Source organism: Scyliorhinus torazame, chromosome 14, assembly GCF_047496885.1.
Source record: "Scyliorhinus torazame isolate Kashiwa2021f chromosome 14, sScyTor2.1, whole genome shotgun sequence".
Taxonomy (NCBI): Eukaryota; Metazoa; Chordata; class Chondrichthyes; order Carcharhiniformes; family Scyliorhinidae; genus Scyliorhinus; species Scyliorhinus torazame.
In genome coordinates, this window is record NC_092720.1 from 170,136,109 (window position 1) to 170,208,197 (window position 72,089).

The following is a 72,089-nucleotide window of genomic DNA, read 5'->3' on the forward strand; positions in this document are numbered from 1 at the left end:
GGCTCTCACTGAGATTAATATAGAATCTGAGTGTGAGGATCACACGGCTCTTACTCAGATTAATATAGAATCTGACAGTGAGGATCACACGTCTCTTACTGAGATTAATATTGAATCTGACAGAGAGGATCACACGGTTCTTAATGAGATTAATATAGAATCTGACAGAGAGGATTACACGGCTCTTACTGAGATTAATATAGAATCTGACAGAGAGGATCACACGGCTCTTACTGAGATTAATATAGAATCTGACAGAGAGGATCACACCGCTCTTACTGAGATTAATATAGAATCTGACAGAGAGGATCACACGGCTCTTACTGAGATTAATATAAAATCTGACAGTGAGGATCACACGGCTCTTACTGAGATTAATATAGAATCTGACAGAGAGGATCACACGGTTCTTACTGAGTTTAATATAGAATCTGACAGAGAGGATCACACGGCTCTTACTGAGGTTAATATAGAATCTGACAGAGAGGATCACAAGGCTCTTACTGCGATTAATATAGAATCTGACAGAGAGGATCACACGGCTCTTACTGAGATTAATATAGAATCTGACAGTGAGGATCACACGGCTCTTACTGAGATTATTATAGAATCTGACAGAGAGAATCATTCGGCTCTTACTGAGATTAATATAGAATCTGACAGAGAGGATCACACGGCTCTTACTGAGATTAATATAGAATCTGACAGAGTGGATCACCCGGCTCTTACTGAGATTGATATAGAATCTGACAGAGAGGATCACACGTTTTTACTGAGATTAATATAGAATCTGACAGAGAGGATCACAAGGCTCTTACTGAGATTAATATAGAATCTGACAGTGAGGATCACACGGCTCTTACTGAGATTAATATAGAATCTGACAGAGAGAATCACACGGCTCTTACTGAGATTAATATAGAATCTGACAGAGAGGTTCACATAGCTCTTGCTGAGATTAATATAGAATCTGACAGAGAGGATCACACGGCTCTTACTGAGATTAATATAGAATCGGACAGAGATGATCACACGGCTGTTACAGAGATTAATATAGAATCTGACAGAGAGGATCACACGTCTCTTACTGAGATTAATATAGAATCTGACAGAGGATCACACGGCTCTTACTGAGATTAATATAGAATCTGACAGAGAGGATCACAAGGCTCTTACTGAGATTAATATAGAATCTGACAGTGAGAATCACACGGCTCTTACTGATATTAATATAGAATCTGACAGAGAGGATCACACGGCTCTTACTAAGATTAATATAGAATCTGACAGAGGATCACACGGCTCTTACTGAGATTAATATAGAATCTGACAGAGAGGATCACACGGCTCTTACTCAGATTAATATAGAATCTGACAGAGAGGATCACACGGCTCTTACTCATATTAATATAGAATCTGACAGAGAGGATCACACGGCTCTTACTGAGATTAATATAGAATCTGACAGAGAGAATCACACGGCTCTTACTCAGATTAATATAGAATCTGACAGTGAGGATCACACGGCTCTTACTGAGATTAATATTGAAACTGACAGAGAGGATCACACGGTTCTTACTGAGATTAATATAGAATCTGACAGAGAGGATTACACGGCTTTTACTGAGATTAATATAGAATCTGACAGAGAGGATCACACGGCTCTTACTGAGATTAATATAGAATCTGACAGAGAGGATGACACGGCTCTTACTGAGATTAATATAGAATCTGACAGTGAGGATCACACGGCTCTTACTGAGATTAATATCGAATCTGACAGAGAGGATCGCACGGCTCTTACTGAGATTAATATAGAATCTGACTGAGAGGATCACACGGCTCTTACTGAGATGAATATAGAATCTGACAGAGAGGATCACACGGCTCTTACTGAGATTAATATAGAATCTGACAGAGAGGATCACACGGCTCTTACAGAGATTAATATAGAATCTGACAGAGAGGATCACACGGCTCTTACTGAGATTAATATAGAATCTGACAGAGGATCACACGGCTCTTACTGAGATTAGTATAGAATCTGACAGAGAATCACACGGCTCTTACTGAGATTAATATAGAATCTGACTGAGAGGATCACACGGCTCTCACTGAGATTAATATAGAATCTGACAGAGAGGATCACATGGCTCTTACAGAGATTAATATAGAATCTGACAGAGGATCACACGGCTCTTACTGAGATTAATTTTGAATCTGACAGAGAGGATCACACGGTTCTTACTGAGATTAATATAGAATCTGACAGACAGGATCACACGGCTCTTACTGAGGTTAATATAGAATCTGACAGACAGGATCACACGGCTCTTACTGAGATTAATATAGAATATGACAGAGAGGATCACACGGCTCTTACTCAGGTTAATATAGAATATGACAGAGAGGATCACACGGCTCTCACTGAGATTAATATAGAATCTGACAGAGAGGATCACATGGCTCTTACAGAGATTAATATAGAATCTGACAGAGAGGATCACACGGCTCTCACTGAGATTAATGTAGAATCTGACAGAGAGGATCACATGGCTCTTACAGAGATTAATATAGAATCTGACAGAGAGGATCACACGGCTCTCACTGAGATTAATATAGAATCTGATAGAGAGGATCACACGGCTCTTACTCAGATTAATATAGAATCTGACAGTGAGGATCACACGTCTCTTACTGAGATTAATATTGAATCTGACAGAGAGGATCACACGGTTCATACTGAGATTAATATAGAATCTGACAGAGAGGATTACACGGCTCTTACTGATATTAATATAGAATCTGCCAGAGAGGATCACACGGCTCTTACTGAGATTAATATAGAATCTGACAGAGAGGATCACACGGCTCTTACTGAGATTAATATAGAATCTGCCAGAGAGGATCACACGGCTCTTACTGAGATTAATATTGAATCTGACAGAGAGGATCACACGGCTCTTACTGAGATTAATATAGAATCTGACAGAGAGGGTCACACGGCTCTTACTGAGATTAATATAGAATCTGACAGAGAGGATTACACGGCTCTTACTGATATTAATATAGAATCTGCCAGAGAGGATCACACGGCTCTTACTGAGATTAATATAGAATCTGACAGAGAGGATCACACGGCTCTTACTGAGATTAATATAGAATCTGCCAGAGAGGATCACACGGCTCTTACTGAGATTAATATTGAATCTGACAGAGAGGATCACACGGCTCTTACTGAGATTAATATTGAATCTGACAGAGAGGATCACACGGCTCTTACTGAGATTAATATAGAATCTGACAGAGAGGATCACACGGCTCTTACTGAGATTAATATAGAATCTGACAGAGAGGATCACAAGGCTCTTACTGAGATTAATATAGAATCTGACAGAGAGGATCACACGGCTCTTACTGAGATTAATATAGAATCTGACAGAGAGGATCACACGGCTCTTACTGAGATTAATATAGAATCTGACAGAGAGAATCACACGGATCTTACTAAGATTAATATAGAATCTGACAGTGAGGATCACACGGCTCTTACTGAGATTAATATTGAAACTGACAGAGAGGATCACACGGTTCTTACTGAGATTAATATAGAATCTGACAGAGAGGATTACACGGCTTTTACTGAGATTAATATAGAATCTGACAGAGAGGATCACATGGCTCTTACTGAGATTAATATAGAATCTGACAGAGAGGATGACACGGCTCTTACTGAGATTAATATAGAATCTGACAGTGAGGATCACACGGCTCTTACTGAGATTAATATCGAATCTGACAGAGAGGATCGCACGGCTCTTACTGAGATTAATATAGAATCTGACAGAGAGGATCACACGGCTCTTACTGAGATTAATATAGAATCTGACTGAGAGGATCACACGGCTCTTACTGAGATGAATATAGAATCTGACAGAGAGGATCACACGGCTCTTACTGAGATTAATATAGAATCTGACAGAGAGGATCACACGGCTCTTACAGAGATTAATATAGAATCTGACAGAGAGGATCACACGGCTCTCACTGAGATTAATATAGAATCTGACAGAGAGGATCACACGGCTCTTACTGAGATTAATATAGAATCTGACAGAGAGGATCACACGGCTCTTACTGAGATTAATATAGAATCTGACAGAGGATCACACGGCTCTTACTGAGATTAGTATAGAATCTGACAGAGAATCACACGGCTCTTACTGAGATTAATATTGAATCTGACAGAGAGGATCACACGGTTCTTACTGAGATTAATATAGAATCTGACAGAGAGGATCACACGGCTCTTACTGAGGTTAATATAGAATATGACAGAGAGGATCACACGGCTCTCACTGAGATTAATATAGAATCTGACAGAGAGGATCACATGGCTCTTACAGAGATTAATATAGAATCTGACAGAGAGGATCACACGGCTCTCACTGAGATTAATGTAGAATCTGACAGAGAGGATCACATGGCTCTTACAGAGATTAATATAGAATCTGACAGAGAGGATCACACGGCTCTTACTAAGATTAATATAGAATCTGACAGAGAGGATCACACGGCTCTCACTGAGATTAATATAGAATCTGAGTGTGAGGATCACACGGCTCTTACTCAGATTAATATAGAATCTGACAGTGAGGATCACACGTCTCTTACTGAGATTAATATTGAATCTGACAGAGAGGATCACACGGTTCTTAATGAGATTAATATAGAATCTGACAGAGAGGATTACACGGCTCTTACTGAGATTAATATAGAATCTGACAGAGAGGATCACACGGCTCTTACTGAGATTAATATAGAATCTGACAGAGAGGATCACACCGCTCTTACTGAGATTAATATAGAATCTGACAGAGAGGATCACACGGCTCTTACTGAGATTAATATAAAATCTGACAGTGAGGATCACACGGCTCTTACTGAGATTAATATAGAATCTGACAGAGAGGATCACACGGTTCTTACTGAGTTTAATATAGAATCTGACAGAGAGGATCACACGGCTCTTACTGAGGTTAATATAGAATCTGACAGAGAGGATCACAAGGCTCTTACTGCGATTAATATAGAATCTGACAGAGAGGATCACACGGCTCTTACTGAGATTAATATAGAATCTGACAGTGAGGATCACACGGCTCTTACTGAGATTATTATAGAATCTGACAGAGAGAATCATTCGGCTCTTACTGAGATTAATATAGAATCTGACAGAGAGGATCACACGGCTCTTACTGAGATTAATATAGAATCTGACAGAGTGGATCACCCGGCTCTTACTGAGATTGATATAGAATCTGACAGAGAGGATCACACGTTTTTACTGAGATTAATATAGAATCTGACAGAGAGGATCACAAGGCTCTTACTGAGATTAATATAGAATCTGACAGTGAGGATCACACGGCTCTTACTGAGATTAATATAGAATCTGACAGAGAGAATCACACGGCTCTTACTGAGATTAATATAGAATCTGACAGAGAGGATCACACGTCTCTTACTGAGATTAATATAGAATCTGACAGAGAGGATCACACGGCTCTTACTGAGATTAATATAGAATCGGACAGAGATGATCACACGGCTGTTACAGAGATTAATATAGAATCTGACAGAGAGGATCACACGTCTCTTACTGAGATTAATATAGAATCTGACAGAGGATCACACGGCTCTTACTGAGATTAATATAGAATCTGACAGAGAGGATCACAAGGCTCTTACTGAGATTAATATAGAATCTGACAGTGAGAATCACACGGCTCTTACTGATATTAATATAGAATCTGACAGAGAGGATCACACGGCTCTTACTAAGATTAATATAGAATCTGACAGAGGATCACACGGCTCTTACTGAGATTAATATAGAATCTGACAGAGAGGATCACACGGCTCTTACTCAGATTAATATAGAATCTGACAGAGAGGATCACACGGCTCTTACTCATATTAATATAGAATCTGACAGAGAGGATCACACGGCTCTTACTGAGATTAATATAGAATCTGACAGAGAGAATCACACGGCTCTTACTCAGATTAATATAGAATCTGACAGTGAGGATCACACGGCTCTTACTGAGATTAATATTGAAACTGACAGAGAGGATCACACGGTTCTTACTGAGATTAATATAGAATCTGACAGAGAGGATTACACGGCTTTTACTGAGATTAATATAGAATCTGACAGAGAGGATCACACGGCTCTTACTGAGATTAATATAGAATCTGACAGAGAGGATGACACGGCTCTTACTGAGATTAATATAGAATCTGACAGTGAGGATCACACGGCTCTTACTGAGATTATTATCGAATCTGACAGAGAGGATCGCACGGCTCTTACTGAGATTAATATAGAATCTGACTGAGAGGATCACACGGCTCTTACTGAGATGAATATAGAATCTGACAGAGAGGATCACACGGCTCTTACTGAGATTAATATAGAATCTGACAGAGAGGATCACACGGCTCTTACAGAGATTAATATAGAATCTGACAGAGAGGATCACACGGCTCTTACTGAGATTAATATAGAATCTGACAGAGGATCACACGGCTCTTACTGAGATTAGTATAGAATCTGACAGAGAATCACACGGCTCTTACTGAGATTAATATAGAATCTGACTGAGAGGATCACACGGCTCTCACTGAGATTAATATAGAATCTGACAGAGAGGATCACATGGCTCTTACAGAGATTAATATAGAATCTGACAGAGGATCACACGGCTCTTACTGAGATTAATTTTGAATCTGACAGAGAGGATCACACGGTTCTTACTGAGATTAATATAGAATCTGACAGACAGGATCACACGGCTCTTACTGAGGTTAATATAGAATCTGACAGACAGGATCACACGGCTCTTACTGAGATTAATATAGAATATGACAGAGAGGATCACACGGCTCTTACTCAGGTTAATATAGAATATGACAGAGAGGATCACACGGCTCTCACTGAGATTAATATAGAATCTGACAGAGAGGATCACATGGCTCTTACAGAGATTAATATAGAATCTGACAGAGAGGATCACACGGCTCTCACTGAGATTAATGTAGAATCTGACAGAGAGGATCACATGGCTCTTACAGAGATTAATATAGAATCTGACAGAGAGGATCACACGGCTCTCACTGAGATTAATATAGAATCTGATAGAGAGGATCACACGGCTCTTACTCAGATTAATATAGAATCTGACAGTGAGGATCACACGTCTCTTACTGAGATTAATATTGAATCTGACAGAGAGGATCACACGGTTCATACTGAGATTAATATAGAATCTGACAGAGAGGATTACACGGCTCTTACTGATATTAATATAGAATCTGCCAGAGAGGATCACACGGCTCTTACTGAGATTAATATAGAATCTGACAGAGAGGATCACACGGCTCTTACTGAGATTAATATAGAATCTGCCAGAGAGGATCACACGGCTCTTACTGAGATTAATATTGAATCTGACAGAGAGGATCACACGGCTCTTACTGAGATTAATATAGAATCTGACAGAGAGGGTCACACGGCTCTTACTGAGATTAATATAGAATCTGACAGAGAGGATTACACGGCTCTTACTGATATTAATATAGAATCTGACAGAGAGGATCACACGGCTCTTACTGAGATTAATATAGAATCTGCCAGAGAGGATCACACGGCTCTTACTGAGATTAATATTGAATCTGACAGAGAGGATCACACGGCTCTTACTGAGATTAATATAGAATCTGACAGAGAGGATCACACGGCTCTTACTGAGATTAATATAGAATCTGACAGAGAGGATCACACGGCTCTTACTGAGATTAATATAGAATCTGACAGAGAGGATCACACGGCTCTTACGGAGATTAATATAAAATCTGACAGTGAGGATCACACGGCTCTTACTGAGATTAATATAGAATCTGACAGAGAGGATCACACGGTTCTTACTGAGTTTAATATAGAATCTGACAGAGAGGATCACACGGCTTGTACTGAGGTTAATATAGAATCTGACAGACAGGATCACAAGGCTCTTACTGAGATTAATATAGAATCTGACAGAGAGGATCACACGGCTCTCACTGAGATTAATATAGAATCTGACAGAGAGGATCACACGGCTCTCACTGAGATTAATATAGAATCTGACAGAGAGGATCACACGGCTCTCACTGAGATTAATATAGAATCTGACAGAGAGGATCACACGGCTCTCACTGAGATTAATATAGAATCTGACAGAGAGGATCACACGGCTCTTACTGAGATTAATATAGAATCTGACAGAGGATGACACGGCTCTTACTGAGATTAGTATAGAATCTGACAGAGAGGATGACACGGCTCTTACTGAGATTAATATAGAATCTGACAGAGGATCACACGGCTCTTACTGAGATTAATATAGAATCAGACAGAGAGGATCGCACGGCTCTTACTGAGATTAATATAGAATCTGACAGAGAGGATCACACGGCTCTTACTGAGATTAATATAGAATCGGACAGAGAGGATCACACGGCTGTTACAGAGATTAATATAGAATCTGACAGAGAGGATCACACGTCTCTTACTGAGATTGATATAGAATCTGACAGAGGATCACACGGCTCTTACTGAGATTAATATTGAATCTGACAGAGAGTATCACACGGCTCTTACTGAGATTAATATAGAATCTGACAGAGAGGATCACATGGCTTTTACTGAGATTAATATAGTATCGGACAGAGAGGATCACAAGGCTCTTACTGAGATTGATATAGAATCTGACAGAGAGGATCACACGACTCTTACTGAGATTAATATAGAATCTGACAGAGAGGATCACACGGCTCTTACTGAGATTAATATAGAATCTGACAGAGAGGATCACACGGCTCTTACTGAGATTAATATAGAATCTGACAGTGAGGATCACACGGCTCTTACTGAGATTAATATAGAATCTGACAGAGAGAATCACACGGCTCTTACTGAGATTAATATAGAATCTGACAGAGAGGATCACACGGCTCTTACTGAGATTAATATAGAATCTGACAGAGAGGTTCACATGGCTCTTACTGAGATTAATATAGAATCTGACAGAGAGGATCACACGGCTCTTACTGAGATTAATATAGAATCGGACAGAGAGGATCACACGGCTGTTACAGAGATTAATATAGAATCTGACAGAGAGGATCACACGTCTCTTACTGAGATTAATATAGAATCTGACAGAGGATCACACGGCTCTTACTGAGATTAATATAGAATCTGACAGAGAGGATCACAAGGCTCTTACTGAGATTAATATAGAATCTGACAGTGAGGATCACACAGCTCTTACTGAGATTAATATAGAATCTGACAGAGAGGATCACACGGCTCTTACTGAGATTAATATAGAATCTGACAGAGGATCACACGGCTCTTCCTGAGATTAATATAGAATCTGACAGAGAGGATCACACGGCTCTTACAGAGATTAATATAGAATCTGACAGAGAGGATCACACGGCTCTCACTGAGATTAATATAGAATCTGACAGAGAGGATCACACGGCTCTTACTGAGATTAATATAGAATCTGACAGAGAGGATCACACGGCTCTTACTGAGATTAATATAGAATCTGACAGAGGATCACACGGCTCTTACTGAGATTAGTATAGAATCTGACAGAGAATCACACGGCTCTTACTGAGATTAATATTGAATCTGACAGAGAGGATCACACGGTTCTTACTGAGATTAATATAGAATCTGACAGAGAGGATCACACGGCTCTTACTGAGGTTAATATAGAATATGACAGAGAGGATCACACGGCTCTCACTGAGATTAATATAGAATCTGACAGAGAGGATCACATGGCTCTTACAGAGATTAATATAGAATCTGACAGAGAGGATCACACGGCTCTCACTGAGATTAATGTAGAATCTGACAGAGAGGATCACATGGCTCTTACAGAGATTAATATAGAATCTGACAGAGAGGATCACACGGCTCTTACTAAGATTAATATAGAATCTGACAGATAGGATCACACGGCTCTCACTGAGATTAATATAGAATCTGATTGAGAGGATCACACGGCTCTTACTCAGATTAATATAGAATCTGACAGTGAGGATCAAACGTCTCTTACTGAGATTAATATTGAATCTGACAGAGAGGATCACACGGTTCTTACTGAGATTAATATAGAATCTGACAGAGAGGATTACACGGCTCTTACTGAGATTAATATAGAATCTGACAGAGAGGATCACACGGCTCTTACTGAGATTAATATAGAATCTGACAGAGAGGATCACACCGCTCTTACTGAGATTAATATAGAATCTGACAGAGAGGATGACACGGCTCTTACTGAGATTAATATAAAATCTGACAGTGAGGATCACACGGCTCTTACTGAGATTAATATAGAATCTGACAGAGAGGATCACACGGTTCTTACTGAGTTTAATATAAAATCTGACAGAGAGGATCACACGGCTCTTACTGAGGTTAATATAGAATCTGACAGAGAGGATCACAAGGCTCTTACTGCGATTAATATAGAATCTGACAGAGAGGATCACACGGCTCTTACTGAGATTAATATAGAATCTGACAGAGAGGATCACAAGGCTCTTACTGAGATTAATATAGAATCTGACAGAGAGGATCACAAGGCTCTTACTGCGATTAATATAGAATCTGACAGAGAGGATCACAAGGCTCTTACTGAGATTAATATAGAATCTGACAGAGAGGATCACACTGCTCTTACTGAGATTAATATAGAATCTGACAGTGAGGATCACACGGCTCTTACTGAGATTAATATAGAATCTGACAGAGAGAATCACACGGCTCTTACTGAGATTAATATAGAATCTGACAGAGAGGATCACACGGCTCTTACTGAGATTAATATAGAATCTGACAGAGAAGATCACACGGTTCTTACTGAGATTAATATAGAATCTGACAGGGAGGATCACAAGGCTCCTACTGAGATTAATATAGAATCTGACAGTGAGGATCCCACGGCTCTTACTGAGATTAATATAGAATCTGACAGAGTGGATCACACGGCTCTTACTGAGATTAATATAGAATCTGACAGAGAAGATCACACGGTTCTTACTGAGATTAATATAGAATCTGACAGGGAGGATCACAAGGCTCCTACTGAGATTAATATAGAATCTGACAGTGAGGATCCCACGGCTCTTACTGAGATTAATATAGAATCTGACAGAGAGGATCACACGGCTCTTACTGAGATTAATATAGAATCTGACAGAAAGGTTCACATATCTCTTACTGAGATTAATATAGAATCTGACAGAGAGGATCACACGGCTCTTACTGAGATTAATATAGAATCGGACAGAGAGGATCACACGGCTCTTACTGAGATTAATATAGAATCTGACAGAAAGGTTCACATATCTCTTACTGAGATTAATATAGAATCTGACAGAGAGGATCACACGGCTCTTACTGAGATTAATGTAGAATCGGACAGAGAGGATCACACGGCTCTTACAGAGATTAATATAGAATCTGACAGTGAGGATCACACGGCTCTTACTGAGATTAATATAGAATCTGACAGAGAGGATCACACGGCTCTTACTGAGATTAATATAGAATCTGACAGAGGATCACACGGCTCTTCCTGAGATTAATATAGAATCTGACAGAGAGGATCACACGGCTCTTACAGAGATTAATATAGAATCTGACAGAGAGGATCACACGGCTCTCACTGAGATTAATATAGAATCTGACAGAGAGGATCACACGGCTCTTACTGAGATTAATATAGAATCTGACAGAGAGTATCACACGGCTCTTACTGAGATTAATATAGAATCTGACAGAGGATCACACGGCTCTTACTGAGATTAGTATAGAATCTGACAGAGAATCACACGGCTCTTACTGAGATTAATATTGAATCTGACAGAGAGGATCACACGGTTCTTACTGAGATTAATATAGAATCTGACAGAGAGGATCACACGGCTCTTACTGAGGTTAATATAGAACATGACAGAGAGGATCACACGGCTCTCACTGAGATTAATATAGAATCTGACAGAGAGGATCACATGGCTCTTACAGAGATTAATATAGAATCTGACAGAGAGGATCACACGGCTCTCACTGAGATTAATATAGAATCTGACAGTGAGGATCACACAGCTCTTACTGAGATTAATATAGAATCTGACAGAGAGGATCACACGGCTCTTACTGAGATTAATATAGAATCTGACAGAGGATCACACGGCTCTTCCTGAGATTAATATAGAATCTGACAGAGAGGATCACACGGCTCTTACAGAGATTAATATAGAATCTGACAGAGAGGATCACACGGCTCTCACTGAGATTAATATAGAATCTGACAGAGAGGATCACACGGCTCTTACTGAGATTAATATAGAATCTGACAGAGAGTATCACACGGCTCTTACTGAGATTAATATAGAATCTGACAGAGGATCACACGGCTCTTACTGAGATTAGTATAGAATCTGACAGAGAATCACACGGCTCTTACTGAGATTAATATTGAATCTGACAGAGAGGATCACACGGTTCTTACTGAGATTAATATAGAATCTGACAGAGAGGATCACACGGCTCTTACTGAGGTTAATATAGAATCTGACAGAGAGGATCACACGGCTCTTACTGAGATTAATATAGAATCTGACAGAGAGGATCACACGGCTCTCACTGAGATTAATATAGAATCTGACAGAGAGGATCACATGGCTCTTACAGAGATTAATATAGAATCTGACAGAGAGGATCACACGGCTCTCACTGAGATTAATGTAGAATCTGACAGAGAGGATCACATGGCTCTTACAGAGATTAATATAGAATCTGACAGAGAGGATCACACGGCTCTTACTAAGATTAATATAGAATCTGACAGAGAGGATCACACGGCTCTCACTGAGATTAATATAGAATCTGACAGAGAGGATCACACGGCTCTTACTCAGATTAATATAGAATCTGACAGTGAGGATCAAACGTCTCTTACTGAGATTAATATTGAATCTGACAGAGAGGATCACACGGTTCTTACTGAGATTAATATAGAATCTGACAGAGAGGATTACACGGCTCTTACTGAGATTAATATAGAATCTGACAGAGAGGATCACACGGCTCTTACTGAGATTAATATAGAATCTGACAGAGAGGATCACACCGCTCTTACTGAGATTAATATAGAATCTGACAGAGAGGATCACACCGCTCTTACTGAGATTAATATAGAATCTGACAGAGAGGATGACACGGCTCTTACTGAGATTAATATAGAATCTGACAGAGAGGATCACACGGCTCTTACTGAGATTAATATAGAATCTGACAGAGAGGATCACACCGCTCTTACTGAGATGAATATAGAATCTGACAGAGAGGATGACACGGCTCTTACTGAGATTAATATAAAATCTGACAGTGAGGATCACACGGCTCTTACTGAGATTAATATAGAATCTGACAGAGAGGATCACACGGTTCTTACTGAGTTTAATATAAAATCTGACAGAGAGGATCACACGGCTCTTACTGAGATTAATATAGAATCTGACAGTGAGGATCACACGGCTCTTACTGAGATTAATATAGAATCTGACAGAGAGAATCACACGGCTCTCACTGAGATTAATATAGAATCTGACAGAGAGGATCACACGGCTCTTACTGAGATTAATATAGAATCTGACAGAGTGGATCACACGGCTCTTACTGAGATTAATATAGAATCTGACAGATAAGATCACACGGTTCTTACTGAGATTAATATAGAATCTGACAGGGAGGATCACAAGGCTCCTACTGAGATTAATATAGAATCTGACAGTGAGGATCACACGGCTCTTACTGAGATTAATATAGAATCTGACAGAGAGGATCACACGGCTCTTACTGAGATTAATATAGAATCTGACAGAAAGGTTCACATATCTCTTACTGAGATTAATATAGAATCTGACAGAGAGGATCACACGGCTCTTTCTGAGATTAATATAGAATCGGACAGAGAGGATCACACGGCTCTTACTGAGATTAATATAGAATCTGACAGAAAGGTTCACATATCTCTTACTGAGATTAATATAGAATCTGACAGAGAGGATCACACGGCTCTTACTGAGATTAATGTAGAATCGGACAGAGAGGATCACACGGCTCTTACAGAGATTTATATAGAATCTGACAGTGAGGATCACACGGCTCTTACTGAGATTAATATAGAATCTGACAGAGAGGATCACACGGCTCTAACTGAGATTAATATAGAATCTGACAGAGAGGATCACACGGCTCTTACTGAGATTAATATAGAATCTGACAGAGAGGATCACACGGCTCTCACTGAGATTAATATAGAATCTGACAGAGAGGATCACACGGCTCTAACTGAGATTAATATAGAATCTGACAGAGAGGATCACACGGCTCTTACTGAGATTAATATAGAATCTGACAGAGGATGACACGGCTCTTACTGAGATTAGTGTAGAATCTGACAGAGAGGATCACACGGCTCTTACTGAGATTAATATAGAATCTGACAGAGGATCACACGGCTCTTACTGAGATTAATATAGAATCTGACAGAGAGGATCGCACGGCTCTTACTGAGATTAATATAGAATCTGACAGAGAGGATCACACGGCTCTTACTGAGATTAATATAGAATCGGACAGAGAGGATCACACGGCTGTTACAGAGATTAATATAGAATCTGACAGAGAGGATCACACGTCTCTTACTGAGATTGATATAGAATCTGAGAGAGGATCACACGGCTCTTACTGAGATTAATATTGAATCTGACAGAGAGGATCACACGGCTCTTACTGAGATTAATATAGAATCTGACAGAGAGGATCACACGGTTCTTACTGAGATTAATATAGAATCTGACAGAGGATCACACGGCTCTTCCTGAGATTAATATAGAATCTGACAGAGAGGATCACACGGCTCTTACAGAGATTAATATAGAATCTGACAGAGAGGATCACACGGCTCTCACTGAGATTAATATAGAATCTGACAGAGAGGATCACACGGCTCTTACTGAGATTAATATAGAATCTGACAGAGAGTATCACACGGCTCTTACTGAGATTAATATAGAATCTGACAGAGGATCACACGGCTCTTACTGAGATTAGTATAGAATCTGACAGAGAATCACACGGCTCTTACTGAGATTAATATTGAATCTGACAGAGAGGATCACACGGTTCTTACTGAGATTAATATAGAATCTGACAGAGAGGATCACACGGCTCTTACTGAGGTTAATATAGAACATGACAGAGAGGATCACACGGCTCTCACTGAGATTAATATAGAATCTGACAGAGAGGATCACATGGCTCTTACAGAGATTAATATAGAATCTGACAGAGAGGATCACACGGCTCTCACTGAGATTAATGTAGAATCTGACAGAGAGGATCACATGGCTCTTACAGAGATTAATATAAAATCTGACAGAGAGGATCACACGGCTCTCACTGAGATTAATATAGAATCTGACAGAGAGGATCACACGGCTCTAACTGAGATTAATATAGAATCTGACAGAGAGGATCACACGGCTCTTACTGAGATTAATATAGAATCTGACAGAGGATGACACGGCTCTTACTGAGATTAGTATAGAATCTGACAGAGAGGATCACACGGCTCTTACTGAGATTAATATAGAATCTGACAGAGGATCACACGGCTCTTACTGAGATTAATATAGAATCTGACAGAGGATCACACGGCTCTTACTGAGAGTAATATAGAATCTGACAGAGAGGATCACACGGCTCTTACTGAGATTAATATAGAATCGGACAGAGAGGATCACACGGCTGTTACAGAGATTAATATAGAATCTGACAGAGAGGATCACACGTCTCTTACTGAGATTGATATAGAATCTGACAGAGGATCACACGGCTCTTACTGAGATTAATATTGAATCTGACAGAGAGTATCACACGGTTCTTACTGAGATTAATATAGAATCTGACAGAGAGGATCACATGGCTTTTACTGAGATTAATATAGTATCGGACAGAGAGGATCACATGGCTCTTACAGAGATTGATATAGAATCTGACAGAGAGGATCACACGACTCTTACTGAGATTAATATAGAATCTGACAGAGAGGATCACACGGCTCTTACTGAGATTAATATAGAATCTGACAGAGAGGATCACACGGCTCTTACTGAGATTAATATAGAATCTGACAGAGAGGATCACACGGCTCGAACAGAGATTAATATAGAATCTGACAGAGAGGATCACACGGCTCTTACTGAGATTAATATAGAATCTGACAGTGAGGATCACACGGCTCTTACTGAGATTAATATAGAATCTGACAGAGAGAATCACACGGCTCTTACTGAGATTAATATAGAATCTGACAGAGAGGATCACACGGCTCTTACTGAGATTAATATAGAATCTGACAGAGAGGTTCACATGGCTCTTACTGAGATTAATATAGAATCTGACAGAGAGGATCACACGGCTCTTACTGAGATTAATATAGAATCTGACAGAGAGGATCACACGGCTGTTACAGAGATTAATATAGAATCTGACAGAGAGGATCACACGTCTCTTACTGAGATTAATATAGAATCTGACAGAGGATCACACGGCTCTTACTGAGATTAATATAGAATCTGACAGAGAGGATCACAAGGCTCTTACTGAGATTAATATAGAATCTGACAGTGAGGATCACACAGCTCTTACTGAGATTAATATAGAATCTGACAGAGAGGATCACACGGCTCTTACTGAGATTAATATAGAATCTGACAGAGGATCACACGGCTCTTCCTGAGATTAATATAGAATCTGACAGAGAGGATCACACGGCTCTTACAGAGATTAATATAGAATCTGACAGAGAGGATCACACGGCTCTCACTGAGATTAATATAGAATCTGACAGAGAGGATCACACGGCTCTTACTGAGATTAATATAGAATCTGACAGAGAGTATCACACGGCTCTTACTGAGATTAATATAGAATCTGACAGAGGATCACACGGCTCTTACTGAGATTAGTATAGAATCTGACAGAGAATCACACGGCTCTTACTGAGATTAATATTGAATCTGACAGAGAGGATCACACGGTTCTTACTGAGATTAATATAGAACCTGACAGAGAGGATCACACGGCTCTTACTGAGGTTAATATAGAATATGACAGAGAGGATCACACGGCTCTCACTGAGATTAATATAGAATCTGACAGAGAGGATCACATGGCTCTTACAGAGATTAATATAGAATCTGACAGAGAGGATCACACGGCTCTCACTGAGATTAATGTAGAATCTGACAGAGAGGATCACATGGCTCTTACAGAGATTAATATAGAATCTGACAGAGAGGATCACACGGCTCTTACTAAGATTAATATAGAATCTGACAGAGAGGATCACACGGCTCTCACTGAGATTAATATAGAATCTGATTGAGAGGATCACACGGCTCTTACTCAGATTAATATAGAATCTGACAGTGAGGATCAAACGTCTCTTACTGAGATTAATATTGAATCTGACAGAGAGGATCACACGGTTCTTACTGAGATTAATATAGAATCTGACAGAGAGGATTACACGGCTCTTACTGAGATTAATATAGAATCTGACAGAGAGGATCACACGGCTCTTACTGAGATTAATATAGAATCTGACAGAGAGGATCACACCGCTCTTACTGAGATTAATATAGAATCTGACAGAGAGGATCACACGGCTCTTACTGAGATTAATATAAAATCTGACAGTGAGGATCACACGGCTCTTACTGAGATTAATATAGAATCTGACAGAGAGGATCACACGGCTCTTACTGAGGTTAATATAGAATCTGACAGAGAGGATCACAAGGCTCTTACTGCGATTAATATAGAATCTGACAGAGAGGATCACACGGCTCTTACTGAGATTAATATAGAATCTGACAGTGAGGATCACACGGCTCTTACTGAGATTAATATAGAATCTGACAGAGAGAATCACACGGCTCTTACTGAGATTAATATAGAATCTGACAGAGAGGATCACACGGCTCTTACTGAGATTAATATAGAATCTGACAGAGTGGATCACACGGCTCTTACTGAGATTAATATAGAATCTGACAGAGAAGATCACACGGTTCTTACTGAGATTAATATAGAATCTGACAGGGAGGATCACAAGGCTCCTACTGAGATTAATATAGAATCTGACAGTGAGGATCACACGGCTCTTACTGAGATTAATATAGAATCTGACAGAAAGGTTCACATATCTCTTACTGAGATTAATATAGAATCTGACAGAGAGGATCACACGGCTCTTACTGAGATTAATATAGAATCGGACAGAGAGGATCACACGGCTCTTACTGAGATTAATATAGAATCTGACAGAAAGGTTCACATATCTCTTACTGAGATTAATATTGAATCTGACAGAGAGGATCACACGGCTCTTACTGAGATTAATATAGAATCTGACAGAGAGGATCACACGGCTCTTACTGAGATTAATATAGAATCTGACAGAGAGGATCACACGGCTCTTACTGAGATTAATATAGAATCTGACAGAAAGGTTCACATATCTCTTACTGAGATTAATATAGAATCTGACAGAGAGGATCACACGGCTCTTACTGAGATTAATATAGAATCGGACAGAGAGGATCACACGGCTCTTACTGAGATTAATATAGAATCTGACAGAAAGGTTCACATATCTCTTACTGAGATTAATATTGAAACTGACAGAGAGGATCACACGGTTCTTACTGAGATTAATATAGAATCTGACAGAGAGGATCACACGGTTCTTACTGAGTTTAATATAAAATCTGACAGAGAGGATCACACGGCTCTTACTGAGGTTAATATAGAATCTGACAGAGAGGATCACACGGCTCTTACTGAGATTAATATAGAATCTGACAGAGAGGATCACACGGCCCTTACTGAGATTAATATAGAATCTGACAGAGAGGATCACAAGGCTCTTACTGCGATTAATATAGAATCTGACAGAGAGGATCACACGGCTCTCACGGAGATTAATATAGAATCTGACAGAGGATCACACGGCTCTTACTGAGGTTAATATAGAATCTGACAGAGAGGATCACACGGCTCTTACTGAGATTAATATAGAATCTGACAGAGAGGATCACACGGCCCTTACTGAGATTAATATAGAATCTGACAGAGAGGATCACAAGGCTCTTACTGCGATTAATATAGAATCTGACAGAGAGGATCACACGGCTCTTACTGAGATTAATATAGAATCTGACAGTGAGGATCACACGGCTCTTACTGAGATTAATATAGAATCTGACAGAGAGAATCACACGGCTCTTACTGAGATTAATATAGAATCTGACAGAGAGGATCACACGGCTCTTACTGAGATTAATATAGAATCTGACAGAGAGGATCACACGGCTCTTACTGAGATTAATATAGATTCTGACAGAGAGGATCACACGGCTCTTACTGAGATTAATATAGATTCTGACAGAGAGGATCACACGGCTCTTACTGAGATTAATATAGAATCTGACAGAGTGGATCACACGGCTCTTACTGAGATTAATATAGAATCTGACAGAGAGAATCACACGGCTCTTACTGAGATTAATATAGAATCTGACAGAGAGGATCACACGGCTCTTACTCAGATTAATATAGAATCTGACAGAGAGGATCACACGGCTCTTACTGAGATTAATATTGAAACTGACAGAGAGGATCACACGGTTCTTACTGAGATTAATATAGAATCTGACAGAGAGGATTACACGGCTTTTACTGAGATTAATATAGAATCTGACTGAGAGGATCACACGGCTCTTACTGAGATTAATATAGAATCTGACAGAGAGGATGACACGGCTCTTACTGAGATTAATATAGAATCTGACAGTGAGGATCACACGGCTCTTACTGAGATTAATATCGAATCTGACAGAGAGGATCGCACGGCTCTTACTGAGATTAATATAGAATCTGACTGAGAGGATCACACGGCTCTTACTGAGATGAATATAGAATCTGACAGAGAGGATCACACGGCTCTTACTGAGATTAATATAGAATCTGACAGAGAGGATCACACGGCTCTTACAGAGATTAATATAGAATCTGACAGAGAGGATCACACGGCTCTCACTGAGATTAATATAGAATCTGACAGAGAGGATCACACGGCTCTTACTGAGATTAATATAGAATCTGACAGAGAGGATCACACGGCTCTTACTGAGATTAATATAGAATCTGACAGAGAGGATCACACGGCTCTTACTGAGATTAATATAGAATCTGACAGGGAGGATCACACGGCTCTTACTGAGATTAGTATAGAATCTGACAGAGAATCACACGGCTCTTACTGAGATTAATTTTGAATCTGACAGAGAGGATCACACGGTTCTTACTGAGATTAATATAGAATCTGACAGACAGGATCACACGGCTCTTACCGAGATTAATATAGAATCTGACAGAGTGTATCACACGGCTCTTACTGAGGTTAATATAGAATCTGACAGACAGGATCACACGGCTCTTACTCAGGTTAATATAGAATATGACAGAGAGGATCACACGGCTCTCACTGAGATTAATATAGAATCTGACAGAGAGGATCACATGGCTCTTACAGAGATTAATATAGAATCTGACAGAGAGGATCACACGGCTCTCACTGAGATTAATGTAGAATCTGACAGAGAGGATCACATGGCTCTCACAGAGATTAATATAGAATCTGACAGAGAGGATCACACGGCTCTTACTAAGATTAATATAGAATCTGACAGAGAGGATCACACGGCTCTCACTGAGATTAATATAGAATCTGATAGAGAGGATCACACGGCTCTTACTCAGATTAATATAGAATCTGACAGTGAGGATCACACGTCTCTTACTGAGATTAATATAGAATCTGACAGAGAGGATCACACGGTTCTTACTGAGATTAATATAGAATCTGACAGAGAGGATTACACGGCTCTTACTGAGATTAATATAGAATCTGACAGAGAGGATCACACGGCTCTTACTGAGATTAATATAGAATCTGACAGAGAGGATCACACCGCTCTTACTGAGATTAATATAGAATCTGACAGAGAGGATCACACGGCTCTTACTGAGATTAATATAAAATCTGACAGTGAGGATCACACGGCTCTTACTGAGATTAATATAGAATCTGACAGAGAGGATCACACGGTTCTTACTGAGTTTAATATAGAATCTGACAGAGAGGATCACACGGCTCGTACTGAGGTTAATATAGAATCTGACAGACAGGATCACAAGGCTCTTACTGAGATTAATATAGAATCTGACAGAGAGGATCACACGGCTCTTACTGAGATTAATATAGAATCTGACAGAGAGGATCACACGGCTCTTACAGAGATTAATATAAAATCTGACAGAGAGGATCACACGGCTCTCACTGAGATTAATATAGAATCTGACAGAGAGGATCACACGGCTCTAACTGAGATTAATATAGAATCTGACAGAGAGGATCACACGGCTCTTACTGAGATTAATATAGAATCTGACAGAGGATGACACGGCTCTTACTGAGATTAGTATAGAATCTGACAGAGAGGATCACACGGCTCTTACTGAGATTAATATAGAATCTGACAGAGGATCACACGGCTCTTACTGAGATTAATATAGAATCTGACAGAGAGGATCGCACGGCTCTTACTGAGATTAATATAGAATCTGACAGAGAGGATCACACGGCTCTTACTGAGATTAATATAGAATCGGACAGAGAGGATCACACGGCTGTTACAGAGATTAATATAGAATCTGACAGAGAGGATCACACGTCTCTTACTGAGATTAATATAGAATCTGACAGAGGATCACACGGCTCTTACTGAGATTAATATTGAATCTGACAGAGAGTATCACACGGTTCTTACTGAGATTAATATAGAATCTGACAGAGAGGATCACACGGTTCTTACTGAGATTAATATAGAATCTGACAGAGAGGATCACACGGCTTTTCCTGAGATTAATATAGTATCGGACAGAGAGGATCACAAGGCTCTTACTGAGATTGATATAGAATCTGACAGAGAGGATCACACGACTCTTACTGAGATTAATATAGAATCTGACAGAGAGGATCACACGGCTCTTACTGAGATTAATATAGAATCTGACAGAGAGGATCACACGGCTCTTACTGAGATTAATATAGAATCTGACAGAGAGAATCACACGGCTCTTACTGAGATTAATATAGTATCGGACAGAGAGGATCACACGGCTCTTACTGAGATTAATATAGAATCTGACAGTGAGAATCACAAGGCTCTTACTGAGATTAATATAGAATCTGACAGAGAGGATCACACGGCTCTTACTGAGATTAATATAGAATCTGACAGTGAGGATCACACGGCTCTTACTGAGATTAATATAGAATCTGACAGAGAGAATCACACGGCTCTTACTGAGATTAATATAGAATCTGACAGAGAGGATTACACGGCTCTTACTGAGATTAATATAGAATCTGACAGAGAGGTTCACATGGCTCTTACTGAGATTAATATAGAATCTGACAGAGAGGATCACACGGCTCTTACTGAGATTAATATAGAATCGGACAGAGAGGATCACACGGCTGTTACAGAGATTAATATAGAATCTGACAGAGAGGATCACACGTCTCTTACTGAGATTAATATAGAATCTGACAGAGGATCACACGGCTCTTACTGAGATTAATATAGAATCTGACAGAGAGGATCACAAGGCTCTTACTGAGATTAATATAGAATCTGACAGTGAGGATCACACAGCTCTTACTGAGATTAATATAGAATCTGACAGAGAGGATCACACGGCTCTTACTGAGATTAATATAGAATCTGACAGAGGATCACACGGCTCTTCCTGAGATTAATATAGAATCTGACAGAGAGGATCACACGGCTCTTACAGAGATTAATATAGAATCTGACAGAGAGGATCACACGGCTCTCACTGAGATTAATATAGAATCTGACAGAGAGGATCACACGGCTCTTACTGAGATTAATATAGAATCTGACAGAGAGTATCACACGGCTCTTACTGAGATTAATATAGAATCTGACAGAGGATCACACGGCTCTTACTGAGATTAGTATAGAATCTGACAGAGAATCACACGGCTCTTACTGAGATTAATATTGAATCTGACAGAGAGGATCACACGGTTCTTACTGAGATTAATATAGAATCTGACAGAGAGGATCACACGGCTCTTACTGAGGTTAATATAGAATATGACAGAGAGGATCACACGGCTCTCACTGAGATTAATATAGAATCTGACAGAGAGGATCACATGGCTCTTACAGAGATTAATATAGAATCTGACAGAGAGGATCACACGGCTCTCACTGAGATTAATGTAGAATCTGACAGAGAGGATCACATGGCTCTTACAGAGATTAATATAGAATCTGACAGAGAGGATCACACGGCTCTTACTAAGATTAATATAGAATCTGACAGAGAGGATCACACGGCTCTCACTGAGATTAATATAGAATCTGATTGAGAGGATCACACGGCTCTTACTCAGATTAATATAGAATCTGACAGTGAGGATCAAACGTCTCTTACTGAGATTAATATTGAATCTGACAGAGAGGATCACACGGTTCTTACTGAGATTAATATAGAATCTGACAGAGAGGATTACACGGCTCTTACTGAGATTAATATAGAATCTGACAGAGAGGATCACACGGCTCTTACTGAGATTAATATAGAATCTGACAGAGAGGATCACACCGCTCTTACTGAGATTAATATAGAATCTGACAGAGAGGATCACACGGCTCTTACTGAGATTAATATAAAATCTGACAGTGAGGATCACACGGCTCTTACTGAGATTAATATAGAATCTGACAGAGAGGATCACACGGTTCTTACTGAGTTTAATATAAAATCTGACAGAAAGGATCACACGGCTCTTACTGAGGTTAATATAGAATCTGACAGAGAGGATCACAAGGCTCTTACTGCGATTAATATAGAATCTGACAGAGAGGATCACACGGCTCTTACTGAGATTAATATAGAATCTGACAGTGAGGATCACACGGCTCTTACTGAGATTAATATAGAATCTGACAGAGAGAATCACACGGCTCTTACTGAGATTAATATAGAATCTGACAGAGAGGATCACACGGCTCTTACTGAGATTAATATAGAATCTGACAGAGTGGATCACACGGCTCTTACAGAGATTAATATAGAATCTGACAGAGAGGATCACACGGCTCTTACTGAGATTAATAAAGAATCGGACAGAGAGGATCACAAGGCTCCTACTGAGATTAATATAGAATCTGACAGTGAGGATCACACGGCTCTTACTGAGATTAATATAGAATCTGACAGAGAGGATCACACGGCTCTTACTGAGATTAATATAGAATCTGACAGAGAGGATCACACGGCTCTTACTGAGATTAATATAGAATCTGACAGAGAGGATCACACGGCTCTTACTGAGATTAATATAGAATCTGACAGAGAGGATCACACGGCTCTTACTGAGATTAATATAGAATCGGACAGAGAGGATCACAAGGCTCCTACTGAGATTAATATAGAATCTGACAGTGAGGATCACACGGCTCTTACTGAGATTAATATAGAATCTGACAGAGAGGATCACACGGCTCTTACTGAGATTAATATAGAATCGGACAGAGAGGATCACACGGCTCTTACTGAGATTAATATAGAATCTGACAGAAAGGTTCACATATCTCTTACTGAGATTAATATAGAATCTGACAGAGAGGATCACACGGCTCTTACTGAGATTAATGTAGAATCGGACAGAGAGGATCACACGGCTCTTACAGAGATTAATATAGAATCTGACAGTGAGGATCACACGGCTCTTACTGAGATTAATATAGAATCTGACAGAGAGGATCACACGGCTCTTACTGAGATTAATATAGAATCTGACAGAGGATCACACGGCTCTTCCTGAGATTAATATAGAATCTGACAGAGAGGATCACACGGCTCTTACAGAGATTAATATAGAATCTGACAGAGAGGATCACACGGCTCTCACTGAGATTAATATAGAATCTGACAGAGAGGTTCACACGGCTCTTACTGAGATTAATATAGAATCTGACAGAGAGTATCACACGGCTCTTACTGAGATTAATATAGAATCTGACAGAGGATCACACGGCTCTTACTGAGATTAGTATAGAATCTGACAGAGAATCACACGGCTCTTACTGAGATTAATATTGAATCTGACAGAGAGGATCACACGGTTCTTACTGAGATTAATATAGAATCTGACAGAGAGGATCACACGGCTCTTACTGAGGTTAATATAGAACATGACAGAGAGGATCACACGGCTCTCACTGAGATTAATATAGAATCTGACAGAGAGGATCACATGGCTCTTACAGAGATTAATATAGAATCTGACAGAGAGGATCACACGGCTCTCACTGAGATTAATGTAGAATCTGACAGAGAGGATCACATGGCTCTTACTAAGATTAATATAGAATCTGACAGAGAGGATCACACGGCTCTCACTGAGATTAATATAGAATCTGATTGAGAGGATCACACGGCTCTTACTGAGATTAATATAGAATCTGACAGAGAGGATCACACGGCTCTTACTGAGATTAATATAGAATCTGACAGAGAGGATCACACCGCTCTTACTGAGATTAATATAGAATCTGACAGAGAGGATAACACGACTCTTACTGAGATTAATATAAAATCTGACAGTGAGGATCACACGGCTCTTACTGAGATTAATATAGAATCTGACAGAAAGGATCACACGGTTCTTACTGAGTTTAATATAAAATCTGACAGAGAGGATCACACGGCTCTTACTGATATTAATATAGAATCTGACAGAGAGGTTCACACGGCTCTTACAGAGATTAATATAGAATCTGACAGAGAGGATCACAAGGCTCTTACTGCGATTAATATAGAATCTGACAGAGAGGATCACACGGCTCTTACTGAGATTAATATAGAATCGGACAGAGAGGATCACACGGCTCTTACAGAGATTAATATAGAATCTGACAGAGAGGATCACACGTCTCTTACTGAGATTAATATAGAATCTGACAGAGAGGATCACACGGCTCTTACTGAGATTAATATAGAATCTGACAGAGAGGATCACACGGCTCTTACTGAGATTAATATAGAATCGGACAGAGAGGATCACACGGCTCTTACAGAGATTAATATAGAATCTGACAGAGAGGATCACACGTCTCTTACTGAGATTAATATAGAATCTGACAGAGAGGATCACACGTCTCTTACTGAGATTAATATAGAATCTGACAGTGAGGATCACACGGCTCTTACTGAGATTAATATAGAATCTGACAGAGAGGATCACACGGCTCTTACTGAGATTAATATAGAATCTGACAGAGTGGATCACACGGCTCTTACTGAGATTAATATAGAATCTGACAGAGAGGATCACACGGTTCTTACTGATATTAATATAGAATCTGACAGGGAGGATCACAAGGCTCCTACTGAGATTAATATAGAATCTGACAGTGAGGATCACACGGCTCTTACTGAGATTAATATCGAATCTGACAGAGAGGATCACACGGCTCTTACTGAGATTAATATAGAATCGGACAGAGAGGATCACACGGCTCTTACAGAGATTAATATAGAATCTGACAGAGAGGATCACACGTCTCTTACTGAGATTAATATAGAATCTGACAGAGGATCACACGGCTCTTACTGAGATTAATATAGAATCTGACAGAGAGGATCACAAGGCTCTCACTGAGATTAATATAGAATCTGACAGAGAGGGTCACACGGCTCTTACAGAGATTAATATAGAATCTGACAGAGAGAATCACACGGCTCTTACTGAGATTAATATAGAATCTGACAGAGAGGATCACACGGCTCTTACTGAGATTAATATAGAATCTGACAGTGAGGATCACACGGCTCTTACTGATATTAATATAGAATCTGACAGAGAGCATCACACGGCTCTTACTGAGATTAATATAGAATCTGACAGAGGATCACACGGCTCTTACTGAGATTAATATAGAATCTGACAGAGAGGATCACACGGCTCTTACTGAGATTAATATAGAATCTGACAGAGAGGATCACACGGCTCTTACTGAGATTAATATAGAATCTGACAGAGAGGATCACACGGCTCTTACTGAGATTAATATAGAATCTGACAGAGAGGATCACACAGCTCTTACTGAGATTAATATAGAATCTGACAGAGAGAATCACACGGCTCTTACTCAGATTAATATAGAATCTGACAGTGAGGATCACACGGCTCTTACTGAGATTAATATTGAAACTGACAGAGAGGATCACACGGTTCTTACTGAGATTAATATAGAATCTGACAGAGAGGATTACACGGCTTTTACTGAGATTAATATAGAATCTGACAGAGAGGATCACACGGCTCTTACTGAGATTAATATAGAATCTGACAGAGAGGATCACACGGCTCTTACTGAGATTAATATAGAATCTGACAGAGAGGATCACACGGCTCTTACTGAGATTAATATAGAATCTGACAGAGAGGATCACACGGCTCTTACTGAGATTAATATAGAATCTGACAGTGAGGATCACACGGCTCTTACTGAGATTAATATAGAATCTGACAGAGAGGATCACACGGTTCTTACTGAGATTAATATAGAATCTGACAGAGAGGATCACACGGCTCTTACTGAGATTAATATAAAATCTGACAGTGAGGATCACACGGCTCTTACTGAGATTAATATAGAATCTGACAGAGAGGATCACACGGTTCTTACTGAGTTTAATATAAAATCTGACAGAGAGGATCACACGGCTCTTACTGAGGTTAATATAGAATCTGACAGAGAGGATCACACGGCTCTTACTGAGATTAATATAGAATCTGACAGAGAGGATCACAAGGCTCTTACTGCGATTAATATAGAATCTGACAGAGAGGATCACACGGCTCTTACTGAGATTAATATAGAATCTGACAGTGAGGATCACACGGCTCTTACTGAGATTAATATAGAATCTGACAGAGAGAATCACACGGCTCTTACTGAGATTAATATAGAATCTGACAGTGAGGATCACACGGCTCTTACTGAGATTAATATAGAATCTGACAGAGAGGATCACACGGCTCTTACTGAGATTAATATAGAATCTGACAGAGAGGATCACACGGCTCTTACTGAGATTAATATAGAATCTGACAGAGAGGATCACACGGCTCTTACTGAGATTAATATAAAATCTGACAGTGAGGATCACACGGCTCTTACTGAGATTAATATAGAATCTGACAGAGAGGATCACACGGCTCTTACAGAGATTAATATAGAATCTGACAGAGTGGTTCACACGGCTCTTACTGCGATTAATATAGAATCTGACAGTGAGGATCACACGGCTCTTACTGAGATTAATATAGAATCTGACAGAGAGGATCACAAGGCTCTTACTGCGATTAATATAGAATCTGACAGAGAGGATCACACGGCTCTTACTGAGATTAATATAGAATCTGACAGTGAGGATCACACGGCTCTTACTGAGATTAATATAGAATCTGACAGAGAGAATCACACGGCTCTTACTGAGATTAATATAGAATCTGACAGAGTGGATCACACGGCTCTTACTGAGATTAATATAGAATCTGACAGTGAGGATCACACGGCTCTTACTGAGATTAATATAGAATCTGACAGAGAGAATCACACGGCTCTTACTGAGATTAATATAGAATCTGACAGAGTGGATCACACGGCTCTTACTGAGATTAATATAGAATCTGACAGAGAGGATCACACGGCTCTTACTGAGATTAATATAGAATCTGACAGAGTGGATCACACGGCTCTTACTGAGATTAATATAGAATCTGACAGAGAGGATCACACGGTTCTTACTGAGATTAATATAGAATCTGACAGGGAGGATCACAAGGCTCTTACTGAGATTAATATAGAATCTGACAGAGAGGATCACACGGCTCTTACTGAGATTAATATAGAATCTGACAGAGGATCACATGGCTCTTCCTGAGATTAATATAGAATCTGACAGAGAGGATCACACGGCTCTTACAGAGATTAATATAGAATCTGACAGAGAGGATCACACGGCTCTCACTGAGATTAATATAGAATCTGACAGAGAGGATCACACGGCTCTTACTGAGATTAATATAGAATCTGACAGAGAGTATCACACGGCTCTTACTGAGATTAATATAGAATCTGACAGAGGATCACACGGCTCTTACTGAGATTAGTATAGAATCTGACAGAGAATCACACGGCTCTTACTGAGATTAATATTGAATCTGACAGAGAGGATCACACGGTTCTTACTGAGATTAATATAGAATCTGACAGAGAGGATCACACGGCTCTTACTGAGGTTAATATAGAACATGACAGAGAGGATCACACGGCTCTCACTGAGATTAATATAGAATCTGACAGAGAGGATCACATGGCTCTTACAGAGATTAATATAGAATCTGACAGAGAGGATCACACGGCTCTCACTGAGATTAATGTAGAATCTGACAGAGAGGATCACATGGCTCTTACAGAGATTAATATAGAATCTGACAGAGAGGATCACACGGCTCTTACTAAGATTAATATAGAATCTGACAGAGAGGATCACACGGCTCTCACTGAGATTAATATAGAATCTGATTGAGAGGATCACACGGCTCTTACTCAGATTAATATAGAATCTGACAGTGAGGATCACACGTCTCTTACTGAGATTAATATTGAATCTGACAGAGAGGATCACACGGTTCTTACTGAGATTAATATAGAATCTGATAGAGAGGATTACACGGCTCTTACTGAGATTAATATAGAATCTGACAGAGAGGATCACACGGCTCTTACTGAGATTAATATAGAATCTGACAGAGAGGATCACACCGCTCTTACTGAGATTAATATACAATCTGACAGAGAGGATCACACGGCTCTTACTGAGATAAATATAAAATCTGACAGTGAGGATCACACGGCTCTTACTGAGATTAATATAGAATCTGACAGAGAGGATCACACGGTTCTTACTGAGTTTAATATAAAATCTGACAGAGAGGATCACACGGCTCTTACTGAGGTTAATATAGAATCTGACAGAGAGGATCACAAGGCTCTTACTGCGATTAATATAGAATCTGACAGAGAGGATCACACGGCTCTTACTGAGATTAATATAGAATCTGACAGTGAGGATCACACGGCTCTTACTGAGATTAATATAGAATCTGACAGAGAGAATCACACGGCTCTTACTGAGATTAATATAGAATCTGACAGAGAGGATCACACGGCTCTTACTGAGATTAATATAGAATCTGACAGAGTGGATCACACGGCTCTTACTGAGATTAATATAGAATCTGACAGAGAGGATCACACGGTTCTTACTGAGATTAATATAGAATCTGACAGGGAGGATCACACGGCTCTTACTGAGATTAATATCGAATCTGACAGAGAGGATCACACGGCTCTTACTGAGATTAATATAGAATCTGACAGTGAGGATCACACGGCTCTTGCTGATATTAATATAGAATCTGACAGAGAGGATCACACGGCTCTTACTGAGATTAATATAGAATCTGACAGAGGATCACACGGCTCTTACTGAGAATAATATAGAATCTGACAGAGTGGATCACACGGCTCTTACTGAGATTAATATAGAATCTGACAGAGAGAATCACACGGCTCTTACTGAGATTAATATAGAATCTGACAGAGAGGATCACACGGCTCTTACTGAGATTAATATAGAATCTGACAGTGAGGATCACACGGCTCTTACTGAGATTAATATTGAAACTGACAGAGAGGATCACACGGCTCTTACTGAGATTAATATAGAATCTGACAGAGAGGATCACACGGTTCTTACTGAGATTAATATAGAATCTGACAGAGAGGATCACACGGCTCTTACTGAGATTAATATAGAATCTGACAGAGAGGATCACACGGCTCTTACTGAGATTAATATAGAATCTGACAGAGAGGATCACACGGCTCTTACTGAGATTAATATAGAATCCGACAGAGAGGATCACACGGCTCTTACTGAGATTAATATAGAATCTGACAGAGAGGATCACACGGCTCTTACTGAGATTAATATAGAATCTGACAGAGTGGATCACACGGCTCTTACTGAGATTGTTATAGAATCTGACAGAGAGGATCACACGGTTCTTACTGAGAGTAATATAGAATCTGACAGAGAGGATCACACGGCTCTTACTGAGATTAATATAGAATCTGACAGAGAGGATCACACGGCTCTCACTGAGATTAATATAGAATCTGACAGAGAGGATCACACGGCTCTTACTGAGATTAATATAGAATCTGACAGTGAGGATCACACGGCTCTTACTCAGATTAATATTGAAACTGACAGAGAGGATCACACGGCTCTTACTGAGATTGTTATAGAATCTGACAGAGAGGATCACACGGCTCTCACTGAGATTAATATAGAATCTGACAGAGAGGATCACACGGCTCTTACTGAGATTAATATAGAATCTGACAGTGAGGATCACACGGCTCTTACTGAGATTAATATTGAAACTGACAGAGAGGATCACACGGTTCTTACTGAGATTAATATAGAATCTGACAGAGAGGATCACACGGCTCTTACTGAGATTAATATAGAATCTGACAGAGAGGATCACACGGTTCTTACTGAGATTAATATAGAATCTGACAGAGAGGATCACACGGCTCTTACTGAGATTAATATAGAATCTGACAGAGAGGATCACACGGCTCTTACTGAGATTAATATAGAATCTGACAGAGAGGTTCACACGGCTCTTACTGAGATTAATATAGAATCTGACAGAGTGGATCACACGGCTCTTACTGAGATTAATATTGAAACTGACAGAGAGGATCACACGGTTCTTACTGAGATTAATATAGAATCTGACAGTGAGGATCACACGGCTCTTACTGAGATTAATATTGAAACTGACAGAGAGGATCACACGGTTCTTACTGAGATTAATATAGAATCTGACAGAGAGGATTACACGGCTTTTACTGAGATTAATATAGAATCTGACAGAGAGGATCACACGGCTCTTACTGAGATTAATATAGAATCTGACAGAGAGGATGACACGGCTCTTACTGAGATTAATATAGAATCTGACAGTGAGGATCACACGGCTCTTACTGAGATTAATATCGAATCTGACAGAGAGGATCGCACGGCTCTTACTGAGATTAATATAGAATCTGACTGAGAGGATCACACGGCTCTTACTGAGATGAATATAGAATCTGACAGAGAGGATCACACGGCTCTTACTGAGATTAATATAGAATCTGACAGAGAGGATCACACGGCTCTTACAGAGATTAATATAGAATCTGACAGAGAGGATCACACGGCTCTCACTGAGATTAATATAGAATCTGACAGAGAGGATCACACGGCTCTTACTGAGATTAATATAGAATCTGACAGAGAGGATCACACGGCTCTTACTGAGATTAATATAGAATCTGACAGAGGATCACACGGCTCTTACTGAGATTAGTATAGAATCTGACAGAGAATCACACGGCTCTTACTGAGATTAATATTGAATCTGACAGAGAGGATCACACGGTTCTTACTGAGATTAATATAGAATCTGACAGAGAGGATCACACGGCTCTTACTGAGATTAATATAGAATCTGACAGAGAGGATCACACGGCTCTTACTGAGATTAATATAGAATCTGACAGAAAGGTTCACATATCTCTTACTGAGATTAATATAGAATCTGACAGAGAGGATCACACGGCTCTTACTGAGATTAATATAGAATCGGACAGAGAGGATCACACGGCTGTTACAGAGATTAATATAGAATCTGACAGAGAGGATCACACGTCTCTTACTGAGATTAATATAGAATCTGACAGAGGATCACACGGCTCTTACTGAGATTAATATAGAATCTGACAGAGAGGATCACAAGGCTCTTACTGAGATTAATATAGAATCTGACAGTGAGGATCACACGGCTCTTGCTGATATTAATATAGAATCTGACAGAGAGGATCACACGGCTCTTACTGAGATTAATATAGAATCTGACAGAGGATCACACGGCTCTTACTGAGATTAATATAGAATCTGACAGAGTGGATCACACGGCTCTTACTGAGATTAATATAGAATCTGACAGAGTGGATCACACGGCTCTTACTGAGATTAATATAGAATCTGACAGAGAGGATCACACGGCTCTCACTGAGATTAATATAGAATCTGACAGAGAGGTTCACACGGCTCTTACTGAGATTAATATAGAATCTGACAGAGAGAATCACACGGCTCTTACTCAGATTAATATAGAATCTGACAGAGAGGGTCACACGGCTCTTACTGAGATTAATATAGAATCTGACAGAGAGGATCACACGGCTCTCACTGAGATTAATATAGAATCTGACAGAGAGGATCACACGGCTCTTACTCAGATTAATATAGAATCTGACAGAGAGGATCACACGGCTCTTACTGAGATTAATATAGAATCTGACAGAGAGGATCACACGGTTCTTACTCAGATTAATATAGAATCTGACAGAGAGGATCACACGGCTCTTACTGAGATTAATATAGAATCTGACAGAGAGGATCACACGACTCTTACTGAGATTAATATAGAATCTGACAGAGAGAATCACACGGCTCTTACTCAGATTAATATAGAATCTGACAGAGAGGATCACACGGCTCTTACTGAGATTAATATAGAATCTGACAGAGAGGATCACACGGCTCTTACTCAGATTAATATAGAATCTGACAGAGAGAATCACACGGCTCTTACTCAGATTAATATAGAATCTGACAGAGAGGATCACACGGCTCTTACTGAGATTAATATAGAATCTGACAGAGAGGATCACACGGCTCTTTCTGAGATTAATATAGAATCTGACAGAGAGGATCACACGGCTCTTACTGAGATTAATATAGAATCTGACAGAGAGGATCACACGACTCTTACTGAGATTAATATAGAATCTGACAGAGAGGATCACACGGCTCTTACTGAGATTAATATTGAAACTGACAGAGAGGATCACACGGTTCTTACTGAGATTAATATAGAATCTGACAGAGAGGATTACACGGCTTTTACTGAGATTAATATAGAATCTGACAGAGAGGATGACACGGCTCTTACTGAGATTAATATCGAATCTGACAGAGAGGATCGCACGGCTCTTACTGAGATTAATATAGAATCTGACTGAGAGGATCACACGGCTCTTACTGAGATTAATATAGAATCTGACAGAGAGGATCACACGGCTCTGACTGAGATTAATATAGAATCTGACAGTGAGGATCGCACGGCTCTTACTGAGATTAATATAGAATCTGACTGAGAGGATCACACGGCTCTTACTGAGATTAATATAGAATCTGACAGAGAGGATCACACGGCTCTTACTGAGATTAATATAGAATCTGACAGTGAGGATCACACGGCTCTTACTGAGATGAATATAGAATCTGACAGTGAGGATCACACGGCTCTTACTGAGATTAATATAGAATCTGACAGAGAGGATCACACGGCTCTTACTGAGATTAATATAGAATCTGACAGAGGATCACACGGCTCTTACTGAGATTAGTATAGAATCTGACAGAGAATCACACGGCTCTTACTGAGATTAATATTGAATCTGACAGAGAGGATCACACGGTTCTTACTGAGATTAATATAGAATCTGACAGAGAGGATCACACGGCTCTCACTGAGATTAATATAGAATCTGACAGAGAGGATCACACGGCTCTAACTGAGATTAATATAGAATCTGACAGAGAGGATCACACGGCTCTTACTGAGATTAATATAGAATCTGACAGAGGATCACACGGCTCTTACTGAGATTAGTATAGAATCTGACAGAGAGGATCACACGGCTCTCACTGAGATTAATATAGAATCTGATTGAGAGGATCACACGGCTCTTACTCAGATTAATATAGAATCTGACAGTGAGGATCACACGGCTCTTACTGAGATTAATATTGAATCTGACAGAGAGGATCACACGGTTCTTACTGAGATTAATATAGAATCTGACAGAGAGGATTACACGGCTCTTACTGAGATTAATATAGAATCTGACAGAGAGGATCACACGGCTCTTACTGAGATTAATATAGAATCTGACAGAGAGGATCACACCGCTCTTACTGAGATTAATATAGAATCTGACAGAGAGGATCACACGGCTCTTACTGAGATTAATATAAAATCTGACAGTGAGGATCACACGGCTCTTACTGAGATTAATATAGAATCTGACAGAGAGGATCACACGGCTCTTACTGAGATTAATATAGAATCTGACAGAGAGGATCACACGGCTCTCACTGAGATTAATATTGAATCTGACAGAGAGGATCACACCGCTCTTACTGAGATTAATATAGAATCTGACAGAGAGGATCACACGGCTCTTACTGAGATTAATATAGAATCTGACAGAGAGGATCACACGGCTCTCACTGAGATTAATATTGAATCTGACAGTGAGGATCACATGGCTCTTACTGAGATTAATATAGAATCTGACAGAGAGGATCACACGGTTCTTACTGAGTTTAATATAAAATCTGACAGAGAGGATCACATGGCTCTTACTGAGGTTAATATAGAATCTGACAGAGAGGATCACAAGGCTCTTACTGCGATTAATATAGAATCTGACAGAGAGGATCACACGGCTCTTACTGAGATTAATATAGAATCTGAGAGAGAGGATCACACGGCTCTTACTGAGATTAATATAGAATCTGACAGAGAGAATCACACGGCTCTTACTGAGATTAATATAGAATCTGACAGAGAGGATCACACGGCTCTTACTGAGATTAATATAGAATCTGACAGAGTGGATCACACGGCTCTTACTGAGATTAATATAGAATCTGACAGAGAGGATCACACGGTTCTTACTGAGATTAATATAGAATCTGACAGGGAGGATCACACGGCTCTTACTGAGATTAATATAGAATCTGACAGAGAGGATCACACGGCTCTTACTGAGATTAATATAGAATCTGACAGAAAGGTTCACATATCTCTTACTGAGATTAATATAGAATCTGACAGAGAGGATCACACGGCTCTTACTGAGATTAATATAGAATCGGACAGAGAGGATCACACGGCTCTTACTGAGATTAATATAGAATCTGACAGAAAGGTTCACATATCTCTTACTGAGATTAATATAGAATCTGACAGAGAGGATCACACGGCTCTTACTGAGATTAATGTAGAATCGGACAGAGAGGATCACACGGCTCTTACAGAGATTAATATAGAATCTGACAGTGAGGATCACACGGCTCTTACTGAGATTAATATAGAATCTGACAGAGAGGATCACACGGCTCTTACTGAGATTAATATAGAATCTGACAGAGGATCACACGGCTCTTCCTGAGATTAATATAGAATCTGACAGAGAGGATCACACGTCTCTTACAGAGATTAATATAGAATCTGACAGAGAGGATCACACGGCTCTCACTGAGATTAATATAGAATCTGACAGAGAGGATCACACGGCTCTTACTGAGATTAATATAGAATCTGACAGAGAGTATCACACGGCTCTTACTGAGATTAATATAGAATCTGACAGAGGATCACACGGCTCTTACTGAGATTAGTATAGAATCTGACAGAGAATCACACGGCTCTTACTGAGATTAATATTGAATCTGACAGAGAGGATCACACGGTTCTTACTGAGATTAATATAGAATCTGACAGAGAGGATCACACGGCTCTTACTGAGGTTAATATAGAACATGACAGAGAGGATCACACGGCTCTCACTGAGATTAATATAGAATCTGACAGAGAGGATCACATGGCTCTTACAGAGATTAATATAGAATCTGACAGAGAGGATCACACGGCTCTCACTGAGATTAATGTAGAATCTGACAGAGAGGATCACATGGCTCTTACAGAGATTAATATAGAATCTGACAGAGAGGATCACACGGCTCTTACTAAGATTAATATAGAATCTGACAGAGAGGATCACACGGCTGTCACTGAGATTAATATAGAATCTGATTGAGAGGATCACACGGCTCTTACTCAGATTAATATAGAATCTGACAGTGAGGATCACACGTCTCTTACTGAGATTAATATTGAATCTGACAGAGAGGATCACACGGTTCTTACTGAGATTAATATAGAATCTGATAGAGAGGATTACACGGCTCTTACTGAGATTAATATAGAATCTGACAGAGAGGATCACACGGCTCTTACTGAGATTAATATAGAATCTGACAGAGAGGATCACACGGCTCTCACGGAGATTAATATAGAATCTGACAGTGATTATCACACGGCTCTTACTGAGATTAATATAGAATCTGACAGAGAGGATCACACGGCTCTTAATGAGATTAATATAGAATCTGACAGAGAGGATCACACGGCTCTTACTGAGATAAATATAAAATCTGACAGTGAGGATCACACGGCTCTTACTGAGATTAATATAGAATCTGACAGAGAGGATCACTCGGTTCTTACTGAGTTTAATATAAAATCTGACAGAGAGGATCACACGGCTCTTACTGAGGTTAATATAGAATCTGACAGAGAGGATCACACGGCTCTTACTGAGATTAATATAGAATCTGACAGAGAGGATCACACGACTCTCACTGAGATTAATATAGATTCTGACAGAGAGGATCACACGGCTCTTACTGAGATTAATATAGAATCTGACAGAGAGGATCACAAGGCTCTTACTGCGATTAATATAGAATCTGACAGAGAGGATCACACGACTCTCACTGAGATTAATATAGAATCTGACAGAGAGGATCACACGGCTCTTACTGAGATTAATATAGAATCTGACAGAGAGGATCACAAGGCTCTTACTGCGATTAATATAGAATCTGACAGAGAGGATCACACGGCTCTTACTGAGATTAATATAGAATCTGACAGTGAGGATCACACGGCTCTTACTGAGATTAATATAGAATCTGACAGAGAGGATCACACGGCTCTTACTGAGATTAATATAGAATCTGACAGAGAGGATCACACGGCTCTTACTGAGATTAATATAGAATCTGACAGAGAGGATCACACGGCTCTTACTGAGATTAATATAAAATCTGACAGAGAGGATCACACGGCTCTTACTGAGATTAATATAGAATCTGACAGAGTGGATCACACGGTTCTTACTGAGATTAATATAGAATCTGACAGGGAGGATCACAAGGCTCTTACTGAGATTAATATAGAATCTGACAGAGTGGATCACACGGTTCTTACTGAGATTAATATAGAATCTGACAGGGAGGATCACAAGGCTCTTACTGAGATTAATATAGTATCGGACAGAGAGGATCACACGGCTCTTACTGAGATTAATATAGAATCTGACAGTGAGGATCACACGGCTCTTACTGAGATTAATATAGAATCTGACAGAGAGAATCACACGGCTCTGACAGAGATTAATATAGAATCTGACAGAGAGGATCACACGGCTCTCACTGAGATTAATATAGAATCTGACAGACAGGATCACACGGCTCTTACTGAGATTAATATAGAATCTGACAGTGAGGATCACACGGCTCTTACTGAGATTAATATAAAATCTGACAGAGAGGATCACACGGCTCTCACTGAGATTAATATAGAATCTGACAGACAGGATCACACGGCTCTTACTGAGATTAATATAGAATCTGACAGTGAGGATCACACGGCTCTTACTGAGATTAATATAGAATCTGACAGAGAGGATCACACGGCACTTACTGAGATTAATATAGAATCTGACAGACAGGATCACACGGCTCTTACTGAGATTAATATAGAATCTGACAGTGAGGATCACACGGCTCTTACTGAGATTAATATAGAATCTGACAGAGAGGATCACACGGCACTTACAGAGATTAATATAGAATCTGACAGACAGGATCACACGGCTCTTACTGAGATTAATATAGAATCTGACAGTGAGGATCACACGGCTCTTACTGAGATTAATATAGAATCTGACAGAGAGGATCACACGGCTCTTACTGAGATTAATATCGAATCTGACAGAGAGGATCGCACGGCTCTTACTGAGATTAATATAGAATCTGACTGAGAGGATCACACGGCTCTTACTGAGATGAATATAGAATCTGACAGAGAGGATCACACGGCTCTTACTGAGATTAATATAGAATCTGACTGAGAGGATCACACGGCTCTTACTGAGATTAATATAGAATCTGACAGAGAGGATGACACGGCTCTTACTGAGATTAATACAGAATCTGCCAGGGAGGATCACACGGCTCTTACTGAGATTAATATAGAATCTGACAGAGAGGATTACACGGCTCTTACTGAGATTAATATAGAATCTGACAGAGAGGATCACACGGCTCTTACTGAGATTAATATAGAATCTGACAGAGAGGATCACACGGCTCTTACAGAGATTAATATAGAATCTGACAGAGAGGATCACACGGCTCTCACTGAGATTAATATAGAATCTGACAGAGAGGATCACACGGCTCTTACTGAGATTAATATAGAATCTGACAGAGAGGATCACACGGCTCTTACTGAGATTAATATAGAATCTGACAGAGGATCACACGGCTCTTACTGAGATTAGTATAGAATCTGACAGAGAATCACACGGCTCTTACTGAGATTAATATTGAATCTGACAGAGAGGATCACACGGTTCTTACTGAGATTAATATAGAATCTGACAGAGAGGATCACACGGCTCTCACTGAGATTAATATAGAATCTGACAGAGAGGATCACACGGCTCTAACTGAGATTAATATAGAATCTGACAGAGAGGATCACACGGCTCTTACTGAGATTAATATAGAATCTGACAGAGGATCACACGGCTCTTACTGAGATTAGTATAGAATCTGACAGAGAGGATCACACGGCTCTTACTGAGATTAATATAGAATCTGACAGAGAGGATCACACGGCTCTTACAGAGATTAATATAGAATCTGACAGAGAGGATCACACGGCTCTCACTGAGATTAATATAGAATCTGACAGAGAGGATCACACGGCTCTTACTGAGATTAATATAGAATCTGAAAGAGAGGATCACATGGCTCTTACTGAGGTTAATATAGAATCTGACAGAGAGGATCACACGGCTCTCACTGAGATTAATATAGAATCTGACAGAGAGGATCACACGGCTCTCACTGAGATTAATATAGAATCTGAAAGAGAGGATCACATGGCTCTTACAGAGATTAATATAGAATCTGACAGAGAGGATCACACGGCTCTTACTAAGATTAATATAGAATCTGACAGAGAGGATCACACGACTCTCACTGAGATTAATATAGAATCTGATAGAGAGTATCACATGCCTCTTACTGAGATTAATATAGAATCTGACAGAGAGCATCACACGGCTCTCACTGAGATTAATATAGAATCTGACAGAGAGGATCACACGGCTCTCACTGAGATTAATATAGAATCTGACAGAGAGGATCACACGGCTCTTACTGAGATTAATATAGAATCTGACAGAGGATCACACGGCTCTTACTGAGATTAGTATAGAATCTGACAGAGAGGATCACACGGCTCTTACTGGGATTAATATAGAATCTGACAGAGAGGATCACACGGTTCTTACTGAGATTAATATAGAATATGACAGAGAGGATCACACGGCTCTTACTGAGATTAATATAGAATCTGACTGAGAGGATCACACGGCTCTTACTGAGATGAATATAGAATCTGACAGAGAGGATCACACGGCTCTTACTGAGATTAATATAGAATCTGACAGAGAGGATCACACGGCTCTTACAGAGATTAATATAGAATCTGACAGAGAGGATCACACGGCTCTCACTGAGATTAATATAGAATCTGACAGAGAGGATCACACGGCTCTTACTGAGATTAATATAGAATCTGACAGAGGATCACACGGCTCTTACTGAGATTAGTATAGAATCTGACAGAGAATCACACGGCTCTTACTGAGATTAATATAGAATCTGACAGAGAGGATCACACGGTTCTTACTGAGATTAATATAGAATCTGACAGAGAGGATCACACGGCTCTCACTGAGATTAATATAGAATCTGACAGAGAGGATCACACGGCTCTTACTGAGATTAATATAGAATCTGACAGAGAGGATCACACGGCTCTTACTGAGATTAATATAGAATCTGACAGAGAATCACACGGCTCTTACTGAGATTAGTATAGAATCTGACAGAGAGGATCACACGGCTCTTACTGAGATTAATATAGAATCTGACAGAGAGGATCACACGGCTCTTACAGAGATTAATATAGAATCTGACAGAGAGGATCACACGGCTCTCACTGAGATTAATATAGAATCTGACAGAGAGGATCACACGGCTCTTACTGAGATTAATATAGAATCTGACAGAGAGGATCACACGGCTCTCACTGAGATTAATATAGAATCTGAAAGAGAGGATCACATGGCTCTTACAGAGATTAATATAGAATCTGACAGAGAGGATCACACGGCTCTTACTAAGATTAATATAGAATCTGATAGAGAGGATCACACGACTCTCACTGAGATTAATATAGAATCTGATAGAGAGTATCACATGCCTCTTACTGAGATTAATATAGAATCTGACAGAGAGCATCACACGGCTCTCACTGATATTAATATAGAATCTGACAGAGAGGATCACACGGCTCTCACTGAGATTAATATAGAATCTGACAGAGAGGATCACACGGCTCTTACTGAGATTAATATAGAATCTGACAGAGGATCACACGGCTCTTACTGAGATTAGTATAGAATCTGACAGAGAGGATCACACGGCTCTTACTGAGATTAATATAGAATCTGACAGAGAGGATCACACGGCTCTTACTGAGATTAATATAGAATCTGACAGAGCGGATCACACGGCTCTTACAGAGATTAATATAGAATCTGACAGAGAGGATCACACGGCTCTTACTGAGATTAATATAGAATCTGACAGTGAGGATCACACTGCTCTTACTGAGATTAATATAGAATCTGACAGAGAGGATCACACGGCTCTTACTGAGATTAATATAGAATCTGACAGTGAGGATCACACGGCTCTTACTGAAATTAATATAGAATCTGACAGAGAGGATCACACGGCTCTTACTGAGTTTAATATAGAATCAGACAGAGAGGTTCACACGGCTCTTACTGAGATTAATATAGAATCTGACAGAGAGGATCACACGGCTCTTACTGAGATTAATATAGAATCTGACAGAGAGGATCACACGGCTCATACTGAGATTAATATAGAATCTGACAGAGAGGATCACACGGCTCTTCCTGAGATTAATATAGAATATGACAGAGAGCATCAGACGGCTCTTACTGAGTTTAATATAGAATCTGACAGAGAGGATCACACGGCTCTTACTGAGATTAATATAGAATCTGACAGAGGATCACACGGCTCTTACAGAGATTAATATAGAATCTGACAGAGAGGATCACACGTCTCTTACTGAGATTAATATAGAATCTGACAGAGGATCACACGGCTCTTACTGAGATTAATATAGAATCTGACAGAGAGGATCACACGGCTCTTACTGAGATTAATATAGAATCTGACAGAGAGGATCACACAGCTCTTACTGAGATTAATATAGAATCTGACAGAGAGGATCACACGGCTCTTACTGATATAAATATAGAATCTAACAGTGAGGATCACACGGCTCTTACAGAGATTAATATAGAATCTGACAGAGAGGATCACACGGCTCTTACTGAGATTAATATAGAATCTGACAGAGAGAATCACACGGCTCTTACTGAGATTAATACAGAATCTGACAGAGAGGATCACACAGCTCTTACAGAGATTAATATAGAATCTGACAGAGAGGATCACACGGCTCTCACTGAGATTAATATAGAATCTGACAGAGAGGATCACACGGCTCTTACTGAGATTAATATTGAATCTGACAGAGAGGATCACACGGCTCTCACTGAGATTAATTTAGAATCTGACAGAGAGGATCACACGGCTCTTACTGAGATTAATATAGAATCTGACAGAGAGGATCACACGGCTCTTACTGAGATTAATATAGAATCTGACAGAGAGGATCACACGGCTATCACTGAGATTAATATAGAATCTGACAGAGAGGATCACATGGCTCTTACTGAGATTAATATAGAATCTGACAGAGAGGATCACACGGCTCTCACTGAGATTAATATAGAATCTGACAGAGAGGTTCACACGGCTCTTACTGAGATTAATATAGAATCTGACAGAGAGGATCACACGGCTCTCACTGAGATTAATATAGAATCTGACAGAGGATCACACGGCTCTTACTGAGATTAATATAGAATCTGACAGAGAGGATCACACGGCTCTTACTGAGATTAATATAGAATCTGACAGAGAGGATCAGACGGCTCTTACTGTGATTAATATAGAATCTGACAGAGAGGATCACACGGCTCTTACTGAGATTAATATAGAATCTGACAGAGAGGATCACACGGCTCTTATTGAGATTAATATAGAATCTGACAGAGAGGATCACACGGCTCTTACAGAGATTAATATAGAATCTGACAGAGAGGATCACACGTCTCTTACTGAGATTAATATAAAATCTGACTGAGAGGATCCCACGGCTCTTACTGAGATTAATATAGAATCTGACAGAGAGGATCACACGGCTCTTACTGAGATTAATATAGAATCTGACAGAGAGGTTCACACGGCCCTTACTGAGATTAATATAGACTCTGGCAGAGAGGATCACAAGGCTCTTACTGAGATTAATATAGAATCTGACAGAGAGGATCACACGGCTCTTACTGAGATTAATATAGAATCTGACAGCGAGGATCACACGGCTCTCACTGAGATTAATATAGAATCTGACAGAGAGGATCACACGGCTCTTACTGAGATTAATATAGAATCTGACAGAGAGGTTCACACGGCCCTTACTGAGATTAATATAGACTCTGACAGAGAGGATCACAAGGCTCTTACTGAGATTAATATAGAATCTGACAGAGAGGATCACACGGCTCTTACTGAGATTAATATAGAATCTGACAGCGAGGATCACACGGCTCTCACTGAGATTAATATAGAATCTGACAGTGAGTATCACACGGCTCTTACTGTGATTAATATAGAATCTGACAGAGAGGATCACACGGCTCATACTGAGATTTATATAGAATCTGACAGAGAGGATCACACGGCTCTTCCTGAGATTAATATAGAATATGACAGAGAGGATCACACGGCTCTTACTGAGTTTAATATAGAAACTGACAGAGAGGATCACACGGCTCTTACTGAGATTAATATAGAATCGGACAGAGAGGATCACATGGCTCTTACCGAGATTAATATAGAATCTGACAGAGAGGATCACACGGCTGTTACTGAGATTAATATAGAATCGGACAGAGAGGATCACATGGCTCTTACCGAGATTAATATAGAATCTGACAGAGAGGATCACACGGCTCTTACTGAGATTAATATAGAATCTGACAGAGGATCACACGGCTCTTACTGAGATTAATATAGAATCTGACAGAGTGGATCACACGGCTCTTACTGAGATTAATATAGAATCTGACAGAGAGGATCACACGGCTCTTACTGAGATTCATATAGAATCTGACAGAGAGGATCACACGGCTCTTACTGAGATTAATATAGAATCTGACAGAGAGGATCACACAGCTCTTACTGAGATTAATATAGAATCTGACAGAGAGGATCACACGGCTCTTACTGATATTAATATAGAATCTGACAGTGAGGATCACACGGCTCTTACAGAGATTAATATAGAATCTGACAGAGAGGATCACAAGGCTCTTACTGAGATTAATATAGAATCTGACATAGAGAATCACACGGCTCTTACTGAGATTAATATTGAATCTGACAGAGAGGATCACATAGCTCTTCCAGAGATTAATATAGAATCTGACAGAGAGGATCACACGGCTCTCACTGAGATTAATATAGAATCTGACAGAGAGGATCACAAGGCTCTTACTGAGATTAATATAGATTCTGACAGAGAGGATCACATGGCTCTCACTGAGATTAATATAGAATCTGACAGAGAGGATCACACGGCTCTTACAGAGATTAATATAGAATCTGACAGAGAGGATCACACGGCTCTTACTGAGATTAATATAGAATCTGACAGAGAGGATCACACGGCTATCACTGAGATTAATATAGAATCTGACAGAGAGGATCACACGGCTCTTACTGAGATTAATATAGAATCTGACAGAGAGGATCACACGGCTCTTACTGAGATTAATATAGAATCTGACAGAGAGGATCACACGGCTCTTACTGAGATTAATATAGAATCTGACAGAGAGGATCACACGGCTCTTACTGAGATTAATATAGAATCTGACAGAGAGGTTCACACAGCTCTTACTGAGGTTAATATAGAATCTGACAGAGAGGATCACACGGCTCTCACTGAGATTAATATAGAATCTGACAGAGAGGATCACACGGCTCTTACTGAGATTAATATAGAATCTGACAGAGAGGATCACACGGCTCTCACTGAGATTAATATAGAATCTGACAGAGGATCACACGGCTCATACTGAGATTAATATAGAATCTGACAGAGAGGATCACACGGCTCTTACTGAGATTAATATAGAATCTGACAGAGAGGATCACACGGCTCTTACTGAGATTAATATAGAATCTGACAGAGAGGATCACACGGCTCTCACTGAGATTAATATAGAATCTGACAGAGAGGATCACATGGCTCTTACCGAGATTAATATAGAATCTGACAGAGAGGATCACACGGCTCTCACTGAGATTAATATAGAATCTGACAGAGAGGATCACATGGCTCTTACCAAGATTAATATAGAATCTGACAGAGAGGATCACATGGCTCTTACCGAGATTAATATAGAATCTGACAGAGAGGATCACACGGCTCTTACAGAGATTAATATAGAATCTGACAGAGAGGATCACACGGCTCTTACTGAGATTAATATAGAATCTGACAGAGGATCACACGGCTCTTACTGAGATTAATGTAGAATCTGACAGAGTGGATCACACGGCTCTTACTGAGATTAATATAGAATCTGACAGAGAGAATCACACGGCTCTTACTGAGATTAATATAGAATCTGACAGAGAGGATCACACGGCTCTTACTGAGATTAATATAGAATCTGACAGAGAGGATCACACGGCTCTTACTGAGTTTAATATAGAATCTGACAGAGAGGATCACACGGCTCTTACTGAGATTAATATGGAATCTGACAGTGAGGATCACACGGCTCTTACTGAGATTAATATAGAATCTGACAGAGTGGATCACACGGCTCTTACTGAGATTAATATAGAATCTGACAGAGAGAATCACACGGCTCTTACTGAGATTAATATAGAATCTGACAGAGAGGATCACACGGCTCTTACTGAGATTAATATAGAATCTGACAGAGAGGATCACACGGTTCTTACTGAGATTAATATAGAATCTGACAGAGAGGATCACACGGCTCTTACTGAGATTAATATAGAATCTGACAGAGAGGATCACACGGCTCTTACTGAGATTAATATAGAATCTGACAGTGAGGATCACACGGCTCTTACTGAGATTAATATTGAATCTGACAGAGAGGATCACACGGTTCTTACTGAGATTAATATAGAATATGACAGAGAGGATCACACGGCTCTTACTGAGATTAATATAGAATCTGACAGAGAGTATCACACGGCTCTTACTGAGATTAATATCGTATCTGACAGAGAGGATCACAAGGCTCTTACTGAGATTAATATAGAATCTGACAGAGAGGATCACACGGCTGTTACTGAGATTAATATAGAATCTGACAGAGAGGATCACACGGCTCTTACTGAGATTAATATAGAATCTGACAGTGAGGTTCACACGGCTCTTACTGAGATTAATATAGAATCTGACAGAGAGAATCACACGGCTCTTACTGAGATTAATATAGAATCTGACAGTGAGGATCACACGGCTCTTACTGAGATTAATATAGAATCTGACAGAGAGGATCACACGGCTCTTACTGAGATTAATATAGAATCTGACAGAGTGGATCACACGGCTCTTACTGAGATTAATATAGAATCTGACAGAGAGAATCACACGGCTCTTACTGAGATTAATATAGAATCTGACAGAGAGGATCACACGGCTCTTACTGAGATTAATATAGAATCTGACAGAGAGGATCACACGGCTCTTACTGAGATTAATATAGAATCTGACAGAGAGGATCACACGGTATTTACTGAGATTAATATAGAATCTGACAGAGAGGATCACACGGCTTTTACTGAGATTAATATAGAATCTGACAGAGAGGATCACACGGCTCTTACTGATGTTAATATAGAATCTGACAGACAGGATCACAAGGCTCTTACTGAGGTTAATATAGAATCTGACAGTGAGGATCACACAGCTCTTACTGAGTTTAATATAGAATCTGACAGAGAGGATCACACGGCTCTTACTGAGATTAATATAGAATCTGACAGAGAGGATCACACGGCTCTTACTGAGATTAATATAGAATCTGACAGAGAGGATCACACGGCTCTTACTGAGATTAATATAGAATCTGACAGAGAGGATCACACGGCTCTTACTGAGATTAATATAGAATCTGACAGAGAGGATCTTACGGCTCTTACTGAGATTAATATAGAATCTGACAGAGAGGATCACACCGCTCTTACTGAGATTAATATAGAATCTGACAGAGAGGATCACACGGCTCTTACTGAGATTAATATAGAATCTGACAGAGAGGATCACACGGCTCTTACTGAGATTAATATAGAATCTGACAGAGAGGATCACACGGCTCTCACTGAGATTAATATAGAATCTGACAGAGAGGATCACACGGCTCTTACTGAGATTAATATAGAATCTGACAGAGAGGATCACACGACTCTTACAGAGATTAATATAGAATCTGACAGAGAGGATCACACGGCTCTTACTGAGATTAATATAGAATCTGACAGAGGATCACACGGCTCTTACTGAGATTAGTATAGAATCTGACAGAGAATCACACGGCTCTTACTGAGATTAATATTGAATCTGACAGAGAGGATCACACGGTTCTTACTGAGATTAATATAGAATCTGACAGAGAGGATCACACGGCTCTTACTGAGATTAATATAGAATCTGACAGAGAGGATCACACGACTCTTACAGAGATTAATATAGAATCTGACAGAGAGGATCACACGGCTCTTACTGAGATTACTATAGAATCTGACAGAGAGGATCACACGGCTCTTACAGAGATTAATATAGAATCTGACAGAGAGGATCACACGGCTCTCACTGAGATTAATATAGAATCTGACAGAGAGGATCACACGGCTCTTACTGAGATTAATATAGAATCTGACAGAGAGGATCACAAGGCTCTCACTGAGATTAATATAGAATCTGACAGAGAGGATCACACGGCTCTTACTGAGATTAATATAGAATCTGACAGAGAGGATCACACGGCTCTTACTGAGATTAATATAGAATCTGACAGAGAGGATCACACGGCTCTTACTGAGATTAATATAGAATCTGACAGAGAGGATCACACGGCTCTTACTGAGATTAATATAGAATCTGACAGAGAGGATCACACGTCTCTTACTGAGATTAATATAGAATCTGACAGAGTGGATCACACGGCTCTTACTGAGATTAATATAGAATCTGACAGAGAGAATCACACGGCTCTTACTGAGATTAATATAGAATCTGACAGAGAGGATCACACCGCTCTTACTGAGATTAATATAGAATCTGACAGAGAGGATCACACGGCTCTCACTGAGATTAATATAGAATCTGACAGAGAGGATCACACGGCTCTTACTGAGATTAATATAGAATCTGACAGAGAGGATCACACGGTTCTTACTGAGATTAATATAGAATCTGACAGAGAGGATCACACGGCTCTTACTGAGATTAATATAGAATCTGACAGAGAGGATCACACGACTCTTACAGAGATTAATATAGAATCTGACAGAGAGGATCACACGGCTCTCACTGAGATTAATATAGAATCTGACAGAGAGGATCACACGGCTCTCACTGAGATTAATATAGAATCTGACAGAGAGGATCACACGACTCTCACTGAGATTAATATAGAATCTGACAGAGAGGATCACACGGCTCTTACTGAGATTAATATAGAATCTGACAGAGAGAATCACACGGCTCTTACTGAGATTAATATAGAATCTGACAGAGAGGATCACACCGCTCTTACTGAGATTAATATAGAATCTGACAGAGAGGATCACACGGCTCTCACTGAGATTAATATAGAATCTGACAGAGAGGATCACACGGCTCTTACTGAGATTAATATAGAATCTGACAGAGAGGATCACACGGTTCTTACTGAGATTAATATAGAATCTGACAGAGAGGATCACACGGCTCTTACTGAGATTAATATAGAATCTGACAGAGAGGATCACACGACTCTTACAGAGATTAATATAGAATCTGACAGAGAGGATCACACGGCTCTCACTGAGATTAATATAGAATCTGACAGAGAGGATCACACGGCTCTTACTGAGATTAATATAGAATCTGACAGAGAGGATCACACGACTCTTACAGAGATTAATATAGAATCTGACAGAGAGGATCACACGGCTCTTACTGAGATTAATATAGAATCTGACAGAGGATCACACGGCTCTGACTGAGATTAATATAGAATCTGACAGAGAGGATCACAGGGCTCTTACAGAGATTAATATAGAATCTGACAGTGAGGATCACACGGCTCTTACTGAGATTAGTATAGAATCTGACAGAGAGGATCACACGGCTCTTACTGAGATTAATATAGAATCTGACAGAGAGGATCACACGGCTCTTACTGAGATTAATATAGAATCTGACAGAGAGGATCACACGGCTCTTACTGAGATTAATATAGAATCTGACAGAGAGGATCACACGGCTCTTACTGAGATTAATATAGAATCTGACAGAGAGGATCACACGGCTCTTACTGAGATTAATATAGAATCTGACAGAGAGGATCACACGGCTCTCACTGAGATTAATATAGAATCTGACAGAGAGGATCACACGGCTCTTACTGAGATTAATATAGAATCTGACAGAGAGGATCACACGGCTCTTACTGAGATTAATATAGAATCTGACAGAGAGGATCACACGGCTCTTACTCAGATTAGTATAGAATCTGACAGAGAGGATCACACAGCTCTCACTGAGATTAATATAGAATCTGACAGAGAGGATCACACGGCTCTGACTGAGATTAATATAGAATCTGACAGAGAGGATCACACGGCTCTCACTGAGATTAATATAGAATCTGACAGAGAGGATCACATTGTTCTTACTGAGATTAATATAGAATCTGACAGAGAGGATCACACGGCTCTTACTGAGATTAATATAGAATCTGACAGAGAGGATCACACGGCTCTTACTGAGATTAATATAGAATCTGACAGAGAGGATCACACGGCTCTTACTGAGATTAATATAGAATCTGACAGAGAGGATCACACGGCTTTTACTGAGATTAATATAGAATCTGACAGAGAGGATCACACGGCTCTTACTGAGATTAATATAAAATCTGACAGTGAGGATCACACGGCTCTTACTGAGATTAATATAGAATCTGACAGAGAGGATCACACGGTTCTTACTGAGTTTAATATAGAATCTGACAGAGAGGATCACACGGCTCTTACTGGGGTTAATATAGAATCTGACAGAGAGGATCACAAGGCTCTTACTGAGATTAATATAGAATCTGACAGAGAGGATCACACGGCTCTTACTGAGATTAATATAGAATCTGACAGAGAGGATCACACGGCTCTTACTGAGAATAATATAGAATCTGACAGAGAGGATCACATGGCTCTTACAGAGATTAATATAGAATCTGACAGCGAGGATCACACGGCTCTTACTGAGATTAATATAGAATCTGACAGAGAGGATCACACGGCTCTCACTGAGATTAATATAGAATCTGACAGAGAGGATCACACGGCTCTTACAGAGTTTAATATAGAATCTGACAGCGAGGATCACACGGCTCTTACTAAGATTAATATAGAATCTGACGGAGAGGATCACAGGGCTCTCACTGAGAGTAATATAGAATCTGACAGAGAGGATAACACGGCTCTTACTGAGATTAATATAGAATCTGACAGTGAGGATCACACTGCTCTTACTGAGATTAATATAGATTCTGACAGAGAGGGTCACACGGTTCTTACTGAGATTAATATAGAATCTGACAGAGAGGATCACACGGCTCTTACTGAGATTAATATAGAATCTGACAGAGAGGATCACACGGCTCTCACTGAGATTAATATAGAATCTGACAGAGAGGATCACATGGCTCTTACAGAGATTAATATAGAATCTGACAGAGAGGATCACACGGTTCTTACTGAGTTTAATATAGAATCTGACAGAGAGGATCACACGGCTCTTACTGGGGTTAATATAGAATCTGACAGAGAGGATCACACGGCTCTTACTGAGATTAATATAGAATCTGACAGAGAGGATCACACGGCTCTTACTGAGATTAATATAGAATCTGACAGAGGATCACAAGGCTCTTACTGAGATTAATATAGAATCTGACAGAGAGGATCACACGGCTCTTACTGAGATTAAAATAGAATCTGACAGAGAGGATCACACGGCTCTTACTGAGATTAATATAGAATCTGACAGAGAGGATCACACGGCTCTCACTGAGATTAATATAGAATCTGACAGAGTGGATCACATGGCTCTTACAGAGATTAATATAGAATCTGACAGCGAGGATCACACGGCTCTTACTGAGATTAATATAGAATCTGACAGAGAGGATCACACGGCTCTTACTGAGATTAATATAGAATCTGACAGAGAGGATCACACGGCTCTTACTGAGATTAATATAGAATCTGACAGAGAGGATCACACGGCTCTCACTGAGATTAATATAGAATCTGACAGAGAGGATCACATGGCTCTTACAGAGTTTAATATAGAATCTGACAGCGAGGATCACACGGCTCTTACTAAGATTAATATAGAATCTGACGGAGAGGATCACAGGGCTCTCACTGAGAGTAATATAGAATCTGACAGAGAGGATAACACGGCTCTTACTGAGATTAATATAGAATCTGACAGTGAGGATCACACTGCTCTTACTGAGATTAATATAGATTCTGACAGAGAGGGTCACACGGTTCTTACTGAGATTAATATAGAATCTGACAGAGAGGATCACACGGCTCTTACTGAGATTAATATAGAATCTGACAGAGAGGATCACACTGCTCTTACTGAGATTAATATAGATTCTGACAGAGAGGATCACACGGTTCTTACTGAGATTAATATAGAATCTGATAGAGAGGATCACACGGCTCTTACTGAGTTTAATATAGAATCTGACAGAGAGGATCACGCTGCTCTTACTGATGTTAATATAGAATCTGACAGAGAGGATCACAAGGCTCTTACTGAGATTAATATAGAATCTGACAGTGAGGATCACACGGCTCTTACTGAGATTAATATAGAATCTGACAGAGAGGATCACACGGCTCTTACTGAGTTTAATATAGAATCTGACAGAGAGGATCGCACGGCTCTTACTGAGATTAATATAGAATCTGACAGAGAGGATCACACGTCTCTTACTGAGATTAATATAGAATCTGACAGAGAGCATCACACGGCTCTTACTGAGATTAATATAGAATCTGACAGAGAGGATCACACGGCTCTTACTGAGATTAATATAGAATCTGACAGCGAGGATCACACGGCTCTCACTGAGATTAATATAGAATCTGACAGTGAGGATCACATGGCTCTTACAGAGATTAATATAGAATCTTACAGAGAGGATCACACGGCTCTTACTAAGATTAATATAGAATCTGACAGAGAGGATCACACGGCTCTCACTGAGATTAATATAGAATCTGATAGAGAGGATCACATGGCTCTTACTGAGATTAATATAGAATCTGACAGAGAGGATCACATGGCTCTTACTGAGATTAATATAGAATCTGACAGAGAGGATCACACGGCTCTTACTGAGATTAATATAGAATCTGACAGAGAGGATCACACGGCTCTTACTGATATTAATATAGAATCTGACAGAGGATCACACGGTTCTTACTGAGATGAGTATAGAATCTGACAGAGAATCACACGGCTCTTACTGAGATTAATATAGAATCTGACAGAGAGGATCACACGGCTCTGTAGCGCACAAAGACTCCGTGAGCGAATAGAATGAAGTCGATGAGGCTTTATTAAGCGTGTCTGTTCCCCCGCAGCTCGATAGTAAACTGGCCTGCAGGGGAAGACTCCGGCTTCTTATACTCCGCCTTCAGGGCGGAGCTTGAGGTCAACGGCCAACCAGGACCCGGGGTCTGTCAGCCAATGACATGAGGGCTTCCAGTCCCACATGACCCCCAATACATACTACCCCACGTAATACCTCTAATACCGACTACCACATTCACACCCTGTTAAAAAAGAGTCCGGGGTGGTGGTGGCCTCGCCTTACACAATGGTGGAGGTTAAGGTTATGGAGGTACCCGGTATACATCAATACAGTGGTTTTGCCTTGTTACATCGCAACTATTTACAACTTTATTTACAATTCAGAGCGAAGCAATTAGTTGATTGTGGGCCCTGGTCGTCCTCTTTGATCATCGTAGCCTCGGTGGTGATGCAGTTTCCGGCTACGGGAGCGTGGCTTCGGCTTCTTCGGCAGCTTCAAAACCCCTATACGGGACCGGTGGGAGGACCGATCCACCTGGGAAGGGGGCGGCTGTAGGGCGCGTCGGTGGGATGGAGGGTGGGATTGGTGGTGGGGGGGTGTGTGGGGATCCAGTGGGCGCCAGGTCCCATAGGGAGACCGTATCCTGTCGGCCGTCGGGGTACGCCACGTAGGCGTACTGAAGGTTAGCATGAAGGAGATGGACCCTCTCGACCAATGGGTCCGACTTGTGCGCCTGCCCGTGTTTGCGGAGCAGGATGGGTCCAGGAGCTGCCAGCTAGGTTGGGAGTGAGGTCTCGGAGGAAGACTTCCTCGGGAAGACTAGGAGACGTTCGTGAGGTGTTTGGTTGGTCGTGGTACACAGCAGTGACCGGATGGAGTGGAGGGCATCCGGGAGGACTTCCTGCCAGCGGGAGACTGGGAGATTCCTGGACCGTAGGGTCAGTAGGACGGTCTTCCAGACCGTTCCGTTCTCCCTCTCTACCTGTCCGTTTCCCCAGGGGTTGTAACTGGTTGTCCTGCTCGAGGCAATGGCCTTGCTGTGCAGGAATAGGACCCCCCTATCGCTGTGTATGTAGGCGAGGAAACTGAACAGCATAAAGATATTGTGGAGGCCTTTTATGATGGTGGCTGCGGTCATGTCGGGGCAGGGAATGGCGAATCGGACCCTGGAGTACTCGTACTTCCTGAACATGATTGACGTGTTGCAGTCGGTGGAGTGGAGGGGCCCTTAGAAGTCTATACTGAGGCGTTCAAAGGGACGGGAAGCCTTTGTCAGGTGCGCTTTCTCTGGCCTGTAGAAGTGCGGCTTGCACTCCGCGCCGATTTGGCAATTCCTGGTGGCTGTCCTGACCTCGATGGAGTAGGGCAGGTTGCGGGTTTTAATAAAATGGAAGAATCGAGTGACCCCCGGGTGCCAGAGGTCCTCTTGGAGGGCCCGGAGGTGGTCCACTTGTGCGTTGGCACATGTGTCGTGGGATAGGGCATCAGGAGGCTCGTTTAGCTTCCCAGGACGATACAAGATCTCATTGTTGTAGGTAGAGAGTTCGATCCTCCACCGTAAGATGTTAGAACATAGAACATAGAACAATACAGCGCAGTACAGGCCCCTCGGCCCATGATGTTGCACCGAAACAAAAGCCATCTAACCTACACTATGCCATTATCATCCATATGTTTATCCAATAAACTTTTAAATGCCCTCAATGTTGGCGAGTTCACTACTGTAGCAGGTAGGGCATTCCACGGCCTCACTACTCTTTGCGTAAAGAACCTACCTCTGACCTCTGTCCTATATCTATTACCCCTCAGTTTAAAGTTATGTCTCCTCGTACCAGCCATATCCATCCGCGGGAGAAGGCTCTCACTGTCCACCCTATCCAACCCCCTGATCATTTTGTATGTCTCTATTAAGTCTCCTCTTAACCTTCTTCTCTCCAATGAAAACAACCTCAAGTCCATCAGCCTTTCCTCATAAGATTTTCCCTCCATACCAGGCAACATCCTGGTAAATCTCCTCTGCACCCGCTCCAAAGCCTCCACGTCCTTCCTATAATGCGGTGACCAGAACTGTACGCAATACTCCAAATGCGGCCGTACCAGAGTTCTGTACAGCTGCAACATGACCTCCCGACTCCGGAACTCAATCCCTCTACCAATAAAGGCCAACACTCCATAGGCCTTCTTCACAACCCTATCAACCTGGGTGGCAACTTTCAGGGTTCTATGTACATGGACACCTAGATCCCTCTGCTCATCCACACTTTCAAGAACTTTACCATTAGCCAAATATTCCGCATTCCTGTTATTCCTTCCAAAGTGAATCACCTCACACTTCTCTACATTAAACTCCATTTGCCACCTCTCAGCCCAGCTCTGCAGCTTATCTATATCCCTCTGTAACCTGCTACATCCTTCCACACTATCGACAACACCACCGACTTTAGTATCGTCTGCAAATTTACTCACCCACCCTTCTGCGCCTTCCTCTAGGTCATTGATAAAAATGACAAACAGCAACGGCCCCAGAACAGATCCTTGTGGTACTCCACTTGTGACTGTACTCCATTCTGAACATTTCCCATCAACCACCACCCTCTGTCTTCTTTCAGCTAGCCAATTTCTGATCCACATCTCTAAATCACCCTCAATCCCCAGCCTCCGTATTTTTTGCAATAGCCTACCGTGGGGAACCTTATCAAACGCTTTGCTGAAATCCATATACACCACATCAACTGCTCTACCCTCGTCTACCTGTTCAGTCATCTTCTCAAAGAACTCAATAAGGTTTGTGAGGCATGACCTACCCTTCACAAAGCCATGCTGACTATCCCTGATCATATTATTCCTATCTAGATGATTATAAATCTTGTCTCTTATAATCCCCTCCAAGACTTTACCCACTACAGACGTGAGGCTCACCGGTCTATAGTTGCCGGGGTTGTCTCTGCTCCCCTTTTTGAACAAAGGGACCACATTTGCTGTCCTCCAGTCCTCTGGCACTATTCCTGGAGCCAATGATGACATAAAAATCAAAGCCAAAGGTCCAGCAATCTCTTCCCTGGCCTCCAGAGAATCCTAGGATAAATCCCATCAGGTCCCGGGGACTGATCTATTTGCAGCCTGTCCAGAATTGCCAACACCTCTTCCCTACGTACCTCAATGCCATCTATTCTATTAGCCTGGGGCTCAGCATTCTCCTCCACAACATTATCTTTTTCCTGAGTGAATACTGACGAAAAATATTCATTTAGTATCTCGCCTATCTCTTCAGACTCCACACACAATTTCCCATCCCTGTCCTTGACTGGTCCTACTCTTTCCCTAGTCATTCGCTTATTCCTGACATACCTATAGAAAGCTTTTGGGTTTTCCTTGATCCTTCCTGCCAAATACTTCTCATGTCCCCTCCTTGCTCGTCTTAGCTCTCTCTTTAGATCCTACCTCGCTACCTTGTAACTATCCATCGCCCCAACCGAAACTTCACACTTAATCTTCACATAGGCCTCCTTCTTCCTCTTAACAAGAGATTCCACTTCCTTGGTAAACCACGGTTCCCTCGCTCGACGCCTTCCTCCCTGTCTGACCGGTACATACTTATCAAGAACACGCAGTAGCTGATCCTTGAACAAGCCGCACTTATCCAGTGTGCCCAACACTTGCAGCCTACTTCTCCACCTTATCCCCCCCAAGTCACGTCTAATGGCATCATAATTGCCCTTCCCCCAGCTATAACTCTTGCCCTGCGGTGTATACTTATTCCTTTCCATCATTAACGTAAACGACACCGAATTGTGGTCACTGTCGCCAAAGTGCTCTCCTACCTCCAAATCCAACACCTGGCCTGGTTCATTACCCAAAACCAAATCCAACGTGGCCTCGCCTCTTGTTGGCCTGTCAACATATTGTTTCAGGAAACCCTCCTGCACACACTGTACAAAAAAACGACCCATCTATTGTACTCGAACTATATCTTTTCCAGTCAATATTTGGAAAGTTAAAGTCTCCCATAATAACTACCCTGTTACTTTCGCTCATATCCAGAATCATCTTCGCCATCCTTTCCTCTACATCCCTAGAACTATTAGGAGGCCTATAAAAAACTCCCAACAGGGTGACCTCTCCTTTCCTGTTTCTAACTTCAGCCCATACTACCTCGGAAGAAGAGTCCCCATCTAGCATCCTCTCCGCCACCATAATACTGCTCTTGACTAGCAGCGCCACACCTCCCCCTCTTTTGCCTCCTTCTCTGAGCTTACTAAAACACCTAAACCCCGGAACCTGCAACATCCATTCCTGTCCCTGCTCTATCCATGTCTCCAAAATGGCCACAACATCGAAGTCCCAGGTACCAACCCATGCTGCCAGTTCCCCTACCTTGTTTCGTATACTCCTGGCATTGAACTAGACACACTTCAAACAACCTACCTGAACACTGGCCCCCTCCTGCGACGTCAAATCTGTGCTCCTGACCTCTATACTCTCATTCTCCCTTACCCTAAAACTACAATCCAGGTTCCCATGCCCCTGCTGCATTAGTTTAAACCCCCCCAAAGAGCACTAACAAATCTCCCCCCCAGGATATTTGTGCCCCTCAGGTTCAGATGTAGACTATCCTGTCTGTAGAGGTCCCACCTTCCCCAGAAAGAGCCCCAGTTATCCAGAAATCTGAATCCCTCCCGCCTGCACCATCCCTGTAGCCACGTGTTTAAATGCTCTCTCTCCCTATTCCTCATCTCACTATCACGTGGCACGGGCAACAACCCAGAGATAACAACTCTGTTTGTTCTAGTTCTGAGCTTCCATCCTAGCTCCCTGAAAGCCTGCCTGACATCCTTGTCCCCTTTCCTACCTATGTCGTTAGTGTCAATGTGGACCACGACTTGGGGCTGCTCCCCCTCCCCCCTAAGGACCCGGAAAACACGATCCGAGACATCACGTACCCTTGCACCTGGGAGGCAACATACCAAACGTGAGTCTCTCACGCTCCCACAAAATCTCCTATCTGTGCCCCTGACTATAGAGTCCCCAATTACTAATGCTCTGCTCCTCTCCCCCCTTCCCTTCTGAGCAACAGGGACAGACTCCGTGCCAGAGGCCCGTACCCCATGGCTTACCCCTGGTAAGTCCCCCCCCCCACAAGTATCCAAAGCGGTATACTTGTTTCTCAGGGGAACGACCGCAGGGGATCCCTGCACTGACAAGATAAAGAACGACATGTTGTCGTTCTTTATCTTGCCCCGCTGTGCATTATCGAAAATGAAAGCTACCGACCGTTGGTCAGTGAGGAGAGTGAATCTCCTGCCGGTCAGGTACTGCCTCCAATGCCGGACAGCTTCTACTATGGCCCGGGCCTCTTTTGCAACTGAGGAATGGCAATTTCTGAAGCGTGGAGGGTGCGTGAGAAGAAGGCCACGGGTCTGCCCACTTGGTTGAGGGTGGCCCCCAGAGCTACGTCGGACACGTCGCTCTCGACTTGGAAGGGGAGGGATTCGTCGAAGGCGTTCATCGTGACCTTTGCGATGTCTGCTTTGATGCGGCTGAAGGCCTGGCGGGCCTCTGTCGACAGGGGAAAAACTGTGGATTGGATCAACGGCCGGGCCTTGTCCGAATAGTTGGGGACCCACTGGGCATAATAAGAGAAAAATCCCAAGCAGCGTTTCAGGGCCTTGGAGCAGTGAGGGAGGGGGATCTCAATGAGGGGGCACATGCGTTCAGGGTCTGGGCCTATGACTCCATCATGCACTACATAGCCGAGGATGGCTAGACGGTCGGTGCTGAACACGCATTTATCCTTGTTATATGTGAGATTAAGGATTTTTGCGGTATGGAGGAATGTTCGGAGGTTGGTGTCATCGCCCTGCTGGTCGTGGCCGCAGATGGTGACGTTATTGAGGTACGGAAACGTGGCCCGCAAGCACTACCGGTCAACAATTTGGTCCATCTCCCATTGGAAGACCGAGACTCCATTAGTGATACAGAAGGGAACCCTTAGGAAGTGGTAGAGCCGCCCATCTGCTTCGATCGCAGTATATTTGCAGTCGCTAGGGCGGATGGGGAGCTGGTGGTAGGCGGACTTTAGATCCACCGTGGAAAAGACCTTGTATTGTGCGATCCTGTTGACCAGATCAGATATGCGGGGGAGAAGGTATGCGTCAAGCTGCGTATACCTTTTGATGGTCTGACTATAATCAATGACCATCCTATGCTTCTCCCCGGTCTTTACAACCGCTACTTGAGCTCTCCAGGGACTGTTACTAGCCTCAATGCCACCTTCACTCAGTATCGCTGGACCTTTGACCTAATAAATATCCGGTCCTGGGCACTGTAGCGTCTGCTCCTGGTGGCGACGGGTTTGCAATTCGGGGTGAGGTTCGCAAACAGGGAAGGCGGGTCGACCTTGAGGGTCGCGAGGCTGAAGACAGTGAAGGGGGGTATAGGGCCGCCGAATTTAAAAGTTAAGCTTTGGAGGTTGCATTGAAAATCTAACCCAAGAAGTGTGGCAGCGCTGAGGTGGGGAAGGACATAGAGCCGGTAATTTTTAAACTCCCTTCCCTGGACCTTGCGGTTTGCAATGCAGAACCCCTTTACCTACACTGAATGAGACCCGGCGGCCAGGGAGATTTTTTTGGTTAACTGGGTGAACGGGGAGAGAACATCGCCTTATCGTGTTGGGGTGTATGAAGCTCTCCGTGCTCCCTGAGTCGATTGGGCAGGGTGTTTCATGCCCATTGAGCACGGTTGTCGTTGCAGTCGAAAGTGTTCGGGGCTGGGACTGGTCTAGGGTCACCGAGGCTAGTCGTGGCAGAAGCTGGGTGTTCTCCTCGGGTGGTTTGTGGTCATCTGAGTCGGGGTCCTGAGAGTCCAGCCAAGATGGTGGCGCCTACTAGTCGCACATGGCTGGGGGTGCACAAGATGGTGGCGCCCATCCATCACATGTGGTGTCCGAGAGACAAGGTGGCGGCACCCAGAGGCCACACGTGGCCCTGAAGGAGGAAGATGGCGGCACTCGCTGCCGCACGTGGCCCGTGGAGAGGGTTGTGGTGGCGGTCCCGATTCGCCTCCGGAAACCGCAGCAACCGCCCGGGCCTGGCATACCGCCACGAAGTGGCCCTTTTTGCCGCATCCTTTGCAGAGGGATGAGCGGGCCGGACAGTGCTGTTGGGGTTGCTTGGCTTGTCCGCAAAAGTAGCAGCGGGACCCCCCGGGGTTGTCTGGCAGTCTTGCAGCACAAGCTTGTGGGGGCATGCGGGGTGCAGCGGAGTCGGTCGCGGGGGGGTTCCACGCTGCCCAAGGGGCTGCCGCACGGTCAGGGAAGTAAGCATCGACATTTCGGGAGGCCACATCCAGGGTGCTAGCAAGGGTCCATGCCTCCTTGAGGCCTAGTGTCTCTCCAGCAATCGCTGGCGGATTTGGGAGGCCAGCATACCTGCAACAAATGCGTCCCGGATCAAAAGTTCTGTGTGATCACTGGACAAAACTTGCGGGCAGTTACAGTTCCTCCCCAACACCAGGAGCGCATGGTAGAACTCCTCCAGCGATTCCCCAGGGATTTGTCACCTCGTCGCTAGTAGATGTCGGGCGTAGACCTAGTTCCCGGGTCGAATATAGTGTCCATTTAGCAGGGTCATTGCAGCCTCAAAATCGTCCGTGTCCTCGATGAGAGTATAGATCTCTGGGCTCACCTTTGAGTGCAGAGCTTGCACTTTCTGGTCCTCTGTGGGTGTAGTTGTGGCCGTCCTGAGATATGCATTGAAGCACATCACCGCTGAGTTTGCCACGTGGGGGCTGAGTTGCAGACACTCCGGCTTGATTCGGAGCTCCGTTCTTTAAAATCAAGTGCAATAAATTGATGCACAATCAATAACTCCCGAAACGAAATTGGAGACAATCGATGGTTTTATGCACTTGATGTTTTCCTCCAGCAGCGCAGGTACAGAATGCAGCTGCGGGGGTGATACGGGCTCTTATACTCAGCCTTACTGGGTGGAACCAGCAGGCAGGCTTAACCAATGAAAACAGTATCTCCTACACCAGTGGTCTTACAGCATTGCAGGGTACCATAATGCCTCTAATACATGTCTTGTTATGCTTCTGGCGTATCATAAGCTGCTTCCTTGATGTTCACTCTGACAAAGAAATGTTCAGACGTGGAAATAACTTCAACATGTTTATTAAACTACTTGCAATTCTCCTACTTGGATTCGCCACTACTGTTAATCCTGATTTCGCTGCTCAGACTGATGAACCAGTCTGCTACAATCCAGGTGGTGGGTGTGAAGTTCAATCAACCCTGTGTCTGTATTCACTGAGAATCTCCACTGGAAAGAGGAAGATCATGTGTGCTGCATCCTTTAAATATGGGTTGGTGTAATGCCCCCCTGTGGTCGTGTCACCTCTGTGTGTATTGTGAATGCCCATTGGTCGTGTCCTATCTTACTGACCTATTGGTTGAGTGTCTGTGTGTCATGTCTCTGGTGCTCCCTCTAGTGTTTAGCTAGTCTACGTGTACACACATTAACCCCTTGTGTATCTATAGTGATGCATATCACCACATCCCCCCCTTTTTCATGTTACATATTTTCTGTACACTTAATGAAAATTGAACAAAAGAAAAACAGGTAGATAAGCGATGCTCTGTGCAAGTTACGATAACAGTCATTCAACAATAAGTCCAACTCGTATGTATGAGTCCAAAGCCCATCAATTATCATGGTCGAATGTCTTTCTTGTTAGGTTGGTGAGTTGGTGATTTTGACGGTGGCATTTACTTATGAACACCATCAGTGTCCCTGTGCTGAAGGAACCAAGAAGTGGTCAAATCACTTTGTTGTCTGATTTGGAGTCTTTTTTTTCGATGCTTGTGATAGCAATGTTGGATGGCATCTGTCCTGAAAGCCATGTTGCCTTTGTACTGAGCTGAGCAGTAACAGTGTCCCTCATGGGCAGAATCGTACCATGTCGTACCAGTCGTAGTTCCATTGGTGTAGTCTTTGTCATGCTTGCTGTCGACGATGTTGTCTGTGGTACGCGTTGTGTCGTTTTCTTTGATATGGTTTTCATAGGTTGTGATGTTGTGTTGCATGGTTTTGTTGTTGTGTTCGTTGCGCTCAAGGACCACACTCTGTGGATAATACGAGTCCTTCACACAGTTACTCGTGTAAGCGTGCTTTGTGGCATCTGCTGTCACCTTGAGCGTGCCGTCACTGAGTTTGTGGTGCTGCCCGTCTGGAGTCATGTCCGGCTTACTTGAAAATGAAAAAATGAAAATCGCTTATTGTCACAAATAGGCTTCAATGAAGTTACTGTGAAAAGCCCTTGAATCAGCTTTAGCTTGTGGTTGCTCCCCATCTGGAGTCTGGTCTGTTTCACTTGAGTCAGTTTTGGTTTCTCGATGCTCCCCGTCTGGAGTCTGGTCTGTGTCACCTGAGTCAGTTTTGGTTTCTTGATGCTCCCCGTCCGGAGTCATTTCAGGTTGACTTGAAGCTTCTGAGGTTTCTTGATGGCCCCCTTCCGGAGTCAAAAAGTTCAGGAATGCATTTACTTGTTGAGAGGCTCGAGCGAATGAGGTTTGAAGTAACGTGGTGTTACCGGAGTCACCAGTAGTCTCACTGTGATCGTCGAGTGCCTCTGTACATTCTAGCTGAGGTCTGTCACATTGCACATCTGGTATAGGAAGTGGGATGCCGTCGTCACTTGTCGCACATACAGTGGGTAGAGCTTCAGTGTCTTCTTGTCGTTCACTTGAGCTGGGTAGACTGCCAGAGTCTTCTTCTGGTGGCTCAAATAATCTGGATGGACTGTCATAGTCGCTTTGTTGTTCACTGGAGCGTGGCAGACTGTCATAGTCTTTCTGTTGTTCACTTGAGCGTGGCAGACCTGCGTCGTCTGCTGCTGGTTGCTCAGAGGAGGTTGCTAGACCCTCATGGTTTTGCTCATGCAAGGACTGCGCACTGGAGTCTTGCGTTTCTTTTGTCGTGGAGGCTTTCCACGAGCTCGCTGTGGAGGCTTGTGTCACTCCCTCTGTGGAGTCTTGCAGTGTTCCCTGTGTGGAATCGTGCATTGGTCTCGCTGTGGGGACTGTCATCACTTCTTGTTCCTGCAAGGACTGCGCTCTGGAGTCTTGCTTGGCTTCTATCATGTAGTCTGTCCACGAGCTCGCTGTGGAGTCTTTCATCGCTTTCTGTGTGGAGGCTGGGACCCTTCGTGGTGCGTGGACCACTCTCTGTGTGGCAGTGGGCCGCTGTCTGTGGGCTTGTACCGCTCTCTGTCTCTTGGCGTCAGGCCGCAGCATAATCCTCCACTCACAGGTCGGGATGTCATATCTGCGGGGCTGAAGATTCCCCAATCCGAAGAACTCGTTGTCGGTGTCGTCAATATACAACACGTCTAGTTGCGGATCGAATTTGGTACTGGGGTAGCCTCCAAGGTGAAAGATTTGTCTGAGTCCTTGTCTTCCAAGACCATATCATCACGTTTTGTGTCGGAGCTGGCATTGGGCTTGCGATGTCCAAAGAAGAATTCAAGGTCTGAGTCATCGTCTCCAAGGACTGTATCATCTCTTTGGGTGGTGCTAACTGCTTGTTGCAGGGTTCTGTGGAGGTTACTTTCAGCTACTGGTCAATGTCAGGCATTGTGCTGTCGCTCCAGATGAAGGAATGAGGTTTTACAGGTAAAAATTTTATTTTGGTGTGTTTTGGGACATTTCCCCTTTAAGTGGGCGTGATCCGGAGCCTCTGACATCACAACGCATGTGACGTAGTGCGTAGAAAGCGATTGCGCATGCACACATCGCTGTTCCTTTACTTGGGGCCTTTTTCTCAATTGCGCATGCGCGGCTTCTTGCGCATGCGCAAACGGACCTTCCCGTTCTGCGCGCTCTTTGCGCAACTGTGCATGTGCGGCTCCTTTTCCAATATGGCCGCAAATCAAAACTGCCGTTTTCTGCACCGGACAGCTTACCTTCGCCTCGTGGTGAGTTTTGGCGCCTCTTTTACATTTTCTTCTTGTATGTTCCTTGCAGAATTCTTGAAATTTGTCCAGGACTGCCTGGAAGTCGCTCTTGTTTTGCCCCTTAGAGTATTTGAAGGTCTGGAAGATTTCAGCTGCTTCTGGACCTGCGATGGTGAGGAGAAGCGTTATTTTCTCTGCATCTTCCATGCCATCTAGGTCGCACGCTACCAGGAGATCTCGAATCTCTGCTGGAACCAACGCCAGTTTTCACTGAGATTGCCTTCGTACTGGAGCTGCTGTGGAACCGGAATCCTGAACATCTTCTTGCCTGGCTTCTATTGCTGGTTGTCACTGTTCGCTGAGTTGTAACTATATGGATTGAAACAGTCACTCAACTGGTACCATGTCTTGTTATGCTTTTGGCGTAGCATAAGCTGCTTCTTTGATGTGCACTCTGACAAAGGAAGGTTCAGACGTGGAGATAGCTTCAACACGTTTATTAAACTACTTACAATTCTCCTACTCGGATTCACCACTACTGTTAATCCTAATATAGCTACTCAGACTGACGAACCAGTCTGCTAAAATCCAGGTGGTGGGTGTGCTGTTCAATCAACCCTGTGTCTGTACTCACTGAGAGTCGCCACTGGAAAGAGGAAGATCATGTGTGCTGTGTCCTTTATATAGGGGTTGGTGTAATGCCCCCCTCTGGTAGTGTCACCTCTGTGTGTATTGTGAATGCCCATTGGTCGTGTCCTATCTTACTGACCTATTGGTTGAGTGTCTGTGTGTCATGTCTCTGGTGCTCCTTCTAGTGTCTATCTAGTCTACCTGTACTTACATTAACACCTTGTGTATCTACAGTGATGCATATCACCACAATACCGACTACCACATTGCCTTCCTTTGAGTTACATTTCTCTTTAACAATCTATCTGCTTTTTTCCAGACACTGTGGTTTTGCTCTGTTGCTTCCCAAGGGAATGTGCACTTCATTCATTAGAAATACAGACTTTACTTTCCTTTTTCTCCCCGTGATGTTTGCCATGTATTTGCTGGGTGTATAAGTTTCGCTAACTGAACCTTCATTTCCACTTGTTTCACAACGTCAGCCAAACATTGTTCACCTGTTTTATTTTCAAACGTTTTTGCCAGTTTATGAATCTTTTGATTCTACCTAATGGTTCTCAGTATGTCTGGCAAACCCAGTGTTTATTAGAACATAGAACATAGAAAAATACAGCACAGAACAGGCCCTTCGGCCCACGATGTTGTGCCGAACCTTTGTCCTAGATTAATCATAGATTATCATAGAATTTACAGTGCAGAAGGCGGCCACTCGGCCCATTGAGTCTGCACCGGCTCTTGGACAGAGCACCCCACCCAAGGTCAACACCTCCACCCAATACTAAGGGCAATTTTGGACACTAAGGGCAATTTATCATGGCCAATCCACCTAACCTGCACATCTTTGGACTGTGAATTGATTGTGATCACAATAGATGGAAGAGGAGTTCAGAAGCATGCATGCCTTTTGAATGTGCTGAACCCTCCCCAGTTAGATGCCATTTGTGCAAGATCTAACATGAAAGAGTAATGTTAAAATGGTTGTCAGATATCCAGTACCAGTGCCCCATCCGCTGATAGTGTGTGACATCCCTGTGTAAACTAACCCTTCGGCTGCCTGATGCCTTTATGAGAGTGTGAGTTTGGAGTGAGAAGAAGGTTCATTTAGCCTGGTGGAGTGGATGAGATCATTCATCCTTTACCTGCACTGTAGAACGTTCCTTTATTGTTTACATGTGCTGACCTCTCTGGTGACCTCCTCCCAGCCTGCTGAGCTAAAGTGTGCAGTCCTTCTGCTCCCATCATATGGAAAGAGGATTTCTTGCCTTTCCTGAAGGGCCTGAAATAGTTTCTCCAGGGAGGCACTGCTGAACAGTGGCACTTCAAGCTTTGAACATCTTCCAGACATAGCGTTGCCATCACCATTTGGCTGGGTGTGAATGAATGTGTGGTACGGCTGCTATTTAAATATGGTGGCAAGAACTTCAACTCATGAGATAATGGCAGGATGGACGAATCACTGCCCGCCCAATAAAGAGACTCAATGAACTCCTCGCTGATGCATAATCAATGAGGTGAAAAGCAAAAGACTGAGCGTGAAAACCCGCCCTGCCTGGTTACCCATCTGCCACCGCGATTACAGAAACTCCAACACGGAAACTTCCATCCGGTAATTCAGAATATCCTTAATGTAGGTTATCACTTGTTACTTTTTTGACAATTCAGCTGTCCCCATATTTCCTTCTACCTATCTACACTTGCCCTGAAAACATTTCAATTGAAATGATTGAAATTTACATTTACAAATGTCGGCAATATGTAGGAAATGGTTATCAGATTTAGGCCAGCTTCAATTTAAAAGTAATTTTCTTAACTGTCATTCTAACTCAAAATCTGAGCAAATAAATCCCAAACCGTTTCCAAGGGTTATAATCCAAAGGTTTTGACAATGAAAATCAATTACTTAACTTTGTTTTTATTTGACATAAAGCACATAGCACACCAGAGTGATGAAGTCTGTTCTATAAGGACCTTGTGGCTGAATATGCCACATTGTATTCTACTCCGGTGCACTTTGTGGATGACGGATGGGTGTTATTAGCCATATCTTATCACTGAGGAGTCAACCCTCTATGCGCGAGGGTCCTCAAAGACTTGTGGCACCTGGAGGTGACTGAAGATGTCGAGTTATTAGAGTTCCCCAGGTCCCTGTCACAAACACACATAATCTGCTTTTGGTGATCACGAATCAATTGGATGTTTAGTGAGCGGAATCCTTTTCTGTTAATGAACTTTGCTGGCCACATGTGTGCAGTCAATGGTGCCCTGCATTTCTGGGAAGCCAGGCTGGCTGCAAATCCCACAGCCTGGCTTGCTTCATCCATGGTGAACTAAACATAATAGTATGCTTTACTGAGAAGGGCATCAGTCACCTCCATTATATGTGAGATCCTGCAAAGATCCTTTGCATAACCCTGAAACATGGCATCCTAGGCTACCCCTTGCAGCTGAAACATCGGGAATTAAAAGTCTAATGATGATGATGAAACAATTGTCAATTATCACAAAAATCAACTGGTTCACTAATGTTATTTCGTCTTCATTGAGTTCCTTGTTCTTCAGTATAGTATTACATATTCCAACCATTTCCCGTTTTTCATTCCATGTCTGCAGAATAACTTTGTCCTTTTCCATCATTTTGTTATCACAGTTTATCAAGTCTGTTTCCAGTGATGTCTTAACTTGTTTCAGGTCTATAATTATGAAACTCATGGCTTCGGTATATGATCGCACCTTGGAAAGATGTATGGTCTCCCCATACAAAACCTTGTCATTACTGTTCAACTGCTTCATCAGAGTATCATCATAGAATCCCTAAAGTGTAGAAGGAAGCCATTCGGCCCACTGACTCTCACTGACCCTCTGGAGGAGCCCTATCTATGCCCACACCCTATATCTGCAACCCCACTTGAACATTTTGGACACTAAGGGGTAATGTAGCATAGCTACTCCACCTAACCACATATTTGGACTGTGGGAGGAAACCGGAGCACCCAGAGAAAACCCACGCCGGTACGGGGAGAAAGTGCAAACTCCACACAGTCAACCAAGATTAAAATTGAACCCGAGTCCCTGGCGCTATGAGATAGCAGTGTTAACCATTGCACCACTGTGCTGCTTATTCAGCCCTTCAGTCTTTCTCGTGGTAGCTTTTGGCTTCCTCCTGTATGGATGCTGAATCTTCTCTGCCAGCTGGTTCCTCAGTTTGTTCAGAGGAATGAACTTTGTCCTGAGAAATTGAGGGTGGTATTTCCTCCTGGTACCTGTCATGATATGCAGTCATGCACATAATGAGATACAGACAGGCAGTGACAGACACATAGTGCAACCAATCATCACACAGGAAAAAACACAACCAATCACCAGGCAGGACACTACAAGGTGGATTCCCACTATAAAAACCACGACTCTGACTCTTCCACTCGTGATAGCTGTAGCAACAGTCAGGGTATATATAATCAGTTGGCACCTTCTACATGTGGCTCAGAGATAGTCTGGTCAAGTTAGTCAGAGTATTACAGCTTAGATTAGTAGAGCGTCAAACCCACAGCGAACTGTATACAATACTCAGCAAGTTCAATAAACTCTGTTGAACCAACTTCAGAGTTTGAATCCTGATGTCAAGTTAGAATCATAGAATCATAGAAGTTTACAGCATGGAAACAGGCCCTTCGGCCCAACCAGTCCATGCCGCCCAGTTTTTACTGCATCCAGTTGCAGTCCGTGTTAACCCAACCTTTATAGCACGACATGGTACCAGTAGTCTGCTAAATCTAACTGGCCTATCTCGAGTGATTCTGCAACGACCAGCAAGTGACTTCCAGCGGCATGGAAAATATCCAGGCCCCTCCACAGCTCCGGATCTCCGGCAACCTCGGCGGCAACTGGAGGGTCTTCAAGCAGAAATTCCTTCTATACATAGAGGTCTCTGACTTGAGGAAGCATCCGATGCCAGGGAGATCGCGCTACTCCTGTCGATTGCGGGGGATCAAGCCATCCAGATCTTCAATTCGCTCACGTTTGCCGAAGGCGAAGACAGAACAAAGTTCAAGACCGTTCTGCAGAAATTCGACAGTCACTGTGAAGTCGAGGTGAACGAGAGGTTTGAACGGTACATCTTCCAGCAACGGCTTCAGGGTAAGGATGAACCTTTTTCAGTCCTTTCTGACCAATCTCCGCATCCTAGCGCAGTCATATAATTATGACGCGACTGCTGATTCCATGATCCGGGATCAAATCGTATTTGGGGTGCATTCCGACTCCTTGCGGGAGCAACTCCTCAAAATCAAACATATGACCCTCCCAGATGCCATCGAGACGTGTGTAGTGCATGAGCATGTGAAAAATCGATATTCCCGTATTAAGTCAGCAGAAAACGCAAAACGGGCCTCCCACGAGCCAGAGAGTGTGCAGGCCATCGGCAGAATGCGGCGCCTGGGCACCGATGAGAGTGGCCATTTTGCGCGCTTTTCCCGGGGCCCCATGCACGGGAGGACGAAGCGACCGAAAACCCGACTGCGCAGGTGCAAATGTCAGCTGATCGCACTGCGCATGTACGAAAATGCATGGAGCGTAATGAGGTCAACGTCATGACGTGCCAGAACTGCGGCAATGCCGACTTATAGCGGCAATGCCCAGCAAAAGGGAGGCGATGTCTACAATGTGGAAAGCCTGGGCATTATGCGGCCTTGTGCAGTCTGCACCACCGGTCAAGGGCCAGCGATCCCAACTACAACGCAAACGCGTCCGCTGTATACAGCAAGGTGTACAGGATTACGATTCCGAAAGCCCGACGGACCCAGAGGATGACTGCCTGGAGTCCCCCTATCGTGTGGGCATTATAACATCACGTGAGAATGCCTCCGCAACTTCTGCAAAATGCCTTTCCATCCTCAGCGTGGATCCCGATGAAGAATGGCGTGCTGTCATTAAAGTGAATCAATGCAGAATCCAATTCAAGTTGGACACTGGTGTGTCCGCTAATCTCATATCCCAAGCAGACTAACAGCCTACAAAAGCAACCCAAAATTCTTCTGCCAGCCTGCCAGCTCCTCGATTATAATGGCAATGCCATAGTTGCTCTAGGATCGTGTCATCTCGTTGTCTCCCACAAGGCAATCACTGCCACATTGAGATTCAAAATTGTCAAGCCTGACAAGTTATCCCTGCTCGGTGCCCGTGCATGTAAGCTCCTCAATCTAGTACAGCGAGTCCATGACTTCTTCTCCTTCGACCTCCTCATCTGATGTAAATCTCCAGGCTGACATAGATGACATCCTCACCCCATATCCGGATGTGTTCAATGGGATGGGCACGCTCCCGTATTGCTATAAGATCCTACTCAGGCCTGATGCCATGCCAGTCATCCACGCACCACGCCGGGTGCCGGCTCCTTTAAAGGATCGTTTAAAGGCACAGCTGCAGGAGCTCCAAGACCAGGGCATTATTTCTAAGGTCACGGAACCAACTGACTGGTTCAGCTGAATGTTCTGTGTGAAGAAGCCCTCAGGAGAGTTGCGGATATGCAAAGATCCCGAAGATCTTAATCAGAATATAATGTGGGAACACTACCCGATCCCGACGCGAGAGGAACTGACAGTGAGATGGCACACGCCAAGTTCTTCACAAAGCTAGATGCCTCGCGTGGTTTCTGGCAGATACAACTGGACGAGTCCAGCAGGAAGCTCTGCACGTTCAAAACACTATTTGGCAGGTACTGCTATAACCTTTTGCCGTTCGGTATCATTTCGGCCTCTGAAATCTTTCACAGGATCATGGAGCAAATGATGGAGGGCATAGAGGGTGTGCATGTCTATGTCGATGACATGATAATATGGTTCACGACCCCCGAGGAACACCTATCTCGGCTCAAACAAGTCTTTCAATGGGTCCATGCAAACAACCTTAAGCTAAACAAGGTGCTCCTTCGGTATGTCGTCAATCAAATTTCTGGGTGACCAGATATCCCAGCAGACGACCTGATTCGGACAAGGTCAAGGCCATTAATGCCATGAAGACCCCGCAAGACAAGAAGGCGGTACTACGCTTCCTCGGAATGGTGAAATTCTTGGGAAAATTTATTCCCAACATTGCCTCACACACCACGGCTCTCAGGCATCTGGTGAAGAAGTCCACTGCATTCCAGTGGCTACCCACACATCAAGCAGAGTGGCTCGAGCTGAAGGCAAAGCTCACCACGGCACCGGTACTGGCGTTTTTTGACCTGAACAGGGAAACTAAAATATCTACGGATGCAAGCCAGGACGGCATTGGTGTGGTGCTCCTCCAGAGAGATGACTCCTCGTCCTAGGCTCCAGTGGTTATGCATCCAGGGCCATGGCTCCGACTGAACAGAGGTACGCCCAGATAGAAAAAGAGTGTTTGGGTCTCCTAACCAGAATCATAAAGTTCCATGACTACGTTTCCGGTCTACCAAAATTCACTGTGGAAACGGACCACAGGTCTGTAGTCCATATCATTCATAAGGACTTGAATGATATGATGCCCCGGCTTCAGCGCATTCTCCTTTGACTCCGAAGGTATGATTTCGAGCTCGTCTATACACTGGGCAAGGAGCTGATAATCGCGGATGCCCTATCTCGATCCATCAC